We start from the raw sequence: 72,089 nt of genomic DNA on the forward strand, positions 1-72,089 counted from the left end.
TCCATCATGTTTAAACTTGAATTGAGAAAGTACTAGTTTGTTCTAATGAAATAAAAACTTTATTCCAAAATCACTCTATATCCCGTGAGGAGCATCATTTCGGCCACTACTGATGAAATGAAAATAGCAGTTACTCCACTAAATAAAACTGGTTGAAACTGCTTGAACCTGATAAACACATCATTTTAACTTGAATTGAGAAAGTACGAGTTTGTCCTAATGCAATAAAAACTTTATTCCAAAATTACTCTATATCTCGTGTGGAGCATCATTTTGGCCACTCCTGATGAAATGAAAATAGCAGTTACTCCACTAAATAAAACTGGTTGAAACTGCTTGAACCTGATAAACACATCATTTTAACTTGAATTGATAAAGTACTAGTTTGTTCAAAGGAAATAAAAACTTTATTCCAAAATCACTCTATATCCCGTGAGGAGCATCATTTCGGCCACTACTGATGAAATGAAAATAGCAGTTACTCCACTAAATAAAACTGGTTGAAACTGCTTGAACCTGATAAACACATCATTTAACCTTGAATTGAGAAAGTACTAGTTTGTTCTAATGAAATAAAAACTTTATTCCAAAATCACTCTATATCTCGTGTGGAGCATCATTTCGGCCACTACTCATGAAATGAAAATAGCAGTTACTCCACTAAATAAAACTGGTTGAAACTGCTTGAACCTGATAAACACATCATTTAAACTTGAATTGAGAAAGTACTAGTTTGTTCTAATGAAATAAAAACTTTCTTCCAAAATTACTCTATATCCCGTGTGGAGCATCATTTCGGCCACTCCTAATGAAATGAAAATAGCAGTTACTCCACTAAATATAATTGGTTGAAAGTGCTTGCAACTGCTAAGTCCATCATGTTTAAATTTGAATTGAGAAAGTACTAGTTTGTTCTAATGAAATAAAAACTTTCTTCCAAAATTACTCTATATCCCGTGTGGAGCATCATTTCGGCCACTCCTAATGAAATGAAAATAGCAGTTACTCCACTAAATATAATTGGTTGAAAGTGCTTGCAACTGCTAAGTCCATCATGTTTAAATTTGAATTGAGAAAGTACTAGTTTGTTCTAATGAAATAAAAACTTTATTCCAAAATCACTCTATATCCCGTGAGGAGCATCATTTCGGCCACTACTGATGAAATGAAAATAGCAGTTACTCCACTAAATAAAACTGGTTGAAACTGCTTGAACCTGATAAACACATCATTTTAACTTGAATTGAGAAAGTACTAGTTTGTTCAAAGGAAATAAAAACTTTATTCCAAAATCACTCTATATCCCGTGAGGAGCATCATTTCGGCCACTACTGATGAAATGAAAATAGCAGTTACTCCACTAAATAAAACTGGTTGAAACTGCTTGAACCTGATAAACACATCATTTAAACTTGAATTGAGAAAGTACTAGTTTGTTCTACTGAAATAAAAACTTTATTCCAAAATCACTCTTTATCCCGTGAGGAGCATCATTTCGGCCACTACTGATGAAATGAAAATAGCAGTTACTCCACTAAATAAAACTGGTTGAAACTGCTTGAACCTGATAAACACATCATTTAACCTTGAATTGAGAAAGTACTAGTTTGTTCTAATGAAATAAAAACTTTCTTCCAAAATCACTCTATATCTCGTGTGGAGCATCATTTCGGCCACTCCTAATGAAATGAAAATAGCAGTTACTCCACTAAATATAATTGGTTGAAAGTGCTTGCAACTGCTAAGTCCATCATGTTTAACCTTGAATTGAGAAAGTACGAGTTTGTTCTAATGAAATAAAAACTTTATTCCAAAATCACTCTATATCTCGTGAGGAGCATCATTTCGGCCACTACTGATGAAATGAAAATAGCAGTTACTCCACTAAATAAAACTGGTTGAAACTGCTTGAACCTGATAAACACATCATTTTAACTTGAATTGAGAAAGTACGAGTTTGTCCTAATGAAATAAAAACTTTATTCCAAAATCACTCTATATCCCGTGTGGAGCATCATTTCGGCCACTCCTAATGAAATGAAAATAGCAGTTACTCCACTAAATAAAACTGGTTGAAACTGCTTGAACCTGATAAACACATCATTTAAACTTGAATTGAGAAAGTACTAGTTTGTTCTAATGAAATAAAAACATTCTTCCAAAATCACTCTATATCCCATGAGGAGCATCATTTCGGCCACTACTGATGAAATGAAAATAGCAGTTACTCCACTAAATATAATTGGTTGAAAGTACTTGCAACTGCTAAGTCCATCATGTTTAAACTTGAATTGAGAAAGTACTAGTTTGTTCTAATGAAATAAAAACTTTATTCCAAAATCACTCTATATCCCGTGAGGAGCATCATTTCGGCCACTACTGATGAAATGAAAATAGCAGTTACTCCACTAAATAAAACTGGTTGAAACTGCTTGAACCTGATAAACACATCATTTTAACTTGAATTGAGAAAGTACGAGTTTGTCCTAATGCAATAAAAACTTTATTCCAAAATTACTCTATACCCCGTGTGGAGCATCATTTCGGCCACTCCTAATGAAATGAAAATAGCAGTTACTCCACTAAATAAAACTGGTTGAAACTGCTTGAACCTGATAAACACATCATTTTAACTTGAATTGAGAAAGTACTAGTTTGTTCTAAGGAAATAAAAACTTTATTCCAAAATCACTCTATATCTCGTGTGGAGCATCATTTTGGCCACTCCTGATGAAATGAAAATAGCAGTTACTCCACTAAATAAAACTGGTTGAAACTGCTTGAACCTGATAAACACATCATTTTAACTTGAATTGATAAAGTACTAGTTTGTTCAAAGGAAATAAAAACTTTATTCCAAAATCACTCTATATCCCGTGAGGAGCATCATTTCGGCCACTACTGATGAAATGAAAATAGCAGTTACTCCACTAAATAAAACTGGTTGAAACTGCTTGAACCTGATAAACACATCATTTAACCTTGAATTGAGAAAGTACTAGTTTGTTCTAATGAAATAAAAACTTTCTTCCAAAATCACTCTATATCTCGTGTGGAGCATCATTTCGGCCACTCCTGATGAAATGAAAATAGCAGTTACTCCACTAAATAAAACTGGTTGAAACTGCTTGAACCTGATAAACACATCATTTTAACTTGAATTGAGAAAGTACTAGTTTGTTCTAAGGAAATAAAAACTTTATTCCAAAATCACTCCATATCCCGTGAGGAGCATCATTTCGGCCTCTACTGATGAAATGAAAATAGCAATTACTCCACTAAATATAATTGGTTGAAAGTACTTGCAACTGCTAAGTCCATCATGTTTAAACTTGAATTGAGAAAGTACTAGTTTGTTCTAATGAAATAAAAACTTTATTCCAAAATCACTCTATATCTCGTGTGGAGCATAATTTCGGCCACTCCTGATGAAATGACAATAGCAGTCAAATCCAGCATAATAAAACAGGTTGAAACTGCTTAAAGCTGATAAACACTTCATGTTTAAACTTGAATAGTGAAAGTACGACTATGTTCTAGTAAAATACAAACTTTATTCTAAAAACCAACTCTCAAGCTCCTCATCCTATCTGTAAGGGTGCGCTCAGCCACCCTACGCAGGAAGCTCACTTCAACCGCTTGTATCCGGGATCTCGTTCTTTCGGTCATGACCCATGGTTCATGGCTGTGGTGGAGGCAATAACTCGGGTCTGGGAGGAGTTTGGAGAGGCCATGGAAGAGGACTTTCGGTCTTTCACCTTCGGACTTTCTGGCAAACCGTCTCCATGCTCCGGGAGCATGGAGTCCGGTGCACTTCATCCCTGCAACATCGCGTGACGCGGGGACGGTACCTCTGGACAGGCAGAATGGGGTGGTGGTCCCTCTCTTCAAGGACGGGGATCGGAGGGTGTGTTCCAACTACAGAGGGATCACACTCCTCAGCCTCCCCAGGAAAGTCTATTCCAGTGTACTGGAGTGGAGGGTCCGGCCGTTAGTCAAACCTTGGATCCAAGAGGAATAATGCGGTTTTCGTTCTGGTCGTGGAACACTGGACCAGCTCTATACCCTCCACCAGCTGCTTGAGGGTTCATGGGAGTTTGCCCAACTAGTCCACATGTGTTTTCTGGATCTGGAGAAGGCGTTCGACCGCGTCCCCCGAGACATCCTGTGGGGGGTGCGCCGGGAGCATGTAGTCCGTGGCCCTTTGTTTAGGGCTGTTCGGTCTTTGTATTCCCGGAAAGGAGTTTGGTTTGCATTGGCGGCAATAAGTCGGACCTGTTCGCAGTGGTTTCATCTGATCCGCCAGTGGCAGACAGAAAAAAGCATTAGCCAAATCTATACAAGAGAAAAATCTATGTTCAGGTGAGAGATGTGACAACGCAGTTTTGAGATGTTTTGAGATGTCTGAGATGTCTGGCACAGGTTGCCGGGACCGGCAGCCAGGGGGGACTCGGCTGAGAAGGTGAGAAGCTCTCCCAGAGGTGGGAGTTGAAAACTGCGCGGATGGAGGGCTCGGCCAGATGTTCCCAGCAGACCCTCATAACACGTTTGGGCCTGTCGAGTCTATCCGGCTTCCTCCCGGTCCAGCGCATCCAACTCACCACCAGGTGGTGATCAGTTGACAGCTCTGCCCTTCTCTTTACCCTAGTGTCAAAGACACATGGCCAGAGATCAGATGAAACGACCACAAAGTCTATCATTGACCTAGGGTGTCCTGGTGCCACGTGCACTTATGGACACCCCTGTGCTCGAACATGGTGTTCGTTATGGACAAGCTGTGACTGGCACAGAAGTCCAATAACAGAACACCTCTCGGGTTCAGATCGGGGAGGCCGTTCCTCCCAATCACCCCCTTCCAGGTCTCACTGTCATTGGCCACGTGCGCGTTGAAGTCCCCCAGGAGAACAATGGAGTCCCCAGTTGGGGCACTATCCAGCACCCCTCCCAGGGACTCCAAGAAGGTTAGGTACTCTGAGCTGCTGTTCGGTGCATTGGCCGAGACAACAGTCAGAGACCTGTCCCCTACTCGAAGGCGTAGGCACGCAACCCTCTCGTTCACTGGGGTGAACTCCAACACATGACGGCTGAGCTGCGGGGCAATCAGCAAGCCCACTCCAGCCCGCCGCCTTACACTGCGGGCAACTCCAGAGCAGTGGAGTATCCAGCCCCTGTCGAGGAGCTGGGTTCCAGAGTCCAAGCTGTGAGTGGAGGCGAGCCCGACTATATCTAGACGGTATCTCTCAGCCTCCCTCACAAGCTCGGGCTCCTTCCCCCTCAGCGAGGTCACAATCCATGTCCCAATAGCCAGATTCTGTGGCCGGGGATCGGGTCGTCGAGGCCTCTGCCGTCGACTACCCCCCAATCCACAATGCACCCGACCCCTACGGCAGCCTCTGTAGGTGGTGGACCCACAGGAGGGGCAAGTCCCCTGACAACATAGCATAGTTGGTTGCGAAGGGTCATTCGGGTGCTCAAACTCCCCCACCACGACAAGGTTGCAGTTCAAGGGGGAGTCACCACCGTTTAAAAGTTTTGTATGTTGCTATTTGAGGATATGATTGTTGATTTTGCTTACATATGACCTCTATTATACGAAGAGTGCCTCATACTGTATTGACACTAATTATTGACCTCTGGGGTCAGAGGTCAAAAGGAGAATTGAAGGAATATAGTGGTTAAACATTTGTTTTCTGTGTGACAACTGGACATATTGTATTCAGTTGTGTTTCTACACTACTGGGGTTTCTCCCACTGCCCAAGTTGAGAAAACACAGCTATAAATCCATGTTCAGGGACATTCCAAGTTGGTTGGCGATGTCTCCTCAGTGCTCTACTTGCAAAAACATGGTCAAGGTAAGATTGGATCAACAGATAAGAGGTCAGAGGTCACTTTGTCCCCTCTCAAGCTCTGAGAAGAACCAGTTTGAAGCAGTTTTGGGAACAAAGGAATAGCAAATTCACCATAGCAACGCATACATCACGAGAAACCGACCAATGTGAGGTTGAAGTGGTGTATGCAAATGTGTAAATATGAACCACGTGTTGCAGTTGTGCCCTTCTTCATTGTAAACCTGGCCTGCACACTTGGGTCTGCAAGGAAGAACGGTCTGAGCTCGTATTATGTAATCTGATATATGTATTTTTATAATCTCTTGTTTGTGTGATTATTAAATTCACTATTGAAGAAATTAACTCTGTTCCTGCCTCTCCCGGATCAAACGAACAAGCAGGAATTCAGGGGAACACAGGAACGAATTCCAACACTAAGCATCTCTACATAAAGTCAGTAACACGATTTCTCTAGATTAAACCAGTCTGAGATGCTATATCTAAAGACAGTAACGTGATTTTCTAAATCAAACCAGCCTGATCAGCTCTATCTACAGGCAGCAACACGATTTTTCGAGATTAAACCAGCCTGAGCAGCACGTGATTTTCTAGATTAAACCAGCAAGATCAGCTCTATATAAAGACAGTAACACGATTTGTCTAGATTAAACCAGCCTGAGCAGCTCTATCTTAAGAAAATAACATGATTTTTTTCCCAATTAAACCAGCCTGAGCAGCTCTATCTTAAAGGTGTACAGTAGGATTTTCCCGAATTTTAGGAAAGAACCGCCCTCTCCACCTTTTGAAAAATGCACATGCGCAAAGCTCTACCTGCTCCCGAGATGGAACGCCTACTAAAACGTGTGCGAGAGACATGAACGAGCCCAGTTCTCCTCGTGCACGCCCTGTTTACAAGTCACAAGTCGGCATCGCTTACACAAGCTCACTTTACAAGAAGATTTGAACTTTTCCCACTAATCAACCCTGGAAAGTTACAATATAGACGTAGATAACTTTTACTGGAAGTGATTTGAAATGGATTTCTCCAAATAGAATGCCAAACTTTACCTGTCGAGTAGAAACTTCGCGACTGAAGCATCAGTGGGAAGCCCAACCTGGGCTTTCAGCGCCATCGTGTGAAAGAATCTCCCAAAAACACTCTGGTCTTGTTTCTCTCTTCCGAAGCCTTTCTCTTCTTCTCATACACTTCGAAGACACTTTTTCTCTTTTGCGACCCTCTGCCATTTTCAAAGTACCCGGTGAGAACTGCGAGCTCGCTGAAGGCGTAGCTCACCATATACACCTGAAAGCGCGCATGCGCAGAAAGTGAAAACTAATAGATCCACGCTACCTGGGGACGAGCACGTACGACGGCCTTACGTAATATATCACCAGAATGATTGACAGTTGGGAGGACCAATAGTCTTGATGATCCACCCGGAAAAAGAAAATCCTCCTGTACACCTTTAAGACAGTAACATGATTTTACTTGATTAAACCAGCCTGAGAAGCTCTATCTTAAAAAAGTACACTCAAAAATGAAATGACAGAATTGTTTTTTCAGTGTGACATGATTTTCCTCGATTAAACCATGGTCCAAGTGGAGGAACGTGGGAGCAGCGCTTCAAAGGGTTGAGTGGAAATCTCCACCAACGGCTGATCCCACGTTTCATCGGGCTCATCCGTCCCTCCGGACAGGGCCTCACAGCCAGAGACAGGTGAGCCGTTTAGGGACTATTCAGTAACAAGAACTTAGAGCTGTGATTTCACTTGTATATAAGTTAAAGATGTAAAGCAAAGTTGGACTCTTCAGGTGATGAAACATACATTAAATGTCCACCAATGACTGTTGAGATGGTTGATCATTTAGTTTTAAACGTAGTAAACATAGAAAATACTTTGGCTGGTTATTGTGATTAAATTAAATTACATCTCACAACAAAACATGCTTTTAAAATAACAAAGACATTTGATCCAAATTACATTGAATTTAATACAAGAGACCCATTCTACAAAACAAACCTTTCCTCCTGCAATTAGCCTTTCAATACCACCTCACTCCGTGTGTGTTGTCCTCACAATCAATCAAAGTGATCTGGTGTCTCCTGGTGTTGATCTTAAGAGTCTCTCAACTTGTGGAACCTGTGCATTTAACACTTTTCTTTTGTCTACAGTGTGTTGTGGGAATCTCCCAGAACCTGTATCTCGCCCACCTTGCTGCTCCTCCTGTCACCTGCAGTACAAGGTGATTTCGTCTGTCCACTTCTAGCTCTAAAGACTCTTCTGGCTGTTTGTACCTACATGAACATCATTACATGCAGCTTGTTTACCAGAGCTTTACTTCAAGTCATTGCACAGCTAGAAAACTTTAGTTTATTAAGTCTCAGTAAGGTCTGAGTGTGTATCACATGTTTAGGTGCAACCAGGGTTGGGTAGTAATGGAATACATGTAACAGTGTTACATAATTAGGATACAAAAAACATATAACTGTAATCTGCTACAGTACATAAAAAAATGTGTAATCTCGTTACAGGTATATTCGATAAAAACTGGGATTACTGAGCAGGATTACAGTAGAAATCAGATGGAATAAACTAGAAATGCAGCTGTCACATGCGCCATGCACTGGCATTGCGACACTTCCCGACGCTTTCAGGCTGACAATCCATGCTTTGCCATGGATTCTGCAGACAGTTGCTTTCATCACTATGTTTTAAAGTCGGAGAAATCTCTGAACCTCTCTTTACAATGCAAACTATGTCTCCCAGCCGTGAAAGTGCTGTGAACGTCCAGGAACTGGACATCTCACCTGAAGAAACATAGAAACATAAAACCCGCTCACTTTCACTGATACACACATGGACTCTGTTTACTAGTTTTATTAGCTCGTAACATGCTTCCTACCTGTTCTCAATACGTTTAGAGGCTCTTGTGTTTTAGGGATTAATTGGGGCGACACGTGCCATCACTTTTTTCTTTTTACTCAATGAGTGATTCATGCTGCTAGATACAGCCTCTCATCAAACATTCACATTTATTCCGGAAAAAAAACAACATTAAAACTAGTGAGGAAACGGGGCGGGCGAGAGAGAGAGAGAGAGAGAGAGAGAGAGAGAGAGAGAGAGAGAGAGAGAGAGAGAGAGAGAGAGAGAGAGAGAGAGAGAGTTTTAGAAAAGATGGGCACATTTTCTTGAATAGAAATTGAAAGCTTTATTTGTATTGTGGTTTTGATTCTCTAAAAAAAAAAAAATCAATGTTAGACACCTGATTGGTTACTGAGTTTTGATAGTTCAAAACTTGTTAAGTGCAATTTGTGTCTGCTGTGTATAAGATGTGTCAATACACTGAGCAGATGACACTTTCTATTCTTTCTTGTCATTTTTTTATGTTTTATTATGGCCAGGCAAGAGTAGAGGCACGGCTTTTCAGAGGTTGATGGACTCTGTGCTGCGCGACCTCGCTTTCGTTTCTGTTTACCTGGACGACATCTTGGTGGCTAGTTCTTCAGTTGAGGAGCATTTTTCACACCAAAAGCAAGTTTTTCAGCGCTTTGAGAAGGGGTGGGCAATTATTTTTCCGAAAGGGCCAAATGAGAAGCAGAAAATATTGTGGAGGGCCGGGCCAAAAGTTTAAACTCTATTCTGCATATGAATTTTATTTCTACATTGAAAGCAGTAAATGGCATTGTTTACACATGCTGGTAAGTGTCTGTGTTATTATTAGGTAAAGAGAAAGTGAGGGTTATTTTAACAAAAAATGTTTTTATTCAGTGCAGTTATTCAAAACAATTGTAAACATGAAACATTTGTAACTCTTTTTTTAATTACATTAACCAAAAACACTTTTTTCTATTAAGACATCACAATGTCTTTGTATGCCAAATATCATTAACAAGATATGTCACATTATGATTGTCAAACTGCCAAGCTGTGCAGACAAAAAGTAATAGTGAACACACATTTGTGTATTTTCTTGTTCAGTGAGAGAAATCTAGCCTTTGCTGCCCTTTAACGAGTGCATCAAAGTCAGGTTGAATGTCTGAGGTGGAGATGCGAAGCACAGATGACAGATGATCATCAGTAAGAGAGGATCTGAACCTGGATTTGGTAAACTTCATTACTGAGAATGTTTGTTCACATATGTAGGTAGATCCAAACAGAACCAACATCTTCTGAGCATGTCTCCTCATGTTTGGAAAGTTCTCCTCCTTAAGAGATGAGTAGAACTCCAGCAGTGATGCTGACTTAAAGTGCTCTGCCAGTACTGTGTCAGACTGCAGGTCAATGAGCTCCAGCTGAACATCACTGGGTGCATCATCTACTCTGCAGGCAAAGGGAGAGGAAACCAGGTGCATTTCATCCTCAATGTTTTTACAATCATCAAATCACCTTAAAAACTCACCATGCAAATCTCCTAACATGGATGAGTACCTGCAGAGATGATTAGCTGATGGTCTGACTTCTTTAAGGGTTGAGCATGTGGGTGAGAGTGTTGTTCTGTAGTTGACTTGAAAGAAACAGCAACTTTCTCATAAAAGCCTTCACCAGGTTAATGCATGTCATGAACGAAAAGGCCCTTGCCTTGCAGTTTAGTGCTCAGTTCATTCATCAGTGCCGTCACATCAACAGCAAATGCAAAATCTGCCATCCAGTTCATATCTGAAAGCTCGGGGATGTTTTTGCCTTTCATCTCACAAAACTCTTGAATCTCTGTTTTCAGGTCCCAAAATCTTTTGAGCACTTTGCCCAGACTGAGCCATCTGACAGCTGTGTGGTACATGATGTCACCATGTTCATTCTCATGCTCCTCTAAAAGTGCAACAAACTGCCTGTGATTTAATGCTCGTGCCCTGATAAAGTTAACCGTTTTTGTTACAACATCAATAACATAGTTAAGTTTTAGCACAGACCTGCACAGTACATGCATTGTATAATACAATGTATCAACACTAAATGATGCTCTGTGCCGAGTTCAGTCACTTTATCTTGGATCTGTTTCAAAAGTCCGACATGTTTTCCTGTCATATTCGGACAACCATCAGTAGTGATGCCTACCAGTTTGTCCCATTTCAGTCCAAGCTTGACCATGCATGCATCGACCTCCTTGAACAGATCGCTTCCCGTTGTCGTTCCTTTTATTGACCTCAATGCTGCCAGCTCCTCCGTAATCTTGAAGTCCTGCCTTGTTCCCCGGAGAAACACCAGTAACTGGGCAGTGTCACGGACATCACAGCTCTCATCCAAAGCCAAAGAGAAAAAGTCAAAACTTTCAACTCCACTTTTGAGCTGACATTCGAGATTCTCCGCGATTCCTTCCACCCTTCTGGTGACGGTTCGCCTGGACAGCGGGACTTTTTCAAATGCTTCTTTATTCTCAGGGCATATTAGCGCGGCAGAGTCCACCAAGCACTCTTTCACAAACTCGCCATCCGAGAACGGCTTGCTGTTTTTAGCGATTTTGTGGGATATGACGAAGCTGGTCTTGGTCGCTGCATCCCGGGCTGTGTGTAGTTTGCTAAAACAGCCTTGTTGTTTTGGTAGCTTTGCTAGCAAGTCTTATGATATTCGCGCTCTCTCAGCCTCCGCCAAGTGTCTGTATTTCTCCGCGTGTTTTGTCTCATAATGCCGACTCACATTATACTCCTTAAACACGGCGACGTGCTCTCCACAAACTAAACAGACGGGTTTACCACCGACTTCAGTAAACAAATATTTAGTGCTCCAAATCTTCTTGAAATTTCGGCCTTCAGCATCCAACTTTCTTTTCTTGACGTGCCCGTACATCATTGAGGGGCGACAATGACCGCTAATCACATGCACTGATTGACTTGTTTTACGGGTCACGTATACGACGTACGTAGGTTACGTACACTGTACATAAATTAACAGGCTTCAAAGCAAAAGCATTTCCGTTTTAGTTTATACAGCCGATGGTTTTAGTCCACGCATTAAAATTCGAAAGAAGCTTTTGTTTTCTTAATTCTAAGCAACCTTTCGCGGGCCGGTCAGAATCAGGTCACGGGCCGTATTTGGCCCGCGGGCCTTAAAATGCCCAGGTCTGGCCTTGAGGAACATGGCCTAATTGTCAACCCTGCTAAGTGCCAGTTTGGTCTGCCTGTGATTGACTTTTTGGGTCATCGTATTTCAACTCAGGGTGCCATTCCATTGCCTTCTAAGGTGCAAGCGGTGACAGATTTCCCTCGTCCAGCCTCGGTTAAGGCCCTGCAGGAGTTTTTGGGCATGATTAATTTCTACAACCTTTCATATTGAGATTACAACTATATACCAAATAAATGTTTTATCAGCTCTATCAATTACAATGGTCAAATTGTCTCAATGGCTACATACAGAAAATCGTGGGTTTAAATCCACCTGGAGGTGTTTGTGGAATTAACTTGTGTGTGCATGTGTTTCCTCAGGGTTCTCTGGTTTTCTTCCACAGTCCAATTAAATGCATGCTAATGGTAATACTAAACTGACTCTCTGTGTATGTCCCGTGGTAGACTGATGACGTGTTCTGTTTCTTTTGAAACGTATTTTCAGCGACGTCCAGACAAGACGTCAATATAATGTTCAAGAAAGACGTCTCAAAAAACTTTCATTCAGGCTCTTCTGAGGAAGTCTTCTGGATGTCTAGAGACATCGTCTTTAGTTGTGTTCTGGACCTACATGTTGACACAAAGAACAGTGGCTGTGTAAAACACATTGGTTACTGTGGAACTGTGCTGTGTATTCATCAACAACATCTCACATGTTGGAAGATAAACAAGAGCACGGAGCAACATTTGATCAAAAATAATTTATTTATGAAAAATTATTAATTAGAATAAATTGGTTATTTATCAAATAATAATGACATTGGGCCACCACCAGCTAAACTGGAAATAGTTAATGCCAAAAAAAAGTGTTATTTAAATTGATTAATGTTTCTCTTTAGATATAACAATCTTGGATAACAGGGAAGGTGTGAGATTCGAGCGCAGGCTGTTTCAAACCAGTGAATTCAGGCCCAGGACCGCTTGACCCCGTCAGCTAGAAAGGGTATGTACTGGGTTTCAGAAGATGGCAGTGCCTCGAGGTCAGTGGGGACTGGGTGGATGTCTGTGACTCCCCCCCCCCCTTTTGTGCGAGTCCCTTGCGAAGATCGTGTGATAATCGCGGGAGACCTCCTCATACAAATGCATCTCCTTGTTTCTGTTGTGGTAAAGCGCGAGCCTCAGCAGAGCGTTGCTCGGTCTTTGACTCGAAGCCTGAATAAGGTTCTTCTGGTACAGACATGGTCTGTTTACCTGAAATGTCTGTATTCTCTGGTTGAGTCATTGGAGCGTGCACAACCATGTCACCTTCGGTGCTCGGTTTTGTACCCTGAAGAACCTGTTCAAGGTTAACATGGTGAGCGCTGGTGATGGTTTTGGTTGTGGAAATGAGGACAGTTGTGTCATGCGTGTCGTCGCTGGTGAGGGACGAAGGCAGATTGTCAATGAGATGACAATTAGTTCAAGATTGTGGAATGAACTGTCAGTTAACATCTCTAAAGGTGGAAAGGCGGTCACTTTAATCTGACCAGGTGTCAGAATTTGGACCCGTGGGTTGGCTGAACGATTGCTGTTAGAAGCTGGGTGGCCTAGTTCTTAGCCAATGGGAGTCGGGCTGACGACTTGGGACCAAAGGCGCCGTTTGGTGGCAGCGAGTCGGTTTAGGATGTCCTGACCAATAAGTAGTTCTTCTGTGTCCAGATCAGTGATGTGGATGGGATGCGTCGCTGACATGTCCTAGAAAGCTGTTGACCCAGACACATTGAGTGATGTGGTGAAGTGCTGAGTGAAGCCTCGGATGTTTATGCTACACTCTTCCACCTGAAGTGGCTTTCCTTAAGTGGCATGCGCAAGCGTGGTTCTAGCAACCCGTGCGAAGGTGTCTGAACACATGAGGGGGATTTCTGACCCAGTACCAAGCAGTGAGAGAGTGTCAACAACCCCTACCACCACTGAAGTGTATCTGTGGTTGGCATAGCCAAGATTACCCAAGAATGTCAAATGGGCCTCTTTCACCTCCTGGATCTCCTCCTACTGCCAAAATGAACTTTGTGTGCGGAGGGGAGGGGCCAAGTCATGTGGTCAGGGGGAGCCAGGTCCCTTCTTACCAGGCGGGTTCAGGTGCTGCTTCACCTCTCTGGTGCAGGTTTTAATCCACTGTGGGACATCTGCATCCCAGTTGTTTTGAGTCTGACCTCAGCCTCGGTTTTTAGACTTACCTCTCCTCACCTGAGACCTCAGGACACCTGCATCACCATCATAGTTTTCACCTGAATGGTGGTGCAGCTCCCACACCATCTGCGCATGTTTGCGGAGGTCTTTCATGGTGGGGTTTTTGGTCCTGCAGAAAAGGGCGACATCGATCCGCACACTGTTGTGGAGGTTGTTAACGAAGAGGGACTTAAAAGTCTGGTCTTTGTCCAATCCTGGTGCATTGTGGCCTTGGAAGTAGGCAGCCCTTAGGCACTTATAAATACTATCTGGGAGTCTACGCCCCCTTTTGAGTGATTGTAAATGCACCAAAGTTTGCAGAGGCAGGATTTGGTGCATTTGATCCTGCAGATGATCCTGCTTCCCTAAGTGCATGACAGAGGGCTGAGTAATGGTCTCTGATGGCAGATGGGAGGGACTCTATGTATACATGGACACTCCTGGATGTCATCTTCCAGAGAAGCGTAAGCTTCTCTCGGGACGAAGGATGAGGCAGGTTGAAGAGGCAGCGTTCAACCTCCACCAGGTTGTCCGCTACACGAATCTCCGGGTTGTTTGGTTCGAACTGCTCTATGTCCTCTGCAAGGGACTCAAGCTGGCTGGTCCAAAGACCAGGTACCCTTGGGATATCGGAATAGTCAGAGTCATCTGAGCTAGAACATCCTGGTTCTCTCCGGTGGAGAGAGTGAGGGAGCTGATAGCACTGTGAGGTGCTGGAAAATGACAATGTTCCTTCTCCTGAAAAGGAGTGAAAGAGCTGCGAGACCACGTGGTGGTGCGGCTGAGAGCACTGATGGATGTGTGTCATAGCAACTCGCTGTTGAGGTTTCTTCTCTCCTGTGTAGACAGGCATAGAAGACCGGCGGCAACAGTCTTCAACTGGGTCATGTAGCTCCCGAGGTATCTTTGCTCTGAGTACGCAGTGTCTCTGACGACTCATGAGAGGAGTCACGCAAAAGCTGTGTTTCGAAAAGTGCGAAAATGTTGTTAATGCACAGGTGATGGTTACACCTGTGGCTTTCACTTCTGTAGTCTATACAAATTGTAACCTCGCAACTGCAACACAGTGTTTTTAGCACCTTGGGTGAGCAATAGTTGTGTTAGTGTACATTTTTCTGGGTAGATACTTGAATAGTGAAAGTACGAGTTTGTCCTAATGAAATTAAAACTTTATTCTAAAAACATACTCAGTAGAAGATTGCAGATAGACTGAAGCATCTTTTCGGCCACAACTGATGAAAAGACCATAACAGTCAAATCCAGCATAATAAAAGAGGTTGAAACTGCTTTAACCTAATAAACACTTCATGTTTAAACTTGAATTGAGAAAGTACTAGTTTGTTCTAATGAAATAAAAACTTTCTTCCAAAATCACTCTATATCCCGTGAGGAGCATCATTTCGGCCACTACTGATGAAATGAAAATAGCAGTTACTCCACTAAATAAAACTGGTTGAAACTGCTTGAACCTGAAAAACACATCATTTAACCTTGAATTGAGAAAGTACTAGTTTGTTCTAATGAAATAAAAACATTCATCCAAAATCACTCTATATCCCGTGAGGAGCATCATTTCGGCCACTCCTGATGAAATGAAAATAGCAGTTACTCCACTAAATAAAACTGGTTGAAACTGCTTGAACCTGATAAACACATCATTTAAACTTGAATTGAGAAAGTACTAGTTTGTTCTAAGGAAAAAAAAAACTTTATTCCAAAATCACTCTATATCCCGTGAGGAGCATCATTTCGGCCACTACTGATGAAATGAAAATAGCAGTTACTCCACTAAATAAAACTGGTTGAAACTACTTGAACCTGATAAACACATCATTTAACCTTGAATTGAGAAAGTACTAGTTTGTTCTAATGAAATAAAAACTTTATTCCAAAATCACTCTATATCTCGTGTGGAGCATCATTTCGGCCACTACTGATGAAATGAAAATAGCAGTTACTCCACTAAATATAATTGGTTGAAAGTACTTGCAACTGCTAAGTCCATCATGTTTAAACGTGAATTGAGAAAGTACTAGTTTGTTCTAATTAAATAAAAACTTTATTCCAAAATCACTCTATATCCCGTGAGGAGCATCATTTCGGCCACTACTGATGAAATGAAAATAGCAGTTGCTCCACTAAATAAAACTGGTTGAAACTGCTTGAACCTGATAAACACATCATTTAACCTTGAATTGAGAAAGTACTAGTTTGTTCTAATGAAATAAAAACTTTATTCCAAAATCACTCTATATCTCGTGTGGAGCATCATTTCGGCCACTACTCATGAAATGAAAATAGCAGTTACTCCACTAAATAAAACTGGTTGAAACTGCTTGAACCTGATAAACACATCATTTAAACTTGAATTGAGAAAGTACTAGTTGGTTCTACTGAAATAAAAACTTTCTTCCAAAATTACTCTATATCCCGTGTGGAGCATCATTTCGGCCACTACTGATGAAATGAAAATAGCAGTTACTCCACTAAATAAAACTGGTTGAAACTGCTTGAACCTGATAAACACATCATTTAACCTTGAATTGAGAAAGTACTAGTTTGTTCTAATGAAATAAAAACTTTATTCCAAAATCACTCTATATCTCGTGTGGAGCATCATTTCGGCCACTACTCATGAAATGAAAATAGCAGTTACTCCACTAAATATATTTGGTTGAAAGTGCTTGCAACTGCTAAGTCCATCATGTTTAACCTTGAATTGAGAAAGTACGAGTTTGTCCTAATGAAATAAAAACTTTATTCCAAAATCACTCTATACCCCGTGTGGAGCATCATTTCGGCCACTCCTAATGAAATGAAAATAGCAGTTACTCCACTAAATAAAACTGGTTGAAACTGCTTGAACCTGATAAACACATCATTTAAACTTGAATTGAGAAAGTACTAGTTTGTTCTAATGAAATAAAAACTTTCTTCCAAAATCACTCTATATCTCGTGTGGAGCATCATTTTGGCCACTCCTGATGAAATGAAAATAGCAGTTACTCCACTAAATAAAACTGGTTGAAACTGCTTGAACCTGATAAACACATCATTTTAACTTGAATTGATAAAGTACTAGTTTGTTCAAAGGAAATAAAAACTTTATTCCAAAATCACTCTATATCCCGTGAGGAGCATCATTTCGGCCACTACTGATGAAATGAAAATAGCAGTTACTCCACTAAATAAAACTGGTTGAAACTGCTTGAACCTGATAAACACATCATTTAACCTTGAATTGAGAAAGTACTAGTTTGTTCTAATGAAATAAAAACTTTCTTCCAAAATCACTCTATATCTCGTGTGGAGCATCATTTCGGCCACTCCTGATGAAATGAAAATAGCAGTTACTCCACTAAATAAAACTGGTTGAAACTGCTTGAACCTGATAAACACATCATTTAAACTTGAATTGAGAAAGTACTAGTTTGTTCTAAGGAAAAAAAAAACTTTATTCCAAAATCACTCTATATCCCGTGAGGAGCATCATTTCGGCCACTACTGATGAAATGAAAATAGCAGTTACTCCACTAAATAAAACTGGTTGAAACTACTTGAACCTGATAAACACATCATTTAACCTTGAATTGAGAAAGTACTAGTTTGTTCTAATGAAATAAAAACTTTATTCCAAAATCACTCTATATCTCGTGTGGAGCATAATTTCGGCCACTCCTGATGAAATGACAATAGCAGTCAAATCCAGCATAATAAAACAGGTTGAAACTGCTTAAAGCTGATAAACACTTCATGTTTAAACTTGAATAGTGAAAGTACGACTATGTTCTAGTAAAATACAAACTTTATTCTAAAAACCAACTCTCAAGCTCCTCATCCTATCTGTAAGGGTGCGCTCAGCCACCCTACGCAGGAAGCTCACTTCAACCGCTTGTATCCGGGATCTCGTTCTTTCGGTCATGACCCATGGTTCATGGCTGTGGTGGAGGCAATAACTCAGGTCTGGGAGGAGTTTGGAGAGGCCATGGAAGAGGACTTTCGGTCTTTCACCTTCGGACTTTCTGGCAAACCGTCTCCATGCTCCGGGAGCATGGAGTCCGGTGCACTTCATCCCTGCAACATCGCGTGACGCGGGGACGGTACCTCTGGACAGGCAGAATGGGGTGGTGGTCCCTCTCTTCAAGGACGGGGATCGGAGGGTGTGTTCCAACTACAGAGGGATCACACTCCTCAGCCTCCCCAGGAAAGTCTATTCCAGTGTACTGGAGTGGAGGGTCCGGCCGTTAGTCAAACCTTGGATCCAAGAGGAATAATGCGGTTTTCGTTCTGGTCGTGGAACACTGGACCAGCTCTATACCCTCCACCAGCTGCTCGAGGGTTCATGGGAGTTTGCCCAACTAGTCCACATGTGTTTTCTGGATCTGGAGAAGGCGTTCGACCGCGTCCCCCGAGACATCCTGTGGGGGGTGCTCCGGGAGCATGTAGTCCGGGGCCCTTTGTTAAGGGCTGTTCGGTCTTTGTATTCCCGGAAAGGAGTTTGGTTTGCATTGGCGGCAATAAGTCGGACCTGTTCGCAGTGGTTTCATCTGATCCGCCAGTGGCAGACAGAAAAAAGCATTAGCCAAATCTATACAAGAGAAAAATCTATGTTCAGGTGAGAGATGTGACAACGCAGTTTTGAGATGTTTTGAGATGTCTGAGATGTCTGGCACAGGTTGCCGGGACCGGCAGCCAGGGGGGACTCGGCTGAGAAGGTGAGAAGCTCTCCCAGAGGTGGGAGTTGAAAACTGCGCGGATGGAGGGCTCGGCCAGATGTTCCCAGCAGACCCTCATAACACGTTTGGGCCTGTCGAGTCTATCCGGCTTCCTCCCGGTCCAGCGCATCCAACTCACCACCAGGTGGTGATCAGTTGACAGCTCTGCCCTTCTCTTTACCCTAGTGTCAAAGACACATGGCCAGAGATCAGATGAAATGACCACAAAGTCTATCATTGACCTAGGGTGTCCTGGTGCCACGTGCACTTATGGACACCCCTGTGCTCGAACATGGTGTTCGTTATGGACAAGCTGTGACTGGCACAGAAGTCCAATAACAGAACACCTCTCGGGTTCAGATCGGGGAGGCCGTTCCTCCCAATCACCCCCTTCCAGGTCTCACTGTCATTGGCCACGTGCGCGTTGAAGTCCCCCAGGAGAACAATGGAGTCCCCAGTTGGGGCACTATCCAGCACCCCTCCCACGGACTCCAAGAAGGTTAGGTACTCTGAGCTGCTGTTCGGTGCATTGGCCGAGACAACAGTCAGAGACCTGTCCCCTACTCGAAGGCGTAGGCACGCAACCCTCTCGTTCACTGGGGTGAACTCCAACACATGACGGCTGAGCTGCGGGGCAATCAGCAAGCCCACTCCAGCCCGCCGCCTTACACTGCGGGCAACTCCAGAGCAGTGGAGTATCCAGCCCCTGTGGAGGAGCTGGGTTCCAGAGTCCAAGCTGTGAGTAGAGGCGAGCCCGACTATATCTAGACGGTATCTCTCAGCCTCCCTCACAAGCTCGGGCTCCTTCCCCCTCAGCGAGGTCACAATCCATGTCCCAATAGCCAGATTCTGTGGCCGGGGATCGGGTCGTCGAGGCCCCTGCCGTCGACTACCCCCCAATCCACAATGCACCCGACCCCTACGGCAGCCTCTGTAGGTGGTGGACCCACAGGAGGGGCAAGTCCCCTGACAACATAGCATAGTTGGTTGCGAAGGGTCATTCGGGTGCTCAAACTCCCCCACCACGACAAGGTTGCAGTTCAAGGGGGAGTCACCACCGTTTAAAAGTTTTGTATGTTGCTATTTGAGGATATGATTGTTGATTTTGCTAACATATGACCTCTATTATACGAAGAGTGCCTCATACTGTATTGACACTAATTATTGACCTCTGGGGTCAGAGGTCAAAAGGAGAATTGAAGGAATATAGTGGTTAAACATTTGTTTTCTGTGTGACAACTGGACATATTGTATTCAGTTGTGTTTCTACACTACTGGGGTTTCTCCCACTGCCCAAGTTGGGAAAACACAGCTATAAATCCATGTTCAGGGACATGCCAAGTTGGTTGGCGATGTCTCCTCAGTGCTCTACTTGCAAAAACATGGTCAAGGTAAGATTGGATCAACAGATAAGAGGTCAGAGGTCACTTTGTCCCCTCTCAAGCTCTGAGAAGAACCAGTTTGAAGCAGTTTTGGGAACAAAGGAATAGCAAATTCACCAAAGCAACGCATATATCACGAGAAACCGACCAATGTGAGGTTGAAGTGGTGTATGCAAATGTATAAATATGAACCACGTGTTGCAGTTGTGCCCTTCTTCATTGTAAACCTGGCCTGCACACTTGGGTCTGCAAGGAAGAACGGTCTGAGCTCGTATTATGTAATCTGATATATGTATTTTTATAATCTCTTGTTTGTGTGATTATTAAATTCACTATTGAAGAAATTAACTCTGTTCCTGCCTCTCCCGGATCAAACGAACGAGCAGGAATTCAGGGGAACACAGGAACGAATTCCAACACTAAGCATCTCTACATAAAGTCAGTAACACGATTTCTCTAGATTAAACCAGTCTGAGATGCTATATCTAAAGACAGTAACGTGATTTTCTAAATCAAACCAGCCTGATCAGCTCTATCTACAGGCAGCAACACGATTTTTCGAGATTAAACCAGCCTGAGCAGCACGTGATTTTCTAGATTAAACCAGCAAGATCAGCTCTATATAAAGACAGTAACACGATTTGTCTAGATTAAACCAGCCTGAGCAGCTCTATCTTAAAAAAGTACACTCAAAAATGAAATGACAGAATTGTTTTTTCAGTGTGACATGATTTTCCTCGATTAAACCATGGTCCAAGTGAAGGAACGTGGGAGCAGCGCTTCAAAGGGTTGAGTGGAAATCTCCACCAACGGCTGATCCCACGTTTCATCGGGCTCATCCATCCCTCCGGACAGGGCCTCACAGCCAGAGACAGGTGAGCCGTTTAGGGACTATTCAGTAACAAGAACTTAGAGCTGTGATTTCACTTGTATATAAGTTAAAGATGTAAAGCAAAGTTGGACTCTTCAGGTGATGAAACATACATTAAATGTCCACCAATGACTGTTGAGATGGTTGATCATTTAGTTTTAAACGTAGTAAACATAGAAAATACTTTGGCTGGTTATTGTGATTAAATTAAATTACATCTCACAACAAAACATGCTTTTAAAATAACAAAGACATTTGATCCAAATTACATTGAATTTAATACAAGAGACCCATTCTACAAAACAAACCTTTCCTCCTGCAATTAGCCTTTCAATACCACCTCACTCCGTGTGTGTTGTCCTCACAATCAATCAAAGTGATCTGGTGTCTCCTGGTGTTGATCTTAAGAGTCTCTCAACTTGTGGAACCTGTGCATTTAACACTTTTCTTTTGTCTACAGTGTGTTGTGGGAATCTCCCAGAACCTGTATCTCGCCCACCTTGCTGCTCCTCCTGTCACCTGCAGTACAAGGTGATTTCGTCTGTCCACTTCTGGCTCTAAAGACTCTTCTGGCTGTTTGTACCTACATGATCATTACATGCAGCTTGTTTACCAGAGCTTTACTTCAAGTCATTGCACAGCTAGAAAACTTTAGTTTATTAAGTCTCAGTAAGGTCTGAGTGTGTATCACATGTTTAGGTGCAACCAGGGTTGGGTAGTAATGGAATACATGTAACAGTGTTACATAATTAGGATACAAAAAACATATAACTGTAATCTGCTACAGTACATAAAAAAATGTGTAATCTCGTTACAGGTATATTCGATAAAAACTGGGATTACTGAGCAGGATTACAGTAGAAATCAGATGGAATAAACTAGAAATGCAGCTGTCACATGCGCCATGCACTGGCATTGCGACACTTCCCGACGCTTTCAGGCTGACAATCCATGCTTTGCCATGGATTCTGCAGACAGTTGCTTTCATCACTATGTTTTAAAGTCGGAGAAATCTCTGAACCTCTCTTTACAATGCAAACTATGTCTCCCAGCCGTGAAAGTGCTGTGAACGTCCAGGAACTGGACATCTCACCTGAAGAAACATAGAAACATAAAACCCGCTCACTTTCACTGATACACACATGGACTCTGTTTACTAGTTTTATTAGCTCGTAACATGCTTCCTACCTGTTCTCAATACGTTTAGAGGCTCTTGTGTTTTAGGGATTAATTGGGGCGACACGTGCCATCACTTTTTTCTTTTTACTCAATGAGTGATTCATGCTGCCAGATACAGCCTCTCATCAAACATTCACATTTATTCCGGAAAAAAACCAACATTAAAACTAATGAGGAAATGGGGCGGGCGAGAGAGAGAGAGAGAGAGAGAGAGAGAGAGAGAGAGAGAGAGAGAGAGAGAGAGAGAGAGAGAGAGTTTTAGAAAAGATGGGCACATTTTCTTGAATAGAAATTGAAAGCTTTATTTGTATTGTGGTTTTGATTCTCTAAAAAAAAAAAAATCAATGTTAGACACCTGATTGGTTACTGAGTTTTGATAGTTCAAAACTTGTTAAGTGCAATTTGTGTCTGCTGTGTATAAGATGTGTCAATACACTGAGCAGATGACACTTTCTATTCTTTCTTGTCATTTTTTTATGTTTTATTATGGCCAGGCAAGAGTAGAGGCACGGCTTTTCAGAGGTTGATGGACTCTGTGCTGCGCGACCTCGCTTTCGTTTCTGTTTACCTGGACGACATCTTGGTGGCTAGTTCTTCAGTTGAGGAGCATTTTTCACACCAAAAGCAAGTTTTTCAGCGCTTTGAGAAGGGGTGGGCAATTATTTTTCCGAAAGGGCCAAATGAGAAGCAGAAAATATTGTGGAGGGCCGGGCCAAAAGTTTAAACTCTATTCTGCATATGAATTTTATTTCTACATTGAAAGCAGTAAATGGCATTGTTTACACATGCTGGTAAGTGTCTGTGTTATTATTAGGTAAAGAGAAAGTGAGGGTTATTTTAACAAAAAATGTTTTTATTCAGTGCAGTTGTTCAAAACAATTGTAAACATGAAACATTTGTAACTCTTTTTTTAATTACATTAACCAAAAACACTTTTTTCTATTAAGACATCACAATGTCTTTGTATGCCAAATATCATTAACAAGATATGTCACATTATGATTGTCAAACTGCCAAGCTGTGCAGACAAAAAGTAATAGTGAACACACATTTGTGTATTTTCTTGTTCAGTGAGAGAAATCTAGCCTTTGCTGCCCTTTAACGAGTGCATCAAAGTCAGGTTGAATGTCTGAGGTGGAGATGCGAAGCACAGCTGACAGATGATCATCAGTAAGAGAGGATCTGAACCTGGATTTGGTAAACTTCATTACTGAGAATGTTTGTTCACATATGTAGGTAGATCCAAACAGAACCAACATCTTCTGAGCATGTCTCCTCATGTTTGGAAAGTTCTCCTCCTTAAGAGATGAGTAGAACTCCAGCAGTGATGCTGACTTAAAGTGCTCTGCCAGTACTGTGTCAGACTGCAGGTCAATGAGCTCCAGCTGAACATCACTGGGTGCATCATCTACTCTGCAGGCAAAGGGAGAGGAAACCAGGTGCATTTCATCCTCAATGTTTTTACAATCATCAAATCACCTTAAAAACTCACCATGCAAATCTCCTAACATGGATGAGTACCTGCAGAGATGATTAGCTGATGGTCTGACTTCTTTAAGGGTTGAGCATGTGGGTGAGAGTGTTGTTCTGTAGTTGACTTGAAAGAAACAGCAACTTTCTCATAAAAGCCTTCACCAGGTTAATGCATGTCATGAACGAAAAGGCCCTTGCCTTGCAGTTTAGTGCTCAGTTCATTCATCAGTGCCGTCACATCAACAGCAAATGCAAAATCTGCCATCCAGTTCATATCTGAAAGCTCGGGGATGTTTTTGCCTTTCATCTCACAAAACTCTTGAATCTCTGTTTTCAGGTCCCAAAATCTTTTGAGCACTTTGCCCAGACTGAGCCGTCTGACAGCTGTGTGGTCCATGATGTCACCATGTTCATTCTCATGCTCCTCTAAAAGTGCAACAAACTGCCTGTGATTTAATGCTCGTGCCCTGATAAAGTTAACCGTTTTTGTTACAACATCAATAACATGGTTAAGTTTTAGCACAGACCTGCACAGTACATGCTGATGTATAATACAATGTATCAACACTAAATAATGCTCTGTGCCGAGTTCAGTCACTTTATCTTGGATCTGTTTCAAAAGTCCGACATGTTTTCCTGTCATATTCGGACAACCATCAGTAGTGATGCCTACCAGTTTGTCCCATTTCAGTCCAAGCTTGACCATGCATGCATCGACCTCCTTGAACAGATCGCTTCCCGTTGTCGTTCCTTTTATTGACCTCAATGCTGCCAGCTCCTCCGTAATCTTGAAGTCCTGCCTTGTTCCCCGGAGAAACACCAGTAACTGGGCAGTGTCACGGACATCACAGCTCTCATCCAAAGCCAAAGAGAAAAAGTCAAAACTTTCAACTCCACTTTTGAGCTGACATTCGAGATTCTCCGCGATTCCTTCCACCCTTCTGGTGACGGTTCGCCTGGACAGCGGGACTTTTTCAAATGCTTCTTTATTCTCAGGGCATATTAGCGCGGCAGAGTCCACCAAGCACTCTTTCACAAACTCGCCATCCGAGAACGGCTTGCTGTTTTTAGCGATTTTGTGGGATATGACGAAGCTGGTCTTGGTCGCTGCATCCCGGGCTGTGTGTAGTTTGCTAAAACAGCCTTGTTGTTTTGGTAGCTTTGCTAGCAAGTCTTATGATATTCGCGCTCTCTCAGCCTCCGCCAAGTGTCTGTATTTCTCCGCGTGTTTTGTCTCATAATGCCGACTCACATTATACTCCTTAAACACGGCGACGTGCTCTCCACAAACTAAACAGACGGGTTTACCACCGACTTCAGTAAACAAATATTTAGTGCTCCAAATCTTCTTGAAATTTCGGCCTTCAGCATCCAACTTTCTTTTCTTGACGTGCCCGTACATCATTGAGGGGCGACAATGACCGCTAATCACATGCACTGATTGACTTGTTTTACGGGTCACGTATACGACGTACGTAGGTTACGTACACTGTACATAAATTAACAGGCTTCAAAGCAAAAGCATTTCCGTTTTAGTTTATACAGCCGATGGTTTTAGTCCACGCATTAAAATTCGAAAGAAGCTTTTGTTTTCTTAATTCTAAGCAACCTTTCGCGGGCCGGTCAGAATCAGGTCACGGGCCGTATTTGGCCCGCGGGCCTTAAAATGCCCAGGTCTGGCCTTGAGGAACATGGCCTAATTGTCAACCCTGCTAAGTGCCAGTTTGGTCTGCCTGTGATTGACTTTTTGGGTCATCGTATTTCAACTCAGGGTGCCATTCCATTGCCTTCTAAGGTGCAAGCGGTGACAGATTTCCCTCGTCCAGCCTCGGTTAAGGCCCTGCAGGAGTTTTTGGGCATGATTAATTTCTACAACCTTTCATATTGAGATTACAACTATATACCAAATAAATGTTTTATCAGCTCTATCAATTACAATGGTCAAATTGTCTCAATGGCTACATACAGAAAATCGTGGGTTTAAATCCACCTGGAGGTGTTTGTGGAATTAACTTGTGTGTGCATGTGTTTCCTCAGGGTTCTCTGGTTTTCTTCCACAGTCCAATTAAATGCATGCTAATGGTAATACTAAACTGACTCTCTGTGTATGTCCCGTGGTAGACTGATGACGTGTTCTGTTTCTTTTGAAACGTATTTTCAGCGACGTCCAGACAAGACGTCAATATAATGTTCAAGAAAGACGTCTCAAAAAACTTTCATTCAGGCTCTTCTGAGGAAGTCTTCTGGATGTCTAGAGACATCGTCTTTAGTTGTGTTCTGGACCTACATGTTGACACAAAGAACAGTGGCTGTGTAAAACACATTGGTTACTGTGGAACTGTGCTGTGTATTCATCAACAACATCTCACATGTTGGAAGATAAACAAGAGCACGGAGCAACATTTGATCAAAAATAATTTATTTATGAAAAATTATTAATTAGAATAAATTGGTTATTTATCAAATAATAATGACATTGGGCCACCACCAGCTAAACTGGAAATAGTTAATGCCAAAAAAAAGTGTTATTTAAATTGATTAATGTTTCTCTTTAGATATAACAATCTTGGATAACAGGGAAGGTGTGAGATTCGAGCGCAGGCTGTTTCAAACCAGTGAATTCAGGCCCAGGACCGCTTGACCCCGTCAGCTAGAAAGGGTATGTACTGGGTTTCAGAAGATGGCAGTGCCTCGAGGTCAGTGGGGACTGGGTGGATGTCTGTGACTCCCCCCCCCCCTTTTGTGCGAGTCCCTTGCGAAGATCGTGTGATAATCGCGGGAGACCTCCTCATACAAATGCATCTCCTTGTTTCTGTTGTGGTAAAGCGCGAGCCTCAGCAGAGCGTTGCTCGGTCTTTGACTCGAAGCCTGAATAAGGTTCTTCTGGTACAGACATGGTCTGTTTACCTGAAATGTCTGTATTCTCTGGTTGAGTCATTGGAGCGTGCACAACCATGTCACCTTCGGTGCTCGGTTTTGTACCCTGAAGAACCTGTTCAAGGTTAACATGGTGAGCGCTGGTGATGGTTTTGGTTGTGGAAATGAGGACAGTTGTGTCATGCGTGTCGTCGCTGGTGAGGGACGAAGGCAGATTGTCAATGAGATGACAATTAGTTCAAGATTGTGGAATGAACTGTCAGTTAACATCTCTAAAGGTGGAAAGGCGGTCACTTTAATCTGACCAGGTGTCAGAATTTGGACCCGTGGGTTGGCTGAACGATTGCTGTTAGAAGCTGGGTGGCCTAGTTCTTAGCCAATGGGAGTCGGGCTGACGACTTGGGACCAAAGGCGCCGTTTGGTGGCAGCGAGTCGGTTTAGGATGTCCTGACCAATAAGCAGTTCTTCTGTGTCCAGATCAGTGATGTGGATGGGATGCGTCGCTGACATGTCCTAGAAAGCTGTTGACCCAGACACATTGAGTGATGTGGTGAAGTGCTGAGTGAAGCCTCGGATGTTTATGCTACACTCTTCCACCTGAAGTGGCTTTCCTTAAGTGGCATGCGCAAGCGTGGTTCTAGCAACCCGTGCGAAGGTGTCTGAACACATGAGGGGGATTTCTGACCCAGTACCAAGCAGTGAGAGAGTGTCAACAACCCCTACCACCACTGAAGTGTATCTGTGGTTGGCATAGCCAAGATTACCCAAGAATGTCAAATGGGCCTCTTTCACCTCCTGGATCTCCTCCTACTGCCAAAATGAACTTTGTGTGCGGAGGGGAGGGGCCAAGTCATGTGGTCAGGGGGAGCCAGGTCCCTTCTTACCAGGCGGGTTCAGGTGCTGCTTCACCTCTCTGGTGCAGGTTTTAATCCACTGTGGGACATCTGCATCCCAGTTGTTTTGAGTCTGACCTCAGCCTCGGTTTTTAGACTTACCTCTCCTCACCTGAGACCTCAGGACACCTGCATCACCATCATAGTTTTCACCTGAATGGTGGTGCAGCTCCCACACCATCTGCGCATGTTTGCGGAGGTCTTTCATGGTGGGGTTTTTGGTCCTGCAGAAAAGGGCGACATCGATCCGCACACTGTTGTGGAGGTTGTTAACGAAGAGGGACTTAAAAGTCTGGTCTTTGTCCAATCCTGGTGCATTGTGGCCTTGGAAGTAGGCAGCCCTTAGGCACTTATAAATACTATCTGGGAGTCTACGCCCCCTTTTGAGTGATTGTAAATGCACCAAAGTTTGCAGAGGCAGGATTTGGTGCATTTGATCCTGCAGATGATCCTGCTTCCCTAAGTGCATGACAGAGGGCTGAGTAATGGTCTCTGATGGCAGATGGGAGGGACTCTATGTATACATGGACACTCCTGGATGTCATCTTCCAGAGAAGCGTAAGCTTCTCTCGGGACGAAGGATGAGGCAGGTTGAAGAGGCAGCGTTCAACCTCCACCAGGTTGTCCGCTACACGAATCTCCGGGTTGTTTGGTTCGAACTGCTCTATGTCCTCTGCAAGGGACTCAAGCTGGCTGGTCCAAAGACCAGGTACCCTTGGGATATCGGAATAGTCAGAGTCATCTGAGCTAGAACATCCTGGTTCTCTCCGGTGGAGAGAGTGAGGGAGCTGATAGCACTGTGAGGTGCTGGAAAATGACAATGTTCCTTCTCCTGAAAAGGAGTGAAAGAGCTGCGAGACCACGTGGTGGTGCGGCTGAGAGCACTGATGGATGTGTGTCATAGCAACTCGCTGTTGAGGTTTCTTCTCTCCTGTGTAGACAGGCATAGAAGACCGGCGGCAACAGTCTTCAACTGGGTCATGTAGCTCCCGAGGTATCTTTGCTCTGAGTACGCAGTGTCTCTGACGACTCATGAGAGGAGTCACGCAAAAGCTGTGTTTCGAAAAGTGCGAAAATGTTGTTAATGCACAGGTGATGGTTACACCTGTGGCTTTCACTTCTGTAGTCTATACAAATTGTAACCTCGCAACTGCAACACAGTGTTTTTAGCACCTTGGGTGAGCAATAGTTGTGTTAGTGTACATTTTTCTGGGTAGATACTTGAATAGTGAAAGTACGAGTTTGTCCTAATGAAATTAAAACTTTATTCTAAAAACATACTCAGTAGAAGATTGCAGATAGACTGAAGCATCTTTTCGGCCACAACTGATGAAAAGACCATAACAGTCAAATCCAGCATAATAAAAGAGGTTGAAACTGCTTTAACCTAATAAACACTTCATGTTTAAACTTGAATTGAGAAAGTACTAGTTTGTTCTAATGAAATAAAAACTTTCTTCCAAAATCACTCTATATCCCGTGAGGAGCATCATTTCGGCCACTACTGATGAAATGAAAATAGCAGTTACTCCACTAAATAAAACTGGTTGAAACTGCTTGAACCTGAAAAACACATCATTTAACCTTGAATTGAGAAAGTACTAGTTTGTTCTAATGAAATAAAAACATTCATCCAAAATCACTCTATATCCCGTGAGGAGCATCATTTCGGCCACTCCTGATGAAATGAAAATAGCAGTTACTCCACTAAATAAAACTGGTTGAAACTGCTTGAACCTGATAAACACATCATTTAAACTTGAATTGAGAAAGTACTAGTTTGTTCTAAGGAAAAAAAAAACTTTATTCCAAAATCACTCTATATCTCGTGTGGAGCATCATTTCGGCCACTACTGATGAAATGAAAATAGCAGTTACTCCACTAAATAAAACTGGTTGAAACTGCTTGAACCTGATAAACACATCATTTAACCTTGAATTGAGAAAGTACTAGTTTGTTCTAATGAAATAAAAACTTTATTCCAAAATCACTCTATATCTCGTGTGGAGCATCATTTCGGCCACTACTCATGAAATGAAAATAGCAGTTACTCCACTAAATATATTTGGTTGAAAGTGCTTGCAACTGCTAAGTCCATCATGTTTAACCTTGAATTGAGAAAGTACGAGTTTGTCCTAATGAAATAAAAACTTTATTCCAAAATCACTCTATACCCCGTGTGGAGCATCATTTCGGCCACTCCTAATGAAATGAAAATAGCAGTTACTCCACTAAATAAAACTGGTTGAAACTGCTTGAACCTGATAAACACATCATTTAAACTTGAATTGAGAAAGTACTAGTTTGTTCTAATGAAATAAAAACTTTCTTCCAAAATCACTCTATATCTCGTGTGGAGCATCATTTTGGCCACTCCTGATGAAATGAAAATAGCAGTTACTCCACTAAATAAAACTGGTTGAAACTGCTTGAACCTGATAAACACATCATTTTAACTTGAATTGATAAAGTACTAGTTTGTTCAAAGGAAATAAAAACTTTATTCCAAAATCACTCTATATCCCGTGAGGAGCATCATTTCGGCCACTACTGATGAAATGAAAATAGCAGTTACTCCACTAAATAAAACTGGTTGAAACTGCTTGAACCTGATAAACACATCATTTAACCTTGAATTGAGAAAGTACTAGTTTGTTCTAATGAAATAAAAACTTTCTTCCAAAATCACTCTATATCTCGTGTGGAGCATCATTTCGGCCACTCCTGATGAAATGAAAATAGCAGTTACTCCACTAAATAAAACTGGTTGAAACTGCTTGAACCTGATAAACACATCATTTAAACTTGAATTGAGAAAGTACTAGTTTGTTCTAAGGAAAAAAAAAACTTTATTCCAAAATCACTCTATATCCCGTGAGGAGCATCATTTCGGCCACTACTGATGAAATGAAAATAGCAGTTACTCCACTAAATAAAACTGGTTGAAACTACTTGAACCTGATAAACACATCATTTAACCTTGAATTGAGAAAGTACTAGTTTGTTCTAATGAAATAAAAACTTTATTCCAAAATCACTCTATATCTCGTGTGGAGCATAATTTCGGCCACTCCTGATGAAATGACAATAGCAGTCAAATCCAGCATAATAAAACAGGTTGAAACTGCTTAAAGCTGATAAACACTTCATGTTTAAACTTGAATAGTGAAAGTACGACTATGTTCTAGTAAAATACAAACTTTATTCTAAAAACCAACTCTCAAGCTCCTCATCCTATCTGTAAGGGTGCGCTCAGCCACCCTACGCAGGAAGCTCACTTCAACCGCTTGTATCCGGGATCTCGTTCTTTCGGTCATGACCCATGGTTCATGGCTGTGGTGGAGGCAATAACTCGGGTCTGGGAGGAGTTTGGAGAGGCCATGGAAGAGGACTTTCGGTCTTTCACCTTCGGACTTTCTGGCAAACCGTCTCCATGCTCCGGGAGCATGGAGTCCGGTGCACTTCATCCCTGCAACATCGCGTGACGCGGGGACGGTACCTCTGGACAGGCAGAATGGGGTGGTGGTCCCTCTCTTCAAGGACGGGGATCGGAGGGTGTGTTCCAACTACAGAGGGATCACACTCCTCAGCCTCCCCAGGAAAGTCTATTCCAGTGTACTGGAGTGGAGGGTCCGGCCGTTAGTCAAACCTTGGATCCAAGAGGAATAATGCGGTTTTCGTTCTGGTCGTGGAACACTGGACCAGCTCTATACCCTCCACCAGCTGCTCGAGGGTTCATGGGAGTTTGCCCAACTAGTCCACATGTGTTTTCTGGATCTGGAGAAGGCGTTCGACCGCGTCCCCCGAGACATCCTGTGGGGGGTGCTCCGGGAGCATGTAGTCCGGGGCCCTTTGTTAAGGGCTGTTCGGTCTTTGTATTCCCGGAAAGGAGTTTGGTTTGCATTGGCGGCAATAAGTCGGACCTGTTCGCAGTGGTTTCATCTGATCCGCCAGTGGCAGACAGAAAAAAGCATTAGCCAAATCTATACAAGAGAAAAATCTATGTTCAGGTGAGAGATGTGACAACGCAGTTTTGAGATGTTTTGAGATGTCTGAGATGTCTGGCACAGGTTGCCGGGACCGGCAGCCAGGGGGGACTCGGCTGAGAAGGTGAGAAGCTCTCCCAGAGGTGGGAGTTGAAAACTGCGCGGATGGAGGGCTCGGCCAGATGTTCCCAGCAGACCCTCATAACACGTTTGGGCCTGTCGAGTCTATCCGGCTTCCTCCCGGTCCAGCGCATCCAACTCACCACCAGGTGGTGATCAGTTGACAGCTCTGCCCTTCTCTTTACCCTAGTGTCAAAGACACATGGCCAGAGATCAGATGAAATGACCACAAAGTCTATCATTGACCTAGGGTGTCCTGGTGCCACGTGCACTTATGGACACCCCTGTGCTCGAACATGGTGTTCGTTATGGACAAGCTGTGACTGGCACAGAAGTCCAATAACAGAACACCTCTCGGGTTCAGATCGGGGAGGCCGTTCCTCCCAATCACCCCCTTCCAGGTCTCACTGTCATTGGCCACGTGCGCGTTGAAGTCCCCCAGGAGAACAATGGAGTCCCCAGTTGGGGCACTATCCAGCACCCCTCCCACGGACTCCAAGAAGGTTAGGTACTCTGAGCTGCTGTTCGGTGCATTGGCCGAGACAACAGTCAGAGACCTGTCCCCTACTCGAAGGCGTAGGCACGCAACCCTCTCGTTCACTGGGGTGAACTCCAACACATGACGGCTGAGCTGCGGGGCAATCAGCAAGCCCACTCCAGCCCGCCGCCTTACACTGCGGGCAACTCCAGAGCAGTGGAGTATCCAGCCCCTGTGGAGGAGCTGGGTTCCAGAGTCCAAGCTGTGAGTAGAGGCGAGCCCGACTATATCTAGACGGTATCTCTCAGCCTCCCTCACAAGCTCGGGCTCCTTCCCCCTCAGCGAGGTCACAATCCATGTCCCAATAGCCAGATTCTGTGGCCGGGGATCGGGTCGTCGAGGCCCCTGCCGTCGACTACCCCCCAATCCACAATGCACCCGACCCCTACGGCAGCCTCTGTAGGTGGTGGACCCACAGGAGGGGCAAGTCCCCTGACAACATAGCATAGTTGGTTGCGAAGGGTCATTCGGGTGCTCAAACTCCCCCACCACGACAAGGTTGCAGTTCAAGGGGGAGTCACCACCGTTTAAAAGTTTTGTATGTTGCTATTTGAGGATATGATTGTTGATTTTGCTAACATATGACCTCTATTATACGAAGAGTGCCTCATACTGTATTGACACTAATTATTGACCTCTGGGGTCAGAGGTCAAAAGGAGAATTGAAGGAATATAGTGGTTAAACATTTGTTTTCTGTGTGACAACTGGACATATTGTATTCAGTTGTGTTTCTACACTACTGGGGTTTCTCCCACTGCCCAAGTTGGGAAAACACAGCTATAAATCCATGTTCAGGGACATGCCAAGTTGGTTGGCGATGTCTCCTCAGTGCTCTACTTGCAAAAACATGGTCAAGGTAAGATTGGATCAACAGATAAGAGGTCAGAGGTCACTTTGTCCCCTCTCAAGCTCTGAGAAGAACCAGTTTGAAGCAGTTTTGGGAACAAAGGAATAGCAAATTCACCAAAGCAACGCATATATCACGAGAAACCGACCAATGTGAGGTTGAAGTGGTGTATGCAAATGTATAAATATGAACCACGTGTTGCAGTTGTGCCCTTCTTCATTGTAAACCTGGCCTGCACACTTGGGTCTGCAAGGAAGAACGGTCTGAGCTCGTATTATGTAATCTGATATATGTATTTTTATAATCTCTTGTTTGTGTGATTATTAAATTCACTATTGAAGAAATTAACTCTGTTCCTGCCTCTCCCGGATCAAACGAACGAGCAGGAATTCAGGGGAACACAGGAACGAATTCCAACACTAAGCATCTCTACATAAAGTCAGTAACACGATTTCTCTAGATTAAACCAGTCTGAGATGCTATATCTAAAGACAGTAACGTGATTTTCTAAATCAAACCAGCCTGATCAGCTCTATCTACAGGCAGCAACACGATTTTTCGAGATTAAACCAGCCTGAGCAGCACGTGATTTTCTAGATTAAACCAGCAAGATCAGCTCTATATAAAGACAGTAACACGATTTGTCTAGATTAAACCAGCCTGAGCAGCTCTATCTTAAAAAAGTACACTCAAAAATGAAATGACAGAATTGTTTTTTCAGTGTGACATGATTTTCCTCGATTAAACCATGGTCCAAGTGAAGGAACGTGGGAGCAGCGCTTCAAAGGGTTGAGTGGAAATCTCCACCAACGGCTGATCCCACGTTTCATCGGGCTCATCCATCCCTCCGGACAGGGCCTCACAGCCAGAGACAGGTGAGCCGTTTAGGGACTATTCAGTAACAAGAACTTAGAGCTGTGATTTCACTTGTATATAAGTTAAAGATGTAAAGCAAAGTTGGACTCTTCAGGTGATGAAACATACATTAAATGTCCACCAATGACTGTTGAGATGGTTGATCATTTAGTTTTAAACGTAGTAAACATAGAAAATACTTTGGCTGGTTATTGTGATTAAATTAAATTACATCTCACAACAAAACATGCTTTTAAAATAACAAAGACATTTGATCCAAATTACATTGAATTTAATACAAGAGACCCATTCTACAAAACAAACCTTTCCTCCTGCAATTAGCCTTTCAATACCACCTCACTCCGTGTGTGTTGTCCTCACAATCAATCAAAGTGATCTGGTGTCTCCTGGTGTTGATCTTAAGAGTCTCTCAACTTGTGGAACCTGTGCATTTAACACTTTTCTTTTGTCTACAGTGTGTTGTGGGAATCTCCCAGAACCTGTATCTCGCCCACCTTGCTGCTCCTCCTGTCACCTGCAGTACAAGGTGATTTCGTCTGTCCACTTCTGGCTCTAAAGACTCTTCTGGCTGTTTGTACCTACATGATCATTACATGCAGCTTGTTTACCAGAGCTTTACTTCAAGTCATTGCACAGCTAGAAAACTTTAGTTTATTAAGTCTCAGTAAGGTCTGAGTGTGTATCACATGTTTAGGTGCAACCAGGGTTGGGTAGTAATGGAATACATGTAACAGTGTTACATAATTAGGATACAAAAAACATATAACTGTAATCTGCTACAGTACATAAAAAAATGTGTAATCTCGTTACAGGTATATTCGATAAAAACTGGGATTACTGAGCAGGATTACAGTAGAAATCAGATGGAATAAACTAGAAATGCAGCTGTCACATGCGCCATGCACTGGCATTGCGACACTTCCCGACGCTTTCAGGCTGACAATCCATGCTTTGCCATGGATTCTGCAGACAGTTGCTTTCATCACTATGTTTTAAAGTCGGAGAAATCTCTGAACCTCTCTTTACAATGCAAACTATGTCTCCCAGCCGTGAAAGTGCTGTGAACGTCCAGGAACTGGACATCTCACCTGAAGAAACATAGAAACATAAAACCCGCTCACTTTCACTGATACACACATGGACTCTGTTTACTAGTTTTATTAGCTCGTAACATGCTTCCTACCTGTTCTCAATACGTTTAGAGGCTCTTGTGTTTTAGGGATTAATTGGGGCGACACGTGCCATCACTTTTTTCTTTTTACTCAATGAGTGATTCATGCTGCCAGATACAGCCTCTCATCAAACATTCACATTTATTCCGGAAAAAAACCAACATTAAAACTAATGAGGAAATGGGGCGGGCGAGAGAGAGAGAGAGAGAGAGAGAGAGAGAGAGAGAGAGAGAGAGAGAGAGAGAGAGAGAGAGAGAGAGAGTTTTAGAAAAGATGGGCACATTTTCTTGAATAGAAATTGAAAGCTTTATTTGTATTGTGGTTTTGATTCTCTAAAAAAAAAAAAATCAATGTTAGACACCTGATTGGTTACTGAGTTTTGATAGTTCAAAACTTGTTAAGTGCAATTTGTGTCTGCTGTGTATAAGATGTGTCAATACACTGAGCAGATGACACTTTCTATTCTTTCTTGTCATTTTTTTATGTTTTATTATGGCCAGGCAAGAGTAGAGGCACGGCTTTTCAGAGGTTGATGGACTCTGTGCTGCGCGACCTCGCTTTCGTTTCTGTTTACCTGGACGACATCTTGGTGGCTAGTTCTTCAGTTGAGGAGCATTTTTCACACCAAAAGCAAGTTTTTCAGCGCTTTGAGAAGGGGTGGGCAATTATTTTTCCGAAAGGGCCAAATGAGAAGCAGAAAATATTGTGGAGGGCCGGGCCAAAAGTTTAAACTCTATTCTGCATATGAATTTTATTTCTACATTGAAAGCAGTAAATGGCATTGTTTACACATGCTGGTAAGTGTCTGTGTTATTATTAGGTAAAGAGAAAGTGAGGGTTATTTTAACAAAAAATGTTTTTATTCAGTGCAGTTATTCAAAACAATTGTAAACATGAAACATTTGTAACTCTTTTTTTAATTACATTAACCAAAAAGACTTTTTTCTATTAAGACATCACAATGTCTTTGTATGCCAAATATCATTAACAAGATATGTCACATTATGATTGTCAAACTGCCAAGCTGTGCAGACAAAAAGTAATAGTGAACACACATTTGTGTATTTTCTTGTTCAGTGAGAGAAATCTAGCCTTTGCTGCCCTTTAACGAGTGCATCAAAGTCAGGTTGAATGTCTGAGGTGGAGATGCGAAGCACAGCTGACAGATGATCATCAGTAAGAGAGGATCTGAACCTGGATTTGGTAAACTTCATTACTGAGAATGTTTGTTCACATATGTAGGTAGATCCAAACAGAACCAACATCTTCTGAGCATGTCTCCTCATGTTTGGAAAGTTCTCCTCCTTAAGAGATGAGTAGAACTCCAGCAGTGATCCTGACTTAAAGTGCTCTGCCAGTACTGTGTCAGACTGCAGGTCAATGAGCTCCAGCTGAACATCACTGGGTGCATCATCTACTCTGCAGGCAAAGGGAGAGGAAACCAGGTGCATTTCATCCTCAATGTTTTTACAATCATCAAATCGCCTTAAAAACTCACCATGCAAATCTCCTAACATGGATGAGTACCTGCAGAGATGATTAGCTGATGGTCTGACTTCTTTAAGGGTTTGCATGTGAGTGAGAGTGTTGTTCTGTAGTTGACTTGAAAGAAACAGCAACTTTCTCATAAAAGCCTTCACAAGGTTATGCATGCCATGAACGAAAAGGCCCTTGCCTTGCAGTTTAGTGCTCAGTTCATTCATCAGTGCCGTCACATCAACAGCAAATGTAAAATCTGCCATCCAGTTCATATCTGAAAGCTCGGGGATGTTTTTGCCTTTCATCTCACAAAACTCTTGAATCTCTGTTTTCAGGTCCCAAAATCTTTTGAGCACTTTGCCCAGACTGAGCCGTCTGACAGCTGTGTGGTCCATGATGTCACCATGTTCATTCTCATGCTCCTCTAAAAGTGCAACAAACTGCCTGTGATTTAATGCTCGTGCCCTGATAAAGTTAACCGTTTTTGTTACAACATCAATAACATGGTTAAGTTTTAGCACAGACCTGCACAGTACATGCTGATGTATAATACAATGTATCAACACTAAATAATGCTCTGTGCCGAGTTCAGTCACTTTATCTTGGATCTGTTTCAAAAGTCCGACATGTTTTCCTGTCATATTCGGACAACCATCAGTAGTGATGCCTACCAGTTTGTCCCATTTCAGTCCAAGCTTGACCATGCATGCATCGACCTCCTTGAACAGATCGCTTCCCGTTGTCGTTCCTTTTATTGACCTCAATGCTGCCAGCTCCTCCGTAATCTTGAAGTCCTGCCTTGTTCCCCGGAGAAACACCAGTAACTGGGCAGTGTCACGGACATCACAGCTCTCATCCAAAGCCAAAGAGAAAAAGTCAAAACTTTCAACTCCACTTTTGAGCTGACATTCGAGATTCTCCGCGATTCCTTCCACCCTTCTGGTGACGGTTCGCCTGGACAGCGGGACTTTTTCAAATGCTTCTTTATTCTCAGGGCATATTAGCGCGGCAGAGTCCACCAAGCACTCTTTCACAAACTCGCCATCCGAGAACGGCTTGCTGTTTTTAGCGATTTTGTGGGATATGACGAAGCTGGTCTTGGTCGCTGCATCCCGGGCTGTGTGTAGTTTGCTAAAACAGCCTTGTTGTTTTGGTAGCTTTGCTAGCAAGTCTTATGATATTCGCGCTCTCTCAGCCTCCGCCAAGTGTCTGTATTTCTCCGCGTGTTTTGTCTCATAATGCCGACTCACATTATACTCCTTAAACACGGCGACGTGCTCTCCACAAACTAAACAGACGGGTTTACCACCGACTTCAGTAAACAAATATTTAGTGCTCCAAATCTTCTTGAAATTTCGGCCTTCAGCATCCAACTTTCTTTTCTTGACGTGCCCGTACATCATTGAGGGGCGACAATGACCGCTAATCACATGCACTGATTGACTTGTTTTACGGGTCACGTATACGACGTACGTAGGTTACGTACACTGTACATAAATTAACAGGCTTCAAAGCAAAAGCATTTCCGTTTTAGTTTATACAGCCGATGGTTTTAGTCCACGCATTAAAATTCGAAAGAAGCTTTTGTTTTCTTAATTCTAAGCAACCTTTCGCGGGCCGGTCAGAATCAGGTCACGGGCCGTATTTGGCCCGCGGGCCTTAAAATGCCCAGGTCTGGCCTTGAGGAACATGGCCTAATTGTCAACCCTGCTAAGTGCCAGTTTGGTCTGCCTGTGATTGACTTTTTGGGTCATCGTATTTCAACTCAGGGTGCCATTCCATTGCCTTCTAAGGTGCAAGCGGTGACAGATTTCCCTCGTCCAGCCTCGGTTAAGGCCCTGCAGGAGTTTTTGGGCATGATTAATTTCTACAACCTTTCATATTGAGATTACAACTATATACCAAATAAATGTTTTATCAGCTCTATCAATTACAATGGTCAAATTGTCTCAATGGCTACATACAGAAAATCGTGGGTTTAAATCCACCTGGAGGTGTTTGTGGAATTAACTTGTGTGTGCATGTGTTTCCTCAGGGTTCTCTGGTTTTCTTCCACAGTCCAATTAAATGCATGCTAATGGTAATACTAAACTGACTCTCTGTGTATGTCCCGTGGTAGACTGATGACGTGTTCTGTTTCTTTTGAAACGTATTTTCAGCGACGTCCAGACAAGACGTCAATATAATGTTCAAGAAAGACGTCTCAAAAAACTTTCATTCAGGCTCTTCTGAGGAAGTCTTCTGGATGTCTAGAGACATCGTCTTTAGTTGTGTTCTGGACCTACATGTTGACACAAAGAACAGTGGCTGTGTAAAACACATTGGTTACTGTGGAACTGTGCTGTGTATTCATCAACAACATCTCACATGTTGGAAGATAAACAAGAGCACGGAGCAACATTTTATCAAAAATAATTTATTTATGAAAAAGTATTAATTAGAATAAATTGGTTATTTATCAAATAATAATGGCATTGGGCCACCACCAGCTAAACTGGAAATAGTTAATGCCAAAAAAAAGTGTTATTTAAATTGATTAATGTTTCTCTTTAGATATAACAATCTTGGATAACAGGGAAGGTGTGAGATTCGAGCGCAGGCTGTTTCAAACCAGTGAATTCAGGCCCAGGACCGTTTGACCCCGTCAGCTAGAAAGGGTATGTACTGGGTTTCAGAAGATGGCAGTGCCTCGAGGTCAGTGGGGACTGGGTGGATGTCTGTGACTCCCCCCCCCCTTTTGTGCGAGTCCCTTGCGAAGATCGTGTGATAATCGCGGGAGACCTCCTCATACAAATGCATCTCCTTGTTTCTGTTGTGGTAAAGCGCGAGCCTCAGCAGAGCGTTGCTCGGTCTTTGACTCGAAGCCTGAATAAGGTTCTTCTGGTACAGACATGGTCTGTTTACCTGAAATGTCTGTATTCTCTGGTTGAGTCATTGGAGCGTGCACAACCATGTCACCTTCGGTGCTCGGTTTTGTACACTGAAGAACCTGTTCAAGGTTAACATGGTGAGCGCTGGTGATGGTTTTGGTTGTGGAAATGAGGAGAGTTGTGTCATGCGTGTCGTCGCTGGTGAGGGACGAAGGCAGATTGTCAATGAGATGACAATTAGTTCAAGATTGTGGAATGAACTGTCAGTTAACATCTCTAAAGGTGGAAAGGCGGTCACTTTAATCTGACCAGGTGTCAGAATTTGGACCCGTGGGTTGGCTGAACGATTGCTGTTAGAAGCTGGGTGGCCTAGTTCTTAGCCAATGGGAGTCGGGCTGACGACTTGGGACCAAAGGCGCCGTTTGGTGGCAGCGAGTCGGTTTAGGATGTCCTGACCAATAAGCAGTTCTTCTGTGTCCAGATCAGTGATGTGGATGGGATGCGTCGCTGACATGTCCTAGAAAGCTGTTGACCCAGACACATTGAGTGATGTGGTGAAGTGCTGAGTGAAGCCTCGGATGTTTATGCTACACTCTTCCACCTGAAGTGGCTTTCCTTAAGTGGCATGCGCAAGCGTGGTTCTAGCAACCCGTGCGAAGGTGTCTGAACACATGAGGGGGATTTCTGACCCAGTACCAAGCAGTGAGAGAGTGTCAACAACCCCTACCACCACTGAAGTGTATCTGTGGTTGGCATAGCCAAGATTACCCAAGAATGTCAAATGGGCCTCTTTCACCTCCTGGATCTCCTCCTACTGCCAAAATGAACTTTGTGTGCGGAGGGGAGGGGCCAAGTCATGTGGTCAGGGGGAGCCAGGTCCCTTCTTACCAGGCGGGTTCAGGTGCTGCTTCACCTCTCTGGTGCAGGTTTTAATCCACTGTGGGACATCTGCATCCCAGTTGTTTTGAGTCTGACCTCAGCCTCGGTTTTTAGACTTACCTCTCCTCACCTGAGACCTCAGGACACCTGCATCACCATCATAGTTTTCACCTGAATGGTGGTGCAGCTCCCACACCATCTGCGCATGTTTGCGGAGGTCTTTCATGGTGGGGTTTTTGGTCCTGCAGAAAAGGGCGACATCGATCCGCACACTGTTGTGGAGGTTGTTAACGAAGAGGGACTTAAAAGTCTGGTCTTTGTCCAATCCTGGTGCATTGTGGCCTTGGAAGTAGGCAGCCCTTAGGCACCTATAAATACTATCTGGGAGTCTCCGCCCCCTTTTGAGTGATTGTAAATGCACCAAAGTTTGCAGAGGCAGGATCATTGTGCAGATGATCCTGCTTCCCTAAGTGCATGACAGAGGGCTGAGTAATGGTCTCTGATGGCAGATGGGAGGGACTCTATGTAAACATGGACACTCCTGGATGTCATCTTCCAGAGAAGCGTAAGCTTCTCTCGGGACGAAGGATGAGGCAGGTTGAAGAGGCAGCGTTCAACCTCCACCAGGTTGTCCGCTACACGAATCTCCGGGTTGTTTGGTTCGAACTGCTCTATGTCCTCTGCAAGGGACTCAAGCTGGCTGGTCCAAAGACCAGGTACCCTTGGGATATCGGAATGGTCAGAGTCATCTGAGCTAGAACATCCTGGTTCTCTCCGGTGGAGAGAGTGAGGGAGCTGATAGCACTGTGAGGTGCTGGAAAATGACAATGTTCCTTCTCCTGAAAAGGAGTGAAAGAGCTGCGAGACCACGTGGTGGTGCGGCTGAGAGCACTGATGGATGTGTGTCATAGCAACTCGCTGTTGAGGTTTCTTCTCTCCTCTGTAGACAGGCATAGAAGACCGGCGGCAACAGTCTTCAACTGGGTCATGTAGCTCCCGAGGTATCTTTGCTCTGAGCACGCAGTGTCTCTGACGACTCATGAGAGGAGTCACGCAAAAGCTGTGTTTCGAAAAGTGCGAAAATGTTGTTAATGCACAGGTGATGGTTACACCTGTGGCTTTCACTTCTGTAGTCTATACAAATTGTAACCTCGCAACTGCAACACAGTGTTTTTAGCACCTTGGGTGAGCAATAGTTGTGTTAGTGTACATTTTTCTGGGTAGATACTTGAATAGTGAAAGTACGAGTTTGTCCTAATGAAATTAAAACTTTATTCTAAAAACATACTCAGTAGAAGATTACAGATAGACTGAAGCATCTTTTCGGCCACAACTGATGAAAAGACCATAACAGTCAAATCCAGCATAATAAAAGAGGTTGAAACTGCTTGAACCTGATAAACACATCATTTAAACTTGAATTGAGAAAGTACGAGTTTGTCCTAATGTAATAAAAACTTTATTCCAAAATTACTCTATACCCCGTGTGGAGCATCATTTCGGCCACTCCTAATGAAATGAAAATAGCAGTTACTCCACTAAATAAAACTGGTTGAAACTGCTTGAACCTGATAAACACATCATTTAAACTTGAATTGAGAAAGTACGAGTTTGTCCTAATGTAATAAAAACTTTATTCCAAAATTACTCTATACCCCGTGTGGAGCATCATTTCGGCCACTCCTGATGAAATGAAAATAGCAGTTACTCCACTAAATAAAACTGGTTGAAACTGCTTGAACCTGATAAACACATCATTTTAACTTGAATTGAGAAAGTACTAGTTTGTTCTAAGGAAATAAAAACTTTATTCCAAAATCACTCTATATCTCGTGTGGAGCATCATTTTGGCCACTCCTGATGAAATGAAAATAGCAGTTACTCCACTAAATAAAACTGGTTGAAACTGCTTGAACCTGATAAACACATCATTTTAACTTGAATTGATAAAGTACTAGTTTGTTCAAAGGAAATAAAAACTTTATTCCAAAATCACTCTATATCCCGTGAGGAGCATCATTTCGGCCACTACTGATGAAATGAAAATAGCAGTTACTCCACTAAATAAAACTGGTTGAAACTGCTTGAACCTGATAAACACATCATTTAACCTTGAATTGAGAAAGTACTAGTTTGTTCTAATGAAATAAAAACTTTCTTCCAAAATCACTCTATATCTCGTGTGGAGCATCATTTCGGCCACTCCTGATGAAATGAAAATAGCAGTTACTCCACTAAATAAAACTGGTTGAAACTGCTTGAACCTGATAAACACATCATTTTAACTTGAATTGAGAAAGTACTAGTTTGTTCTAAGGAAATAAAAACTTTATTCCAAAATCACTCCATATCCCGTGAGGAGCATCATTTCGGCCTCTACTGATGAAATGAAAATAGCAATTACTCCACTAAATATAATTGGTTGAAAGTACTTGCAACTGCTAAGTCCATCATGTTTAAACTTGAATTGAGAAAGTACTAGTTTGTTCTAATGAAATAAAAACTTTATTCCAAAATCACTCTATATCTCGTGTGGAGCATAATTTCGGCCACTCCTGATGAAATGACAATAGCAGTCAAATCCAGCATAATAAAACAGGTTGAAACTGCTTAAAGCTGATAAACACTTCATGTTTAAACTTGAATAGTGAAAGTACGACTATGTTCTAGTAAAATACAAACTTTATTCTAAAAACCAACTCTCAAGCTACTCATCCTATCTGTAAGGGTGCGCTCAGCCACCCTACGCAGGAAGCTCACTTCAACCGCTTGTATCCGGGATCTCGTTCTTTCGGTCATGACCCATGGTTCATGGCTGTGGTGGAGGCAATAACTCGGGTCTGGGAGGAGTTTGGAGAGGCCATGGAAGAGGACTTTCGGTCTGCCCCGAGGAAATTCTGGCAAACCGTCTCCATGCTCCGGGAGCATGGAGTCCGGTGCACTTCATCCCTGCAACATCGCGTGACGCGGGGACGGTACCTCTGGACAGGCAGAATGGGGTGGTGGTCCCTCTCTTCAAGGACGGGGATCGGAGGGTGTGTTCCAACTACAGAGGGATCACACTCCTCAGCCTCCCCAGGAAAGTCTATTCCAGTGTACTGGAGTGGAGGGTCCGGCCGTTAGTCAAACCTTGGATCCAAGAGGAATAATGCGGTTTTCGTTCTGGTCGTGGAACACTGGACCAGCTCTATACCCTCCACCAGCTGCTCGAGGGTTCATGGGAGTTTGCCCAACTAGTCCACATGTGTTTTCTGGATCTGGAGAAGGCGTTCGACCGCGTCCCCCGAGACATCCTGTGGGGGGTGCTCCGGGAGCATGTAGTCCGGGGCCCTTTGTTAAGGGCTGTTCGGTCTTTGTATTCCCGGAAAGGAGTTTTGTTTGCATTGGCGGCAATAAGTCGGACCTGTTCGCAGTGGTTTCATCTGATCCGCCAGTGGCAGACAGAAAAAAGCATTAGCCAAATCTATACAAGAGAAAAATCTATGTTCAGGTGAGAGATGTGACAACGCAGTTTTGAGATGTTTTGAGATGTCTGAGATGTCTGGCACAGGTTGCCGGGACCGGCAGCCAGGGGGGACTCGGCTGAGAAGGTGAGAAGCTCTCCCAAAGGGGGGAGTTGAAAACTGCGCGGATGGAGGGCTCGGCCAGATGTTCCCAGCAGACCCTCATAACACGTTTGGGCCTGTCGAGTCTATCCGGCTTCCTCCCGGTCCAGCGCATCCAACTCACCACCAGGTGGTGATCAGTTGACAGCTCTGCCCTTCTCTTTACCCTAGTGTCAAAGACACATGGCCAGAGATCAGATGAAACGACCACAAAGTCTATCATTGACCTAGGGTGTCCTGGTGCCACGTGCACTTATGGACACCCCTGTGCTCGAACATGGTGTTCGTTATGGACAAGCTGTGACTGGCACAGAAGTCCAATAACAGAACACCTCTCGGGTTCAGATCGGGGAGGCCGTTCCTCCCAATCACCCCCTTCCAGGTCTCACTGTCATTGGCCACGTGCGCGTTGAAGTCCCCCAGGAGAACAATGGAGTCCCCAGTTGGGGCACTATCCAGCACCCCTCCCAGGGACTCCAAGAAGGTTAGGTACTCTGAGCTGCTGTTCGGTGCATTGGCCGAGACAACAGTCAGAGACCTGTCCCCTACTCGAAGGCGTAGGCACGCAACCCTCTCGTTCACTGGGGTGAACTCCAACACATGACGGCTGAGCTGCGGGGCAATCAGCAAGCCCACTCCAGCCCGCCGCCTTACACTGCGGGCAACTCCAGAGCAGTGGAGTATCCAGCCCCTGTCGAGGAGCTGGGTTCCAGAGTCCAAGCTGTGAGTGGAGGCGAGCCCGACTATATCTAGACGGTATCTCTCAGCCTCCCTCACAAGCTCGGGCTCCTTCCCCCTCAGCGAGGTCACAATCCATGTCCCAATAGCCAGATTCTGTGGCCGGGGATCGGGTCGTCGAGGCCCCTGCCGTCGACTACCCCCCAATCCACAATGCACCCGACCCCTACGGCAGCCTCTGTAGGTGGTGGACCCACAGGAGGGGCAAGTCCCCTGACAACATAGCATAGTTGGTTGCGAAGGGTCATTCGGGTGCTCAAACTCCCCCACCACGACAAGGTTGCAGTTCAAGGGGGAGTCACCACCGTTTAAAAGTTTTGTATGTTGCTATTTGAGGATATGATTGTTGATTTTGCTAACATATGACCTCTATTATACGAAGAGTGCCTCATACTGTATTGACACTAATTATTGACCTCTGGGGTCAGAGGTCAAAAGGAGAATTGAAGGAATATAGTGGTTAAACATTTGTTTTCTGTGTGACAACTGGACATATTGTATTCAGTTGTGTTTCTACACTACTGGGGTTTCTCCCACTGCCCAAGTTGGGAAAACACAGCTATAAATCCATGTTCAGGGACATTCCAAGTTGGTTGGCGATGTCTCCTCAGTGCTCTACTTGCAAAAACATGGTCAAGGTAAGATTGGATCAACAGATAAGAGGTCAGAGGTCACTTTGTCCCCTCTCAAGCTCTGAGAAGAACCAGTTTGAAGCAGTTTTGGGAACAAAGGAATAGCAAATTCACCATAGCAACGCATATATCACGAGAAACCGACCAATGTGAGGTTGAAGTGGTGTATGCAAATGTATAAATATGAACCACGTGTTGCAGTTGTGCCCTTCTTCATTGTAAACCTGGCCTGCACACTTGGGTCTGCAAGGAAGAACGGTCTGAGCTCGTATTATGTAATCTGATATATGTATTTTTATAATCTCTTGTTTGTGTGATTATTAAATTCACTATTGAAGAAATTAACTCTGTTCCTGCCTCTCCCGGATCAAACGAACAAGCAGGAATTCAGGGGAACACAGGAACGAATTCCAACACTAAGCATCTCTACATAAAGTCAGTAACACGATTTCTCTAGATTAAACCAGTCTGAGATGCTATATCTAAAGACAGTAACGTGATTTTCTAAATCAAACCAGCCTGATCAGCTCTATCTACAGGCAGCAACACGATTTTTCGAGATTAAACCAGCCTGAGCAGCACGTGATTTTCTAGATTAAACCAGCAAGATCAGCTCTATATAAAGACAGTAACACGATTTGTCTAGATTAAACCAGCCTGAGCAGCTCTATCTTAAGAAAATAACATGATTTTTTTCCCAATTAAACCAGCCTGAGCAGCTCTATCTTAAAGGTGTACAGTAGGATTTTCCCGAATTTTAGGAAAGAACCGCCCTCTCCACCTTTTGAAAAATGCACATGCGCAAAGCTCTACCTGCTCCCGAGATGGAACGCCTACTAAAACGTGTGCGAGAGACATGAACGAGCCCAGTTCTCCTCGTGCACGCCCTGTTTACAAGTCACAAGTCGGCATCGCTTACACAAGCTCACTTTACAAGAAGATTTGAACTTTTCCCACTAATCAACCCTGGAAAGTTACAATATAGACATAGATAACTTTTACTGGAAGTGATTTGAAATGGATTTCTCCAAATAGAATGCCAAACTTTACCTGTCGAGTAGAAACTTCGCAACTGAAGCATCAGTGGGAAGCCCAACCTGGGCTTTCAGCGCACGCCATCGTGTGAAAGAATCTCCCAAAAACACTCTGGTCTTGTTTCTCTCTTCCGAAGCCTTTCTCTTCTTCTCATACACTTCGAAGACACTTTTTCTCTTTTGCGACCCTCTGCCATTTTCAAAGTACCCGGTGAGAACTGCGAGCTCGCTGAAGGCGTAGCTCACCATATACACCTGAAAGCGCGCATGCGCAGAAAGTGAAAACTAATAGATCCACGCTACCTGGGGACGAGCACGTACGACGGCCTTACGTAATATATCACCAGAATGATTGACAGTTGGGAGTACCAATAGTCTTGATGATCCACCCGGAAAAAGAAAATCCTCCTGTACACCTTTAAGACAGTAACATGATTTTACTTGATTAAACCAGCCTGAGAAGCTCTATCTTAAAAAAGTACACTCAAAAATGAAATGACAGAATTGTTTTTTCAGTGTGACATGATTTTCCTCGATTAAACCATGGTCCAAGTGGAGGAACGTGGGAGCAGCGCTTCAAAGGGTTGAGTGGAAATCTCCACCAACGGCTGATCCCACGTTTCATCGGGCTCATCCATCCCTCCGGACAGGGCCTCACAGCCAGAGACAGGTGAGCCGTTTAGGGACTATTCAGTAACAAGAACTTAGAGCTGTGATTTCACTTGTATATAAGTTAAAGATGTAAAGCAAAGTTGGACTCTTCAGGTGATGAAACATACATTAAATGTCCACCAATGACTGTTGAGATGGTTGATCATTTAGTTTTAAACGTAGTAAACATAGAAAATACTTTGGCTGGTTATTGTGATTAAATTAAATTACATCTCACAACAAAACATGCTTTTAAAATAACAAAGACATTTGATCCAAATTACATTGAATTTAATACAAGAGACCCATTCTACAAAACAAACCTTTCCTCCTGCAATTAGCCTTTCAATACCACCTCACTCCGTGTGTGTTGTCCTCACAATCAATCAAAGTGATCTGGTGTCTCCTGGTGTTGATCTTAAGAGTCTCTCAACTTGTGGAACCTGTGCATTTAACACTTTTCTTTTGTCTACAGTGTGTTGTGGGAATCTCCCAGAACCTGTATCTCGCCCACCTTGCTGCTCCTCCTGTCACCTGCAGTACAAGGTGATTTCGTCTGTCCACTTCTGGCTCTAAAGACTCTTCTGGCTGTTTGTACCTAGATGAACATCATTACATGCAGCTTGTTTACCAGAGCTTTACTTCAAGTCATTGCACAGCTAGAAAACTTTAGTTTATTAAGTCTCAGTAAGGTCTGAGTGTGTATCACATGTTTAGGTGCAACCAGGGTTGGGTAGTAATGGAATACATGTAACAGTGTTACATAATTAGGATACAAAAAACATATAACTGTAATCTGCTACAGTACATAAAAAAATGTGTAATCTCGTTACAGGTATATTCGATAAAAACTGGGATTACTGAGCAGGATTACAGTAGAAATCAGATGGAATAAACTAGAAATGCAGCTGTCACATGCGCCATGCACTGGCATTGCGACACTTCCCGACGCTTTCAGGCTGACAATCCATGCTTTGCCATGGATTCTGCAGACAGTTGCTTTCATCACTATGTTTTAAAGTCGGAGAAATCTCTTAACCTCTCTGTACAATGCAAACTATGTCTCCCAGCCGTGAAAGTGCTGTGAACGTCCAGGAACTGGACATCTCACCTGAAGAAACATAGAAACATAAAACCCGCTCACTTTCACTGATACACACATGGACTCTGTTTACTAGTTTTATTAGCTCGTAACATGCTTCCTACCTGTTCTCAATACGTTTAGAGGCTCTTGTGTTTTAGGGATTAATTGGGGCGACACGTGCCATCACTTTTTTCTTTTTACTCAATGAGTGATTCATGCTGCCAGATACAGCCTCTCATCAAACATTCACGTTTATTCCGGAAAAAAAACAACATTAAAACTAATGAGGAAACGGGGCGGGCGAGAGAGAGAGAGAGAGAGAGAGAGAGAGAGAGAGAGAGAGAGAGAGAGAGAGAGAGAGAGAGAGAGAGAGAGAGTTTTAGAAAAGATGGGCACATTTTCTTGAATAGAAATTGAAAGCTTTATTTGTATTGTGGTTTTGATTCTCTAAAAAAAAAAAAATCAATGTTAGACACCTGATTGGTTACTGAGTTTTGATAGTTCAAAACTTGTTAAGTGCAATTTGTGTCTGCTGTGTATAAGATGTGTCAATACACTGAGCAGATGACACTTTCTATTCTTTCTTGTCATTTTTTTATGTTTTATTATGGCCAGGCAAGAGTAGAGGCACGGCTTTTCAGAGGTTGATGGACTCTGTGCTGCGCGACCTCGCTTTCGTTTCTGTTTACCTGGACGACATCTTGGTGGCTAGTTCTTCAGTTGAGGAGCATTTTTCACACCAAAAGCAAGTTTTTCAGCGCTTTGAGAAGGGGTGGGCAATTATTTTTCCGAAAGGGCCAAATGAGAAGCAGAAAATATTGTGGAGGGCCGGGCCAAAAGTTTAAACTCTATTCTGCATATGAATTTTATTTCTACATTGAAAGCAGTAAATGGCATTGTTTACACATGCTGGTAAGTGTCTGTGTTATTATTAGGTAAAGAGAAAGTGAGGGTTATTTTAACAAAAAATGTTTTTATTCAGTGCAGTTATTCAAAACAATTGTAAACATGAAACATTTGTAACTCTTTTTTTATTTACATTAACCAAAAAGACTTTTTTCTATTAAGACATCACAATGTCTTTGTATGCCAAATATCATTAACAAGATATGTCACATTATGATTGTCAAACTGCCAAGCTGTGCAGACAAAAAGTAATAGTGAACACACATTTGTGTATTTTCTTGTTCAGTGAGAGAAATCTAGCCTTTGCTGCCCTTTAACGAGTGCATCAAAGTCAGGTTGAATGTCTGAGGTGGAGATGCGAAGCACAGCTGACAGATGATCATCAGTAAGAGAGGATCTGAACCTGGATTTGGTAAACTTCATTACTGAGAATGTTTGTTCACATATGTAGGTAGATCCAAACAGAATCAACATCTTCTGAGCATGTCTCCTCATGTTTGGAAAGTTCTCCTCCTTAAGAGATGAGTAGAACTCCAGCAGTGATCCTGACTTAAAGTGCTCTGCCAGTACTGTGTCAGACTGCAGGTCAATGAGCTCCAGCTGAACATCACTGGGTGCATCATCTACTCTGCAGGCAAAGGGAGAGGAAACCAGGTGCATTTCATCCTCAATGTTTTTACAATCATCAAATCGCCTTAAAAACTCACCATGCAAATCTCCTAACATGGATGAGTACCTGCAGAGATGATTAGCTGATGGTCTGACTTCTTTAAGGGTTTGCATGTGAGTGAGAGTGTTGTTCTGTAGTTGACTTGAAAGAAACAGCAACTTTCTCATAAAAGCCTTCACAAGGTTATGCATGTCATGAACGAAAAGGCCCTTGCCTTGCAGTTTAGTGCTCAGTTCATTCATCAGTGCCGTCACATCAACAGCAAATGTAAAATCTGCCATCCAGTTCATATCTGAAAGCTCGGGGATGTTTTTGCCTTTCATCTCACAAAACTCTTGAATCTCTGTTTTCAGGTCCCAAAATCTTTTGAGCACTTTGCCCAGACTGAGCCGTCTGACAGCTGTGTGGTCCATGATGTCACCATGTTCATTCTCATGCTCCTCTAAAAGTGCAACAAACTGCCTGTGATTTAATGCTCGTGCCCTGATAAAGTTAACCGTTTTTGTTACAACATCAATAACATGGTTAAGTTTTAGCACAGACCTGCACAGTACATGCTGATGTATAATACAATGTATCAACACTAAATGATGCTCTGTGCCGAGTTCAGTCACTTTATCTTGGATCTGTTTCAAAAGTCCGACATGTTTTCCTGTCATATTCGGACAACCATCAGTAGTGATGCCTACCAGTTTGTCCCATTTCAGTCCAAGCTTGACCATGCATGCATCGACCTCCTTGAACAGATCGCTTCCCGTTGTCGTTCCTTTTATTGACCTCAATGCTGCCAGCTCCTCCGTAATCTTGAAGTCCTGCCTTGTTCCCCGGAGAAACACCAGTAACTGGGCAGTGTCACGGACATCACAGCTCTCATCCAAAGCCAAAGAGAAAAAGTCAAAACTTTCAACTCCACTTTTGAGCTGACATTCGAGATTCTCCGCGATTCCTTCCACCCTTCTGGTGACGGTTCGCCTGGACAGCGGGACTTTTTCAAATGCTTCTTTATTCTCAGGGCATATTAGCGCGGCAGAGTCCACCAAGCACTCTTTCACAAACTCGCCATCCGAGAACGGCTTGCTGTTTTTAGCGATTTTGTGGGATATGACGAAGCTGGTCTTGGTCGCTGCATCCCGGGCTGTGTGTAGTTTGCTAAAACAGCCTTGTTGTTTTGGTAGCTTTGCTAGCAAGTCTTATGATATTCGCGCTCTCTCAGCCTCCGCCAAGTGTCTGTATTTCTCCGCGTGTTTTGTCTCATAATGCCGACTCACATTATACTCCTTAAACACGGCGACGTGCTCTCCACAAACTAAACAGACGGGTTTACCACCGACTTCAGTAAACAAATATTTAGTGCTCCAAATCTTCTTGAAATTTCGGCCTTCAGCATCCAACTTTCTTTTCTTGACGTGCCCGTACATCATTGAGGGGCGACAATGACCGCTAATCACATGCACTGATTGACTTGTTTTACGGGTCACGTATACGACGTACGTAGGTTACGTACACTGTACATAAATTAACAGGCTTCAAAGCAAAAGCATTTCCGTTTTAGTTTATACAGCCGATGGTTTTAGTCCACGCATTAAAATTCGAAAGAAGCTTTTGTTTTCTTAATTCTAAGCAACCTTTCGCGGGCCGGTCAGAATCAGGTCACGGGCCGTATTTGGCCCGCGGGCCTTAAAATGCCCAGGTCTGGCCTTGAGGAACATGGCCTAATTGTCAACCCTGCTAAGTGCCAGTTTGGTCTGCCTGTGATTGACTTTTTGGGTCATCGTATTTCAACTCAGGGTGCCATTCCATTGCCTTCTAAGGTGCAAGCGGTGACAGATTTCCCTCGTCCAGCCTCGGTTAAGGCCCTGCAGGAGTTTTTGGGCATGATTAATTTCTACAACCTTTCATATTGAGATTACAACTATATACCAAATAAATGTTTTATCAGCTCTATCAATTACAATGGTCAAATTGTCTCAATGGCTACATACAGAAAATCGTGGGTTTAAATCCACCTGGAGGTGTTTGTGGAATTAACTTGTGTGTGCATGTGTTTCCTCAGGGTTCTCTGGTTTTCTTCCACAGTCCAATTAAATGCATGCTAATGGTAATACTAAACTGACTCTCTGTGTATGTCCCGTGGTAGACTGATGACGTGTTCTGTTTCTTTTGAAACGTATTTTCAGCGACGTCCAGACAAGACGTCAATATAATGTTCAAGAAAGACGTCTCAAAAAACTTTCATTCAGGCTCTTCTGAGGAAGTCTTCTGGATGTCTAGAGACATCGTCTTTAGTTGTGTTCTGGACCTACATGTTGACACAAAGAACAGTGGCTGTGTAAAACACTTGGTTACTGTGGAACTGTGCTGTGTATTCATCAACAACATCTCACATGTTGGAAGATAAACAAGAGCACGGAGCAACATTTTATCAAAAATAATTTATTTATGAAAAAGTATTAATTAGAATAAATTGGTTATTTATCAAATAATAATGACATTGGGCCACCACCAGCTAAACTGGAAATAGTTAATGCCAAAAAAAAGTGTTATTTAAATTGATTAATGTTTCTCTTTAGATATAACAATCTTGGATAACAGGGAAGGTGTGAGATTCGAGCGCAGGCTGTTTCAAACCAGTGAATTCAGGCCCAGGACCGCTTGACCCCGTCAGCTAGAAAGGGTATGTACTGGGTTTCAGAAGATGGCAGTGCCTCGAGGTCAGTGGGGACTGGGTGGATGTCTGTGACTCCCCCCCCCCCTTTTGTGCGAGTCCCTTGCGAAGATCGTGTGATAATCGCGGGAGACCTCCTCATACAAATGCATCTCCTTGTTTCTGTTGTGGTAAAGCGCGAGCCTCAGCAGAGCGTTGCTCGGTCTTTGACTCGAAGCCTGAATAAGGTTCTTCTGGTACAGACATGGTCTGTTTACCTGAAATGTCTGTATTCTCTGGTTGAGTCATTGGAGCGTGCACAACCATGTCACCTTCGGTGCTCGGTTTTGTACCCTGAAGAACCTGTTCAAGGTTAACATGGTGAGCGCTGGTCATGGTTTTGGTTGTGGAAATGAGGAGAGTTGTGTCATGCGTGTCGTCGCTGGTGAGGGACGAAGGCAGATTGTCAATGAGATGACAATTAGTTCAAGATTGTGGAATGAACTGTCAGTTAACATCTCTAAAGGTGGAAAGGCGGTCACTTTAATCTGACCAGGTGTCAGAATTTGGACCCGTGGGTTGGCTGAACGATTGCTGTTAGAAGCTGGGTGGCCTAGTTCTTAGCCAATGGGAGTCGGGCTGACGACTTGGGACCAAAGGCGCCGTTTGGTGGCAGCGAGTCGGTTTAGGATGTCCTGACCAATAAGCAGTTCTTCTGTGTCCAGATCAGTGATGTGGATGGGATGCGTCGCTGACATGTCCTAGAAAGCTGTTGACCCAGACACATTGAGTGATGTGGTGAAGTGCTGAGTGAAGCCTCGGATGTTTATGCTACACTCTTCCACCTGAAGTGGCTTTCCTTAAGTGGCATGCGCAAGCTTGGTTCTAGCAACCCGTGCGAAGGTGTCTGAACACATGAGGGGGATTTCTGACCCAGTACCAAGCAGTGAGAGAGTGTCAACAACCCCTACCACCACTGAAGTGTATCTGTGGTTGGCATAGCCAAGATTACCCAAGAATGTCAAATGGGCCTCTTTCACCTCCTGGATCTCCTCCTACTGCCAAAATGAACTTTGTGTGCGGAGGGGAGGGGCCAAGTCATGCGGTCAGGGGGAGCCAGGTCCCTTCTTACCAGGCGGGTTCAGGTGCTGCTTCACCTCTCTGGTGCAGGTTTTAATCCACTGTGGGACATCTGCATCCCCACACCATCTGCGCATGTTTGCGGAGGTCTTTCATGGTGGGGTTTTTGGTCCTGCAGAAAAGGGCGACATCGATCCGCACACTGTTGTGGAGGTTGTTAACGAAGAGGGACTTAAAAGTCTGGTCTTTGTCCAATCCTGGTGCATTGTGGCCTTGGAAGTAGGCAGCCCTTAGGCACTTATAAATACTATCTGGGAGTCTCCGCCCCCTTTTGAGTGATTGTAAATGCACCAAAGTTTGCAGAGGCAGGATTTGGTGCATTTGATCCTGCAGATGATCCTGCTTCCCTAAGTGCATGACAGAGGGCTGAGTAATGGTCTCTGATGGCAGATGGGAGGGACTCTATGTATACATGGACACTCCTGGATGTCATCTTCCAGAGAAGCGTAAGCTTCTCTCGGAACGAAGGATGAGGCAGGTTGAAGAGGCAGCGTTCAATCTCCACCAGGTTGTCCGCTACACGAATCTCCGGGTTGTTTGGTTCGAACTGCTCTATGTCCTCTGCAAGGGACTCAAGCTGGCTGGTCCAAAGACCAGGAACCCTTGGGATATCGGAATGGTCAGAGTCATCTGAGCTAGAACATCCTGGTTCTCTCCAGTGGAGAGAGTGAGGGAGCTGATAGCACTGTGAGGTGCTGGAAAATGACAATGTTCCTTCTCCTGAAAAGGAGTGAAAGAGCTGCGAGACCACGTGGTGGTGCGGCTGAGAGCACTGATGGATGTGTGTCATAGCAACTCGCTGTTGAGGTTTCTTCTCTCCTCTGTAGACAGGCATAGAAGACCGGCGACAACAGTCTTCAACTGGGTCATGTAGCTCCCGAGGTATCTTTGCTCTGAGCACGCAGTGTCTCTGACGACTCATGAGAGGAGTCACGCAAAAGCTGTGTTTCGAAAAGTGCGAAAATGTTGTTAATGCACAGGTGATGGTTACACCTGTGGCTTTCACTTCTGTAGTCTATACAAATTGTAACCTCGCAACTGCAACACAGTGTTTTTAGCACCTTGGGTGAGCAATAGTTGTGTTAGTGTACATTTTTCTGGGTAGATACTTGAATAGTGAAAGTACGAGTTTGTCCTAATGAAATTAAAACTTTATTCTAAAAACATACTCAGTAGAAGATTACAGATAGACTGAAGCATCTTTTCGGCCACAACTGATGAAAAGACCATAACAGTCAAATCCAGCATAATAAAAGAGGTTGAAACTGCTTGAACCTGATAAACACATCATTTAAACTTGAATTGAGAAAGTACGAGTTTGTCCTAATGTAATAAAAACTTTATTCCAAAATTACTCTATACCCCGTGTGGAGCATCATTTCGGCCACTCCTGATGAAATGAAAATAGCAGTTACTCCACTAAATAAAACTGGTTGAAACTGCTTGAACCTGATAAACACATCATTTTAACTTGAATTGAGAAAGTACTAGTTTGTTCTAAGGAAATAAAAACTTTATTCCAAAATTACTCTATATCCCGTGTGGAGCATCATTTCGGCCACTCCTAATGAAATGAAAATAGCAGTTACTCCACTAAATATAATTGGTTGAAAGTACTTGCAACTGCTAAGTCCATCATGTTTAAACTTGAATTGAGAAAGTACTAGTTTGTTCTAATGAAATAAAAACTTTATTCCAAAATCACTCTTTATCCCGTGAGGAGCATCATTTCGGCCACTACTGATGAAATGAAAATAGCAGTTACTCCACTAAATAAAACTGGTTGAAACTGCTTGAACCTGATAAACACATCATTTAACCTTGAATTGAGAAAGTACTAGTTTGTTCTAATGAAATAAAAACTTTCTTCCAAAATCACTCTATATCTCGTGTGGAGCATCATTTCGGCCACTCCTAATGAAATGAAAATAGCAGTTACTCCACTAAATATAATTGGTTGAAAGTGCTTGCAACTGCTAAGTCCATCATGTTTAACCTTGAATTGAGAAAGTACGAGTTTGTTCTAATGAAATAAAAACTTTCTTCCAAAATCACTCTATATCTCGTGTGGAGCATCATTTCGGCCACTACTGATGAAATGAAAATAGCAGTTACTCCACTAAATAAAACTGGTTGAAACTGCTTGAACCTGATAAACACATCATTTTAACTTGAATTGAGAAAGTACGAGTTTGTCCTAATGAAATAAAAACTTTATTCCAAAATCACTCTATATCCCGTGTGGAGCATCATTTCGGCCACTCCTAATGAAATGAAAATAGCAGTTACTCCACTAAATAAAACTGGTTGAAACTGCTTGAACCTGATAAACACATCATTTAAACTTGAATTGAGAAAGTATTAGTTTGTTCTAATGAAATAAAAACATTCTTCCAAAATCACTCTATATCCCGTGAGGAGCATCATTTCGGCCACTACTGATGAAATGAAAATAGCAGTTACTCCACTAAATAAAACTGGTTGAAACTGCTTGAACCTGAAAAACACATCATTTAACCTTGAATTGAGAAAGTACTAGTTTGTTCTAATGAAATAAAAACATTCTTCCAAAATCACTCTATATCCCGTGAGGAGCATCATTTCGGCCACTACTGATGAAATGAAAATAGCAGTTACTCCACTAAATATAATTGGTTGAAAGTACTTGCAACTGCTAAGTCCATCATGTTTAAACTTGAATTGAGAAAGTACTAGTTTGTTCTAATGAAATAAAAACTTTATTCCAAAATCACTCTATATCCCGTGAGGAGCATCATTTCGGCCACTACTGATGAAATGAAAATAGCAGTTACTCTACTAAATAAAACTGGTTGAAACTGCTTGAACCTGATAAACACTTCATGTTTAAACTTGAATTGAAAAGTACCAGTTTGCTCTAAGGAAATAAAAACTTTATTCCAAAATTACACTATATCCCGTGTGGAGCATCATTTCGGCCACTCCTGATGAAATGAAAATAGCAGTTACTCCACTAAATAAAACTGGTTGAAACTGCTTGAACCTGATAAACACATAATTTAAACTTGAATTGAGAAAGTACGAGTTTGTCCTAATGTAATAAAAACTTTATTCCAAAATCACTCTATACCCCGTGTGGAGCATCATTTCGGCCACTCCTAATGAAATGAAAATAGCAGTTACTCCACTAAATAAAACTGGTTGAAACTGCTTGAACCTGATAAACACATCATTTTAACTTGAATTGAGAAAGTACTAGTTTGTTCTAATGAAATAAAAACTTTATTCCAAAATCACTCTATATCCCGTGAGGAGCATCATTTCGGCCACTACTGATGAAATGAAAATAGCAATTACTCCACTAAATATAATTGGTTGAAAGTACTTGCAACTGCTAAGTCCATCATGTTTAAACTTGAATTGAGAAAGTACTAGTTTGTTCTAATGAAATAAAAACTTTATTCCAAAATCACTCTATATCCCGTGAGGAGCATCATTTCGGCCACTCCTGATGAAATGAAAATAGCAGTTACTCCACTAAATAAAACTGGTTGAAACTGCTTGAACCTGATAAACACATCATTTAACCTTGAATTGAGAAAGTACTAGTTTGTTCTAATGAAATAAAAACTTTCTTCCAAAATCACTCTATATCTCGTGTGGAGCATCATTTTGGCCACTCCTGATGAAATGAAAATAGCAGTTACTCCACTAAATAAAACTGGTTGAAACTGCTTGAACCTGATAAACACATCATTTTAACTTGAATTGATAAAGTACTAGTTTGTTCAAAGGAAATAAAAACTTTATTCCAAAATCACTCTATATCCCGTGAGGAGCATCATTTCGGCCACTACTGATGAAATGAAAATAGCAGTTACTCCACTAAATAAAACTGGTTGAAACTGCTTGAACCTGATAAACACATCATTTAACCTTGAATTGAGAAAGTACTAGTTTGTTCTAATGAAATAAAAACTTTCTTCCAAAATCACTCTATATCTCGTGTGGAGCATCATTTCGGCCACTCCTGATGAAATGAAAATAGCAGTTACTCCACTAAATAAAACTGGTTGAAACTGCTTGAACCTGATAAACACATCATTTTAACTTGAATTGAGAAAGTACTAGTTTGTTCTAAGGAAATAAAAACTTTATTCCAAAATCACTCCATATCCCGTGAGGAGCATCATTTCGGCCTCTACTGATGAAATGAAAATAGCAATTACTCCACTAAATATAATTGGTTGAAAGTACTTGCAACTGCTAAGTCCATCATGTTTAAACTTGAATTGAGAAAGTACTAGTTTGTTCTAATGAAATAAAAACTTTCTTCCAAAATCACTCTATATCTCGTGTGGAGCATAATTTCGGCCACTCCTGATGAAATGACAATAGCAGTCAAATCCAGCATAATAAAACAGGTTGAAACTGCTTAAAGCTGATAAACACTTCATGTTTAAACTTGAATAGTGAAAGTACGACTATGTTCTAGTAAAATACAAACTTTATTCTAAAAACCAACTCTCAAGCTCCTCATCCTATCTGTAAGGGTGCGCTCAGCCACCCTACGCAGGAAGCTCACTTCAACCGCTTGTATCCGGGATCTCGTTCTTTCGGTCATGACCCATGGTTCATGGCTGTGGTGGAGGCAATAACTCGGGTCTGGGAGGAGTTTGGAGAGGCCATGGAAGAGGACTTTCGGTCTGCCCCGAGGAAATTCTGGCAAACCGTCTCCATGCTCCGGGAGCATGGAGTCCGGTGCACTTCATCCCTGCAACATCGCGTGACGCGGGGACGGTACCTCTGGACAGGCAGAATGGGGTGGTGGTCCCTCTCTTCAAGGACGGGGATCGGAGGGTGTGTTCCAACTACAGAGGGATCACACTCCTCAGCCTCCCCAGGAAAGTCTATTCCAGTGTACTGGAGTGGAGGGTCCGGCCGTTAGTCAAACCTTGGATCCAAGAGGAATAATGCGGTTTTCGTTCTGGTCGTGGAACACTGGACCAGCTCTATACCCTCCACCAGCTGCTCGAGGGTTCATGGGAGTTTGCCCAACTAGTCCACATGTGTTTTCTGGATCTGGAGAAGGCGTTCGACCGCGTCCCCCGAGACATCCTGTGGGGGGTGCTCCGGGAGCATGTAGTCCGGGGCCCTTTGTTAAGGGCTGTTCGGTCTTTGTATTCCCGGAAAGGAGTTTTGTTTGCATTGGCGGCAATAAGTCGGACCTGTTCGCAGTGGTTTCATCTGATCCGCCAGTGGCAGACAGAAAAAAGCAATAGCCAAATCTATACAAGAGAAAAATCTATGTTCAGGTGAGAGATGTGACAACGCAGTTTTGAGATGTTTTGAGATGTCTGAGATGTCTGGCACAGGTTGCCGGGACCGGCAGCCAGGGGGGACTCGGCTGAGAAGGTGAGAAGCTCTCCCAGAGGTGGGAGTTGAAAACTGCGCGGATGGAGGGCTCGGCCAGATGTTCCCAGCAGACCCTCATAACACGTTTGGGCCTGTCGAGTCTATCCGGCTTCCTCCCGGTCCAGCGCATCCAACTCACCACCAGGTGGTGATCAGTTGACAGCTCTGCCCTTCTCTTTACCCTAGTGTCAAAGACACATGGCCAGAGATCAGATGAAATGACCACAAAGTCTATCATTGACCTAGGGTGTCCTGGTGCCACGTGCACTTATGGACACCCCTGTGCTCGAACATGGTGTTCGTTATGGACAAGCTGTGACTGGCACAGAAGTCCAATAACAGAACACCTCTCGGGTTCAGATCGGGGAGGCCGTTCCTCCCAATCACCCCCTTCCAGGTCTCACTGTCATTGGCCACGTGCGCGTTGAAGTCCCCCAGGAGAACAATGGAGTCCCCAGTTGGGGCACTATCCAGCACCCCTCCCACGGACTCCAAGAAGGTTAGGTACTCTGAGCTGCTGTTCGGTGCATTGGCCGAGACAACAGTCAGAGACCTGTCCCCTACTCGAAGGCGTAGGCACGCAACCCTCTCGTTCACTGGGGTGAACTCCAACACATGACGGCTGAGCTGCGGGGCAATCAGCAAGCCCACTCCAGCCCGCCGCCTTACACTGCGGGCAACTCCAGAGCAGTGGAGTATCCAGCCCCTGTGGAGGAGCTGGGTTCCAGAGTCCAAGCTGTGAGTGGAGGCGAGCCCGACTATATCTAGACGGTATCTCTCAGCCTCCCTCACAAGCTCGGGCTCCTTCCCCCTCAGCGAGGTCACAATCCATGTCCCAATAGCCAGATTCTGTGGCCGGGGATCGGGTCGTCGAGGCCTCTGCCGTCGACTACCCCCCAATCCACAATGCACCCGACCCCTACGGCAGCCTCTGTAGGTGGTGGACCCACAGGAGGGGCAAGTCCCCTGACAACATAGCATAGTTGGTTGCAAAGGGTCATTCGGGTGCTCAAACTCCCCCACCACGACAAGGTTGCAGTTCAAGGGGGAGTCACCACCGTTTAAAAGTTTTGTATGTTGCTATTTGAGGATATGATTGTTGATTTTGCTAACATATGACCTCTATTATACGAAGAGTGCCTCATACTGTATTGACACTAATTATTGACCTCTGGGGTCAGAGGTCAAAAGGAGAATTGAAGGAATATAGTGGTTAAACATTTGTTTTCTGTGTGACAACTGGACATATTGTATTCAGTTGTGTTTCTACACTACTGGGGTTTCTCCCACTGCCCAAGTTGGGAAAACACAGCTATAAATCCATGTTCAGGGACATTCCAAGTTGGTTGGCGATGTCTCCTCAGTGCTCTACTTGCAAAAACATGGTCAAGGTAAGATTGGATCAACAGATAAGAGGTCAGAGGTCACTTTGTCCCCTCTCAAGCTCTGAGAAGAACCAGTTTGAAGCAGTTTTGGGAACAAAGGAATAGCAAATTCACCATAGCAACGCATATATCACGAGAAACCGACCAATGTGAGGTTGAAGTGGTGTATGCAAATGTATAAATATGAACCACGTGTTGCAGTTGTGCCCTTCTTCATTGTAAACCTGGCCTGCACACTTGGGTCTGCAAGGAAGAACGGTCTGAGCTCGTATTATGTAATCTGATATATGTATTTTTATAATCTCTTGTTTGTGTGATTATTAAATTCACTATTGAAGAAATTAACTCTGTTCCTGCCTCTCCCGGATCAAACGAACAAGCAGGAATTCAGGGGAACACAGGAACGAATTCCAACACTAAGCATCTCTACATAAAGTCAGTAACACGATTTCTCTAGATTAAACCAGTCTGAGATGCTATATCTAAAGACAGTAACGTGATTTTCTAAATCAAACCAGCCTGATCAGCTCTATCTACAGGCAGCAACACGATTTTTCGAGATTAAACCAGCCTGAGCAGCACGTGATTTTCTAGATTAAACCAGCAAGATCAGCTCTATATAAAGACAGTAACACGATTTGTCTAGATTAAACCAGCCTGAGCAGCTCTATCTTAAGAAAATAACATGATTTTTTTCCCAATTAAACCAGCCTGAGCAGCTCTATCTTAAAGGTGTACAGTAGGATTTTCCCGAATTTTAGGAAAGAACCGCCCTCTCCACCTTTTGAAAAATGCACATGCGCAAAGCTCTACCTGCTCCCGAGATGGAACGCCTACTAAAACGTGTGCGAGAGACATGAACGAGCCCAGTTCTCCTCGTGCACGCCCTGTTTACAAGTCACAAGTCGGCATCGCTTACACAAGCTCACTTTACAAGAAGATTTGAACTTTTCCCACTAATCAACCCTGGAAAGTTACAATATAGACGTAGATAACTTTTACTGGAAGTGATTTGAAATGGATTTCTCCAAATAGAATGCCAAACTTTACCTGTCGAGTAGAAACTTCGCGACTGAAGCATCAGTGGGAAGCCCAACCTGGGCTTTCAGCGCACGCCATCGTGTGAAAGAATCTCCCAAAAACACTCTGGTCTTGTTTCTCTCTTCCGAAGCCTTTCTCTTCTTCTCATACACTTCGAAGACACTTTTTCTCTTTTGCGACCCTCTGCCATTTTCAAAGTACCCGGTGAGAACTGCGAGCTCGCTGAAGGCGTAGCTCACCATATACACCTGAAAGCGCGCATGCGCAGAAAGTGAAAACTAATAAATCCACGCTACCTGGGGACGAGCACGTACGACGGCCTTACGTAATATATCACCAGAATGATTGACAGTTGGGAGTACCAATAGTCTTGATGATCCACCCGGAAAAAGAAAATCCTCCTGTACACCTTTAAGACAGTAACATGATTTTACTTGATTAAACCAGCCTGAGAAGCTCTATCTTAAAAAAGTACACTCAAAAATGAAATGACAGAATTGTTTTTTCAGTGTGACATGATTTTCCTCGATTAAACCATGGTCCAAGTGGAGGAACGTGGGAGCAGCGCTTCAAAGGGTTGAGTGGAAATCTCCACCAACGGCTGATCCCACGTTTCATCGGGCTCATCCATCCCTCCGGACAGGGCCTCACAGCCAGAGACAGGTGAGCCGTTTAGGGACTATTCAGTAACAAGAACTTAGAGCTGTGATTTCACTTGTATATAAGTTAAAGATGTAAAGCAAAGTTGGACTCTTCAGGTGATGAAACATACATTAAATGTCCACCAATGACTGTTGAGATGGTTGATCATTTAGTTTTAAACGTAGTAAACATAGAAAATACTTTGGCTGGTTATTGTGATTAAATTAAATTACATCTCACAACAAAACATGCTTTTAAAATAACAAAGACATTTGATCCAAATTACATTGAATTTAATACAAGAGACCCATTCTACAAAACAAACCTTTCCTCCTGCAATTAGCCTTTCAATACCACCTCACTCCGTGTGTGTTGTCCTCACAATCAATCAAAGTGATCTGGTGTCTCCTGGTGTTGATCTTAAGAGTCTCTCAACTTGTGGAACCTGTGCATTTAACACTTTTCTTTTGTCTACAGTGTGTTGTGGGAATCTCCCAGAACCTGTATCTCGCCCACCTTGCTGCTCCTCCTGTCACCTGCAGTACAAGGTGATTTCGTCTGTCCACTTCTGGCTCTAAAGACTCTTCTGGCTGTTTGTACCTAGATGAACATCATTACATGCAGCTTGTTTACCAGAGCTTTACTTCAAGTCATTGCACAGCTAGAAAACTTTAGTTTATTAAGTCTCAGTAAGGTCTGAGTGTGTATCACATGTTTACGTGCAACCAGGATTGGGTAGTAATGGAATACATGTAACAGTGTTACATAATTAGGATACAAAAAACATATAACTGTAATCTGCTACAGTACATAAAAAAATGTGTAATCTCGTTACAGGTATATTCGATAAAAACTGGGATTACTGAGCAGGATTACAGTAGAAATCAGATGGAATAAACTAGAAATGCAGCTGTCACATGCGCCATGCACTGGCATTGCGACACTTCCCGACGCTTTCAGGCTGACAATCCATGCTTTGCCATGGATTCTGCAGACAGTTGCTTTCATCACTATGTTTTAAAGTCGGAGAAATCTCTGAACCTCTCTTTACAATGCAAACTATGTCTCCCAGCCGTGAAAGTGCTGTGAACGTCCAGGAACTGGACATCTCACCTAAAGAAACATAGAAACATAAAACCCGCTCACTTTCACTGATACACACATGGACTCTGTTTACTAGTTTTATTAGCTCGTAACATGCTTCCTACCTGTTCTCAATACGTTTAGAGGCTCTTGTGTTTTAGGGATTAATTGGGGCGACACGTGCCATCACTTTTTTCTTTTTACTCAATGAGTGATTCATGCTGCTAGATACAGCCTCTCATCAAACATTCACATTTATTCCGGAAAAAAAACAACATTAAAACTAATGAGGAAACGGCTTCCGGTTTGGCGACGAGATGGAGTAGTCGCATATTTCCAGGCTCCCACTAAATTCAATAATACTATTCTTTACAGCTCGACTGAGAGCACTAACTGCCGCTGACACTGCTGCTGACTTTGAATAATACTATTAACTCCTCGCGCTGAACAGGAATATGTCTAGCAGAGCCAAGAAAGAGGAGCAAAAAAAGGAGGATCCGGCTGCGAGCGCCATTATGGCTATGCTAACAATGATGCTAGCGGACCATAAGACGTCTCTTTCATCGGAATTTAACACCGCCTTTTCCAAACTGGAGAAGAAACTAGACAACATTCAGACCACACTTCTGGATCACCAGAAGCGTCTCTCCTCGCTGGAACTATCCGCCGACACGACAAGTCAAGACGTGCTCGCCATGGATACCAAGCTAACTTCCGTAGCTGAGGAAAATGCTAGGCTAAAAGTGAAACTTATAGATCTAGAAAGTAGAAGCCGCCGGAACAACATACGAATTGTTGGCTTACCCGAAAACATCGAAGGTCCACACCCAACAACATTCTTCTCTCAACTCCTGGTCGAGGTTTTTGGTGAACCTACGCTGACGTCGGCCCCGGAGCTGGACCGTGCTCACCGCTCGCTAATAGCTAAGCCAGGCCCCGGTGAGAGGCCTCGAGCCGTCGTGATTTGCTTCCACAGGTTCCAGATGAGGGAGCTGGTGGTGCGGGAAGCTCGGAAACTTAGAGGCAAACTGAAATACAAGGACTCCCCGATCCACATTTTTGAAGACTACTGCCCTGAAGTTCTGGAACAGCGGGCCGTGTACCGAGACGTTATGAGGGAGCTCTACAACCTCGGCCTCAGACCAGCCCTCCATTACCCGGCTAAGCTAATGGTTACGACGAAGGATGGAAAGAGACGGCGGCTTACATCTCTTGAAGATGCCCAGGACTTTGTTAGGTCCCAGAAGCGCAGCCAAGGTGCCACAAATGACTAAAATCGTTTGAAAGGGCTTTAATGTGAAATATGCTTGCTACATAATGCACAGTTACATTGCACTAGCTTGGCCCATTATGGCAGCGCTTATGGGCCAAAGCCCGGTTATTGGCCTTATTAATCAGCATACGGACTGATAGAAGCATTTGACATTGTGTTGACTGTTTTATTGGGGGCTTTCTTTACCTTTCTTCTTCTTCCCCAGGTTCATGAGGATTGTGTTTTACCATGTTTAGCTGTGGTTATATGGGGTCGGCTTGAAGTTTGATTATAAATATTACATTTGTTTTAAGCATACATGTGTATGTATATATATATATATATATATATATATATATATATATATATATATATATATATTTTTTTTTTTTTTTTTTTTCTCTCCTCTGGATCTTCGAAGTTCTTTGAGCATTCTACATTTTACGTTAACTTAATGAGTGTTAGTTGCAGTTTTGTACCACCTTAAAATGATCTGGCTCAGTTTGAGCTGAACTGTTCTTAAGGGATGGAAATACCGGAAGCCAAAATGGATATTTCCATGCAGGCGCAAGGACAGCGTACTGCGGTGAAAAGGACACTAAAAGTTCAGTTTCGACATTGGGGTTTTCAGGTTTTGGGACCATGGTTTTGTAAGGGGTTGCCAGGTTTGATTTACCTGGCATTGCTGCCTATTGTTTTTGTGTGTGTGTGTCAGAGAGAGAATGTTGTGTTTTTATGTTTGTGTTTTTGGTTTGCTTGTTTCCTTGTTTTCTTCTATTATGCTTCTGTTCTCCCCCTCCCGTTACTAGTACTCTCTGCAGTTTCCAACAGCCACTCACCGGTCCTCCATCTGGTCTGCTTGTACACACCAGCCCGCTCTGCTCTCCTAATTGGATGTGGTGAGATATGACCAGAACCAGTAATGCACTTAGATTTATTTCATGGAATGTGAGAGGTGCGGGAAATGTTACCAAAAATGATAGGATTCTGACCCATCTTCAACATCTTAGAGGAGATATATTTTTCCTTCAGGAGACCCACCTTCGCAACAGAGAGGTTTCGCGACTAAAAAGGGGTTGGATTGGCCATATCTTCCACTCAAAATTCAACGAAAGGGCCAGGGGCACTGCTATCCTTATTCGTAAAAACATTCCATTTGAGCTCGGCAAAACTGTAGCGGACCCAGCTGGCCGTTATGTTATTGTCTCCGGCAAGCTGTATGATACCTTGGTTATATTCGCTTGCGTCTATGGCCCCAATTGGGATGACAGCTCGTTCGTGACAAAATTATTCACTTCCTTTCCCAATATTGACAACCATTACATCATTATGGGCGGGGATTTTAACCTTGTACAAGACCCTATACTGGACCGCTCATCTAATAAATTGCTTCCCTTATCCAATTCAGCTAAAACATTAGATACCTTCACCAAACAGTTGGGGCTTATAGACCCTTGGAGACATACCTCTCCTACAACTAAACAGTTTTCCTATTTCTCCCATATACATCGCACTTACACTCGCATAGACTTTTTTCTCCTTGACAATAGATTACTCTCCAAAATTGATTCATGTAACTATCATAGCATCGTAATCTCAGATCACGCTCCCACATCAGTTGATATTATGTACACTCAAATCAGACCCTTTAAACAATGGCGATTCAACTCCACTCTACTGGCAGAAGAACAATACAAGCATTTCGTACATGATCAAATAAAAATTTTCTTTGAACTAAACGACTCACCAGAAATAAGCAGAGCAATATTATGGGAAGCATCTAAAGCTTATATGAGAGGTCAACTTATATCCTTTGTTTCAAACCAAAATAAAACAGAAACCACTCGCATTGCTGAGTTGCTCCGAAGGATTAAAGATTTGGATGATAGGTACGCTTCCAATCCAGACCCAACCTTGTATAAAGATCGCCTTGGCTTACAAACAGAGTTTGACCTCATGTCTGTTAACAGAGCAAAATTACTAATACTCAAATCGAGACAACGCTTTTTTGAATCTGGGGAAAAAGCTGGGAAGCTTTTAGCCCACCGTATCCGGGAGGAAGCATCCTCCAGGCTTATTCCATCTATCCGATCTAATACGGGAGAACTACTCACTGATCCAACCAAGATTAACGAAACATTTGCTGCATTCTATACTACACTTTATACCTCAGACTGCCCCCCTCCTTCAAATGAACTGTTTGGTGATATGCCCTTTCCTCAAGTGGAACCTGAGGTTGCGAGGGGCTTGGGTCAACCCATTACTGTTGCTGAAGTCACAGAAGCCATTAAATCATTGCAAAGCAGTAAATCACCTGGCCCGGATGGCTTCAGTGCAGAGTATTTTAAGACTTTTTCCAATGCTCTTGCTCCAGCTCTAAGAGACATGTATAATGAAGCATTTTTAAACCGCCGTCTCCCAGAATCCTTATCAAAGGCCACTATTTCTCTTATCCTGAAAAAAGAGAAGGATCCCTTGCTCTGCAGCAGTTATAGACCAATTTCACTCCTAAATGTAGACCTAAAAATTCTCTCCAAGGTGCTCGCTCTCCGGCTCCAGCGGGTGATGTCTTCCATCATCTCGCTGGACCAAACAGGTTTTATGTCTGGTCGGCAGTCCTCACATAATACCCGGCGCCTTCTGAATATCATCCATTCACCAAATCCCATGATGCCAGAAGTGGTGGTATCTCTTGATGCGGAGAAAGCCTTCGACCGGGTTGAATGGGAGTATTTATTTACGGTAATGGGTCGGTTCGGTCTTAGTAAAGATTTTATTCTCTGGGTTAAACTCTTATATTCGTCCCCAGTGGCTTCAGTGCGTACGAATAACACATTATCTCCCCCCATCTCTCTTAAAAGAGGCACTAGACAGGGATGCCCGCTGTCACCACTCCTGTTCGCTATCGCGATAGAACCCCTTGCTCTTTGGCTGCGTGCAGAAGAGGGCTTTCAAGGTATTACCAGATTGAATACTCAACACAAAACCTCGCTTTATGCAGATGATCTGCTCTTGTATATTTCAGACCCTGTTACCTCTCTCCCTGTGATTATCGACATTTTGGAGCGGTTTGGCATGTATTCTGGTTACAAAGTTAATTATCAAAAAAGTGAACTGTTTCCGGTTAATGCATTAGCTAAACAGCTCCCACGTTCTCTAACATCATTTAAATGGGCAGACAACGGGATCCGCTACCTGGGAATTTTTGTCACTCCTAATATGTCTGATATGCTCCGGGCAAATTTTTTACCTTTAATTGAAAAGATAGAGAAGGATTTTGCCCGTTGGTCTGTCTTACCTCTATCTCTCGCTGGTCGGGTTAACTTGATCAAGATGATCACCCTTCCTAAACTTCTCTACCTTTTTCAACATGTCCCCATATTTATCACAAAATCATTTTTCGATAAATTAGATAAATCAATTTCCAAATTCCTATGGGGAACTAAACCGGCTCGAATACGCAAATCAATTCTACAATCCCCTAAATGTGAGGGAGGGCTTGCCCTCCCCAATTTTAGGCATTATTATTGGGCAGCTAACATACAGAAACTTCTATATTGGATGGTTGGAGGCTCTGAGCCCCTCCCAGCTTGGGTGCATCTTGAGACTGCAACCCCACACTTTTCACTACGTTCTGCCCTATGCTCATCACTCACTCTTCCTTTAAAACCTGTAGGTACTAGCCCCATTGCATCGATCTCCATGCGAATATGGAACCAGCTCAGGAAGTGTTTGGTCTTGCAGGGCCCCTCCATACTAAGCCCACTACTGAAAAACCACTTATTCAAACCTTCTTGTACTGACCCCGCATTTGCAATTTGGCACGATCGTGGTATTATTGCCGTGAAAGACCTCTATAAAGATGGCATCTTTTTATCCTTCGCTGAACTGTCTTCTAAATATGACTTACCGAACTCCCACCTTTTTCGTTTTTTCCAGGCGAGAGATTTTGTAAAGAAGCAGTTCCCACACTTCCCAAATCGCCCTCCGGAAACTTTGATCGACACTTTGCTATCGATGGGCCCCAATCACAAAAAGTGCATCTCCGTACTATACACCTCCTTACGTTCAATTGCCCCAAACCCCTTATCATTAATTCGAGCTTCATGGGAGAGTGATTTAAATATGAATATAACAGAGCAACATTGGAACTCCGCCCTGAAGTTGGTCCATTCCTCCTCGATATGCGCCCGCCATAGCCTCATCCAATGCAAAATCCTCCACAAAGTTCACTATACCAATTCAAGACTATCTAAAATCTATCCCTCTGTTAGCAATATCTGCACTCGATGTAAACAATCTCCTGCTGATCATATTCATATGTTCTGGTCTTGTCCTAAGCTATGTTCTTTTTGGGAGAGTATTTTCAACACTATAGGAGGGGCATATGGTCAGACAATTCCTCCTAATCCGTTATCAGCTATATTTGGCCTCTCCCCTGACACCACATTTTCTAAGTCATTAAAACATTCTGTTGCCTTTACGACCTTGTTGGCCAGGCGACTCATTTTGTACAATTGGAAGTTGGCTCAACCCCCATCATATGCTCGTTGGATTAAAGAAGTCCTCTACAATCTAAAATTGGAAAAACTCCGGTTCTCGTTAAAGGGCTCTACTCAAACGTTCCAGAGTTTGTGGAATCCCTTTCTGTTGTACATCAAGTCTCTTGATTTATCCCCAGATCCTGATGAGGAATGATCTCTTCTATTTATTTATATGTTTATTTTATTTATTTATTTATTAAATTTTTCCTCCCCCCCTTTTTTTTTTTTTTTTTTTTTTTTTTTTTTTTTTTTCTTTTTCCCCCCCATTCTTTAATGTCTGTCCTTTACGTGGTATGAGTGTGTGTGCGAATGTCTATGTTTGTATCGTAGGTTTGTGCCATGTGTCCAAGGTTATATGACCTGAGTGGGGTGGGTGGGTGAAGGGTGGGGGGCATGAGGGGCTTTATTATTTTTGAAATGTACAATTTCATTTACATTTGTTTTGAAAAATGTCAATAAAAAGAGTTGGAAAAAAAAAAAAAAAACTAATGAGGAAACGGGGCGGGCGAGAGAGAGAGAGAGAGAGAGAGTTTTAGAAAAGATGGGCACATTTTCTTGAATAGAAATTGAAAGCTTTATTTGTATTGTGGTTTTGATTCTCTAAAAAAAAAAAATCAATGTTAGACACCTGATTGGTTACTGAGTTTTGATAGTTCAAAACTTGTTAAGTGCAATTTGTGTCTGCTGTGTATAAGATGTGTCAATACACTGAGCAGATGACACTTTCTATTCTTTCTTGTCATTTTTTTATGTTTTATTATGGCCAGGCAAGAGTAGAGGCACGGCTTTTCAGAGGTTGATGGACTCTGTGCTGCGCGACCTCGCTTTCGTTTCTGTTTACCTGGACGACATCTTGGTGGCTAGTTCTTCAGTTGAGGAGCATTTTTCACACCAAAAGCAAGTTTTTCAGCGCTTTGAGAAGGGGTGGGCAATTATTTTTCCGAAAGGGCCAAATGAGAAGCAGAAAATATTGTGGAGGGCCGGGCCAAAAGTTTAAACTCTATTCTGCATATGAATTTTATTTCTACATTGAAAGCAGTAAATGGCATTGTTTACACATGCTGGTAAGTGTCTGTGTTATTATTAGGTAAAGAGAAAGTGAGGGTTATTTTAACAAAAAATGTTTTTATTCAGTGCAGTTATTCAAAACAATTGTAAACATGAAACATTTGTAACTCTTTTTTTAATTACATTAACCAAAAAGACTTTTTTCTATTAAGACATCACAATGTCTTTGTATGCCAAATATCATTAACAAGATATGTCACATTATGATTGTCAAACTGCCAAGCTGTGCAGACAAAAAGTAATAGTGAACACACATTTGTGTATTTTCTTGTTCAGTGAGAGAAATCTAGCCTTTGCTGCCCTTTAACGAGTGCATCAAAGTCAGGTTGAATGTCTGAGGTGGAGATGCGAAGCACAGATGACAGATGATCATCAGTAAGAGAGGATCTGAACCTGGATTTGGTAAACTTCATTACTGAGAATGTTTGTTCACATATGTAGGTAGATCCAAACAGAACCAACATCTTCTGAGCATGTCTCCTCATGTTTGGAAAGTTCTCCTCCTTAAGAGATGAGTAGAACTCCAGCAGTGATGCTGACTTAAAGTGCTCTGCCAGTACTGTGTCAGACTGCAGGTCAATGAGCTCCAGCTGAACATCACTGGGTGCATCATCTACTCTGCAGGCAAAGGGAGAGGAAACCAGGTGCATTTCATCCTCAATGTTTTTACAATCATCAAATCGCCTTAAAAACTCACCATGCAAATCTCCTAACATGGATGAGTACCTGCAGAGATGATTAGCTGATGGTCTGACTTCTTTAAGGGTTTGCATGTGAGTGAGAGTGTTGTTCTGTAGTTGACTTGAAAGAAACAGCAACTTTCTCATAAAAGCCTTCACCAGGTTAATGCATGTCATGAACGAAAAGGCCCTTGCCTTGCAGTTTAGTGCTCAGTTCATTCATCAGTGCCGTCACATCAACAGCAAATGCAAAATCTGCCATCCAGTTCATATCTGAAAGCTCGGGGATGTTTTTGCCTTTCATCTCACAAAACTCTTGAATCTCTGTTTTCAGGTCCCAAAATCTTTTGAGCACTTTGCCCAGACTGAGCCATCTGACAGCTGTGTGGTACATGATGTCACCATGTTCATTCTCATGCTCCTCTAAAAGTGCAACAAACTGCCTGTGATTTAATGCTCGTGCCCTGATAAAGTTAACCGTTTTTGTTACAACATCAATAACATGGTTAAGTTTTAGCACAGACCTGCACAGTACATGCTGATGTATAATACAATGTATCAACACTAAATGATGCTCTGTGCCGAGTTCAGTCACTTTATCTTGGATCTGTTTCAAAAGTCCGACATGTTTTCCTGTCATATTCGGACAACCATCAGTAGTGATGCCTACCAGTTTGTCCCATTTCAGTCCAAGCTTGACCATGCATGCATCGACCTCCTTGAACAGATCGCTTCCCGTTGTCGTTCCTTTTATTGACCTCAATGCTGCCAGCTCCTCCGTAATCTTGAAGTCCTGCCTTGTTCCCCGGAGAAACACCAGTAACTGGGCAGTGTCACGGACATCACAGCTCTCATCCAAAGCCAAAGAGAAAAAGTCAAAACTTTCAACTCCACTTTTGAGCTGACATTCGAGATTCTCCGCGATTCCTTCCACCCTTCTGGTGACGGTTCGCCTGGACAGCGGGACTTTTTCAAATGCTTCTTTATTCTCAGGGCATATTAGCGCGGCAGAGTCCACCAAGCACTCTTTCACAAACTCGCCATCCGAGAACGGCTTGCTGTTTTTAGCGATTTTGTGGGATATGACGAAGCTGGTCTTGGTCGCTGCATCCCGGGCTGTGTGTAGTTTGCTAAAACAGCCTTGTTGTTTTGGTAGCTTTGCTAGCAAGTCTTATGATATTCGCGCTCTCTCAGCCTCCGCCAAGTGTCTGTATTTCTCCGCGTGTTTTGTCTCATAATGCCGACTCACATTATACTCCTTAAACACGGCGACGTGCTCTCCACAAACTAAACAGACGGGTTTACCACCGACTTCAGTAAACAAATATTTAGTGCTCCAAATCTTCTTGAAATTTCGGCCTTCAGCATCCAACTTTCTTTTCTTGACGTGCCCGTACATCATTGAGGGGCGACAATGACCGCTAATCACATGCACTGATTGACTTGTTTTACGGGTCACGTATACGACGTACGTAGGTTACGTACACTGTACATAAATTAACAGGCTTCAAAGCAAAAGCATTTCCGTTTTAGTTTATACAGCCGATGGTTTTAGTCCACGCATTAAAATTCGAAAGAAGCTTTTGTTTTCTTAATTCTAAGCAACCTTTCGCGGGCCGGTCAGAATCAGGTCACGGGCCGTATTTGGCCCGCGGGCCTTAA

The sequence above is a fragment of the Blennius ocellaris genome (assembly GCF_963422515.1).
Source record: "Blennius ocellaris genome assembly, chromosome: 5".
In the NCBI taxonomy this organism is placed as follows: domain Eukaryota; kingdom Metazoa; phylum Chordata; class Actinopteri; order Blenniiformes; family Blenniidae; genus Blennius; species Blennius ocellaris.